Source organism: Lissotriton helveticus, chromosome 4_1, assembly GCF_964261635.1.
Source record: "Lissotriton helveticus chromosome 4_1, aLisHel1.1, whole genome shotgun sequence".
Taxonomy (NCBI): Eukaryota; Metazoa; Chordata; class Amphibia; order Caudata; family Salamandridae; genus Lissotriton; species Lissotriton helveticus.
In genome coordinates this window covers 923802249-923874337 of record NC_136063.1, presented here as the reverse complement: position 1 = coordinate 923874337, position 72089 = coordinate 923802249, and positions in this window count along the sequence as shown.

Here is a 72089-nt window from a genome sequence, read left to right as displayed (position 1 = left end):
TGGTAACAAATGTCCAATTAGGTATATCCGTAAACTCAGTGACAACTGCAACCCCAATGCATTTCGAGCAAAAGCTCTTCATCAGGGGAAAATATCGATGAAGAAAATCAGAAATAACAATGTATATATTGCTTTCCAGGAGCAAAAGGTCAAAAAATGCAGAAATATAGGAGATACCGATTTGGGGGAAGTCTGGAAAAACTGTGGCTAGATGATGATGTAAAAAACACCCATAAATCTCAAGGTTAATGGTACATGTGAGACCACCAACGTGGTATATCTCCTTAAATGCCCATGTGGTTTTCCCTATGTGGGCAAGACTGAGAGAAAGATCCAGACCCGACTCACAGAATACCGCAGTAATATCCGCACCAAACATCTTAAATCTTGTGTAGCTGCTCATTTTATAAACCATTCACTTAACGTCAGCCAATTAAGGTTCCTGATTCTGGAGGTCGTGAACAAAGCAGCTGGTAGAGATTACAGAAAGTTTTTACTACAAAGAGAACTTTTCTGGATGCACAAACTGAACTCTATACACCCAAAAGGGCTCAATGAGAGACTTGAATACAGTTTTTATTTATGAATGCACTTTCTGTGTTTTCTGTCTCCGTTCTCATTTGAGATCCCTCCCTGGCTCTCACCTTTATTCCTTGTACACTTCCCTTTACTCTCTACCACTATTCTTTTTAACACTTGTCTCCACCTGGATTTGAGATCCTTCCCTGTCCCTCACCCTGTCTTTCCCTCTCTACTACCATTTTCTTAATTATCATAGCACTTGCCCCATATCTCTTCTCACCACCGTTTCACTCTATTTGCTTGACCTTCGTGTTACCATTTTTCCATTACTCTTTTTTCCTTCATCTTTCAACCCAATTTCCATCCCACTTTCTACCCCATTTTCTACCTTTTACTTTTCTACCTTTCACTTGTACGTTTATTTACTTCTCTTCATACTGGTTTTATGTAGATGACCGCTGTGTATTGTTTGCTTAATAACCTTGTTTCACCATTGTATTATTTTATATTCATTTGCTTCGTCTAACTTTCTGTTTTTTTCGCGTCTTCATTCTTATTCCCTGGTTTGTTCCCTTTTTTGGTTCCCCTCAGTTGCAGTCTTGACACCTTGTTTATTTCTTGTTTATATTTCGTCAGCTTTTTCTTTTCACTTAACTTTATTAGTCTCCGAGTATCTGCCGCAATCCACTTAACGCGCCTGTCCTCTTTCTATTACCATTACCAGCGCGCACATAACGCCGCCCTAGATTTTGGCGTTTACACCGCGTTACAGTCCTGACGCATTTTCTTACCAAGGTTGCCGTAACTATCACATCTGCGGTAAGATTTCGTCGAGAGCCTTTCTAACCTCTTTTCACTTTATCGTTTCCGTTTTTCACCTGTCGTTCTCGAACAGCGTGCACAGCCAACACTCTTTGGGATTCTCTTCTCGTTACCTTCTGCATTGTTACACTCCCATACGCTGCATGTTTGGTTCTCAATGTCCTAGCTCATAATTATTCCTGTTATCCACAGAACTTTTGGGTCACAGTTTGAACTTCCTGATATGAGCGCCTCATTTTTCTCACAGTACACCACTGTTTGTGTCTTAACTCTGCACGTGGTTTCACCGCTTATTTCATTTTTGTTTTCCACAACACTCTTGTTTTTTACATCATCATCTTGCCACAGTTTTTCCAGTCTTCCCCTAAATCCAAATCCGTATCTCCTATTTTTCTGCATTTTATTACCGTTGGCCCTGGAAAGCGATATATACATTGTTATTTCTGATTTTCTTCATAGATATTTCCCCCTGGCGAAGAGCTCTTGCTCGAAATGCATTGGGGTTGCAGTTGTCACTGAGTTTACTGATATACCTAATTGGACATTTGTTACCTTCATGGATACAATGTATATAATTTGAATGGTTCAACATATGACGGAATATGATATGAACACCAGTTCAAAATAAATGTTCTTCTAATCGGAATTTACCTATTGATTACTTGACTATTACTATTGGTACAGCGATCTCATCGGATCACTGACATAATATTGACGACACAAATATCGAGATACACAAATATCGAGTCAAAAATATCGATTGACAAAATATCGACTCCCTATCTTCAAACAGGTAAGTACCAAAATATCGACTCCAAAATATCGACTTACAAAAATATAGACTGTCAAAATATCGATTTTTTAAAATGTCTTAAAAGTAAGTTAAAACTAATATAGTAATAAATATATTTAATATAAACTTAGAAATAATTATTAAAAAAATATAATTTTAATAAATAATTTATATAATTAAAAAAATTATATCACCAAAAATTACACACACACATATATATATATATATATATATATATATATATATATATATATATATATATATATATATATATATATATATATATATATATATATATATATATATATATATATATTTATATATATATATATATATTTAAACATATTATTAAATAAACATATATAACATTTTAGAAAATGTTTAAAATTTATTGTTACAACTATAGTGAGTTCAACATTAGCAAAAGTGTTGGATAGCGTAGAGGTAAAATTTACTACTCCCACTCCAGTGGGTGCAACAGTAGGGAAAGCGCTGGATAGCGTAGAGGTTAAAATTACTATTCCCACTCCAGGGATGTATGACGTTACAACGCATACTTTTACAACGCCTACCATTACAACAAAACTTTTACAACGCAAAAACTTTTACAACGCATACATTTACAACGCAAGATTTTACAACGCATATACCTTTACAACGCATACCATTACAACATAAGTATTGGTAAGTATATAATCATTTTTTTAATATAAATTAATAAAAAATATTATAATATAATTTAATATAATTTAATTTTATTAAATAAATGTAATTTAAATGTAATTTTACTTTATTTTTACAAAGTACCCCTGTACCCCAAAAACCCAAAACTGACCCTGAACCCTAAAAATACCCCTTTACCCATAAACTGAAAACTGACCCTGAACCCTAAAAATACCCCTTTACCCGAAAACTGAAAACTGACCCTGAACCCTAAAAATACCCCTTTACCCAAAAACTGAAAACTGACCCTGAACCCTAAAAATACCCCTTTACCTACAAACTGAAAACTGACCCTGAACCCTAAAAATACCCCTTTACCCCAAAAACTGAAAACTGACCCTGAACCCTAAAAAAACCCCTTTACCCAAAAACTGAAAACTGACCCTGAACCCTAAAAATACCCCTTTACCTACAAACTGAAAACTGACCCTGAACCCTAAAAATACCCCTTTACCCCAAAAACTGAAAACTGACCCTGAACCCTAAAAATACCCCTTTACCCAAAAACTGAAAACTGACCCTGAACCCTAAAAATACCCCTTTACCTACAAACTGAAAACTTACCCTTAACCCTAAAAATACCCCTTTACCCCAAAAACTGAAAACTGACCCTGAACCCTAAAAATACCCCTTTACCCAAAAACTGAAAACTGACCCTGAACCCTAAAAATACCCCTTTACCCACTAACTGAAAACTGACCCTGAACCCTAAAAATACCCCTTTACCCAAAAACTGACAACTGACCCTGAACCCTAAAATTAAAATATTTATCAATTAATCAATTATAATTAATTACCAATAATATTTTAATTAATTACCAATTAATAATTAATTACCAATTAATTTTTTAAAAGTATCAATAAATAAATTAACATATTTAATTAATTATAATTAAATTACTTCCCACCCTATTCCCCTATAAACCCACAACCCGCTACAGAAAATAAATTACTAAAATTAAAATATTTATCAATTAATCAATTATAATTAATTACCAATTATATTTTAATTAATTACCAATTAATAATTAATTAACAATTAATTCTAAATTATTATCAATAAATAAATTAACATATTTAATTAATTATAATTAAATTACTTCCCACCCTATTCCCCTATAAACCCACAACCCGCTACAGAAAATAAATTACTAAAATTAAAATATTTATCAATTAATCAATTATAATTAATTACCAATTATATTTTAATTAATTACCAATTAATAATTAATTAACAATTAATTCTAAATATATATCAATAAATAAATTAACATATTTAATTAATTAGAATTAAATTACTTCCCACCCTATTCCCCTATAAACCCACAACCCGCTACAGACTTATATTACACAAAAAATAAAAATTATTATTAACTTACCTTAAATTCGATATTTTTGTTGTCTATATTATGTCTAGTCGATATTATGTCCATTCTATATTTTTGATTCGATATTATGTCCATTCTATTCGATATTAATTTTCTCTAGTCGATATTTTTGTTGTCTATATTATGTCTAGTCGATATTATGTCCATTCTATATTTTTTACTCGATATTCTGTCCAGTCGAAATAATTGACTCGATATTATGACTGTACACCGATCTCATCGCTCATGGTGAATTCGAGATTTTAACTTTGCACTGCGTAAGGTTTCTTCAGCACGTCCATAATCCAGCACCTCACGTTCAGGAGGTGAACATCCCAAATTCCCATAACCTGAACTTTCCAGTATCACCCATAGATTATTTCAACTACCAAGGAGTGCACCGGTTTTCTCGCTCATTTGTTCCCTTCAATATGGCCATCTATAAAGGGGTCTTGTACTGGTCTAACCATTGTTGGCATCTGCCCCCTTATCCCCTGTAGTTCTTCTACCATTCTTGTAAGTTGTATTTCATGATTATTTAACAGGGTACTATTTAACACAGAGAAGTCTAACAGCCCTTGTAACATTTTTTTGTAGCATCAGCATAATGTCCAACATAGAGGAAGAAGATGATGTCGTAATGTCTAAGCCCAGCGTGCCATTCCGTAACATTTCATTTAAGGAGTCTATAAGCTTAGGGCTTTGGTTTACTACGTGATTCGTACGTCTTTCAAACGTAGTTCTTGTAGCAGATTTTGACAAATCAATGCGAACCTCCACATCGTAGGTTTCACAAACGGAAACAGGATAAGCTCTCAAGCAGCTGGCTCTACCTCCTTACACCATACAATTCAAAGTTCGCAAACTCAATTTAACCCTTTAATCATGCGATTCTTCTTGCTCTTCCTGTGCTTTCTATGCTTAAGCCCAGGTCTGGAATTTAATTAAAAACAATTTTAATAATAGTTAATAGTTTTAAAAACACTTACCTTCCCTGTGTGTTGACTGGCTGAGCGTGGTTTCTTCTTAACGCTGGCTTTGCCACAGGCTAATTATTTCTATGTGCTAAAGAAAATCTTGGCTCAAGCCTGACCAGACCTCACTGGTCCCCCTAAAGCGGGTGTCTTCCCAGGGGTATGAGCTTTCTACTGCGGGTTTCACAATGCCGCCACCCCTGCTGCTCACCAGGGTCCCAAGTTCCCCCTCCGGGTCTGCAAATACGGGTCCGCCAGAAGGGCGGGGACTTCCAGCTGCATACAAGTGCTAATGGTGGTTACTTTCCTCTCTTCCGGCTACCAGCAGCCCATACTCACATGGTCCCCAGGATGGGCACTCACACTTTGCGCACTTATTTTCGGCGCTTTTCCCAGTACTTCCCAGCAATCATACACGGAGCACCCGTCATCCGTGCTTTCCACTTGCTCGTCGTGCGTCGTACATTGCCACGCAGTCACAACCACACAGGAGAAGGTATTCCTACTCACATGGCTATCTCCATAAAGCTGACAAACTGCTGGAAGATGATGTTTAGGCTCTTGTGTGTTCTTTCCAATAAGACAGGATCATCCACATGGAGTAATGCAGGTACATTTTTCTTGCCTTCCTGTGGTCAATTTGTGGCCTAATGGTTAATTTCTCTTACACTTTCTCTGATGACTAAGAATTTCACCATGATCCTAAGTTTGCATTCAGGTCTTTTTAATGATTACAATTTTGAAGGATCTCTCAAGTAAGTCAATTTTTCTAACATATTTTTCAAAATGTGATAATAGTGTGTTAATGGGACAAAAGTGGGATTGTGAAACAGCATTTTAGTGATAAGCAATATTTTTATTGGCAGTCTCAGTAAATGTTTTGTTAAAATGTACCCTGCTATAAAGACCAAAGTAACATATCTTCAAACGCTCAGGGCCTGATTTAGATCTCCGCAGACAGGTTATTCCATCGCAACGGTTAACGATATCCGGTCTGGCAAAATATAAATTCCATAATATCAGATGGGATTCATATTTCAGTGGACAGGATATCAGTCACCACTGTGACGGAGTAACCTGTCCACTGTGAGCAACATCAGACCCTCAGTTCCCAATGGTACAGTTGTTTAAATTGCAATAATGTGACATCTCATTTTTTAATTAAATTTCATAGACATGCTTTTGCATAGTTAAATACTTTATCAATAATTGCCTTGTGGTTCTCCGGGTCTCAGCCAGAAGATTGATGGTTTAAGATCTAAAGGCGCTATGCTCACATTTATGGTTAAAGTTCTGATCATATTACAACACCTTGTCCAAACATCTTCTCTGTCTGTCCATCGGTCTCTCTCTCTCTCTCTCTCTCTCTCTCTCTCTCTCTCTCTCTCTCTCTCTCTGTCTCTCTCTTTGTATCTCTTTCTCTTTCTACCTATTACACATTCTCTAAGTGATTTAGTTGGCAACTTGCTATTACTTATGAAGCTGAATTGAATCCCATTTTTGAATCATTTGTTATATGGGTGTCTTAAACCAATTCAATAGTCTGCGGATCATAATCTAGCGGTTAAGTTCTCTGTCTCGGGCTAAAAACTCAAGTCGAGCAGTCTCCAAGGTTATTTGCCTGCTTAGTGGTCTGCTCCATCATAACGGATTGTGAACATCTGTCCAGCAGGAGGAAAGTCAATTACTTTGACATTTCAAAAACATAAACTTATTTTTCGGTAATGGAGGAGGAGTTAGCTTGCAGTCACTGATAGAGACTCATTGAATCCCATTTTGTATTGTTGATTATTGATATAGTATCACTTGTGGTATAGTCTTGTGTATTGTGAGAATAGTAAGGAAGAGTTGTTTTAATGATATGCTAATTGTTTTTTGGGCAATCTGTCAGGATTTTCTTTCAAATACGCCATTCCCCAAATGACAAAATATCTTCTCCCTTTGAGTCTTTTTGTATTTGCTCTCTCCAACCCATCTCTCTCTCTCTATTTCTTCCTCTCTCTATAGCTTACATTCTCTAAATGATGTACTTATCATCTTGCTATACACCTATGATGTGTCATTGAGTTTGATTTTCAATTTGTATGTCAGACATTTGATTTCATGCTGCTCAGCAGAGCATCGCTCCTGGTCTATTGTTCAAAGTCCCTTGCTTATGAAGGTTAGGGTGTCAAATCAAACTGTCCTGATGCCCATCACATGCTTAGAGGTCAATTTAATCACCATGGGGCATATTTATGACATTTGTAGAGCAGCGCAGCACAGCAAGATTTTTTAAGCAATTGAAAACCACACAAATGAGTGAACAGTAAATAAATGTAATCCTACAACAATTGCAATTTTAGTTTAGTTGCATTATAAAAAGTAGTATAATGATGAGCAAATAATGTATTTGGTAGTCTCAGAAAATATTTTATTGATATATGCTATGCCATAAGAAAACAATTACTCTTTCTAAGTGATACAATTGTCAGTTTACAGAATTCCATTTTCAAATCGATTGTCCTTTGAATGTTTAAGGTAACTTAATAGTGGGTCACTTCTCTTCTAGTGTTTAAGTTATCTTAATTTTCACCTCTGGGGTAAGTGTTGCAATTTTGCCGTCGCTGTGTTTGTGTGTCTTATTGGAGCTCCATTCAATGGCAAGATGTTTTAAAATGTTTCCAATTACTCAAGCGTTAATAAACTTCATCTAACAATAGTGTGTTCAAAGTTTTGTTTGTTAATGAAGCGCAGTAATATTAGGTAAATATTTTTGTTGTACCTTTTTTTAAATATCCATGCCCTGAAGAGCAAATTAACTCCTTCAACATCTTCCTATTGCAAACACATAATTACTTTTTTGCTACTGGGAGAACAGTTATCAGAAAGTCTGCTATCAAGGCTCATTGAATTCCACTTTTAGATTCTATTGCATGTCCAACTCGAACTGATCAAAATAGCAGCTCCTTCACCTCGTTTGTTTTTGTGTTCTGTAGGAAAAATCTTAAATTATTGGGTACTAGTTCATAAATATAAGAATAAGGAAATTATTTAAGCCATGATTCAGTAAGGAAACATGCGATCATCTAATTTTGTTGAATTAGATCACTGATCCGATAACAATGGGCAAGGACAGATATAGAGATACATAGCATAGCCGGAAGAACTTTTATTCCCTATGACCGATGAAGAATTTCGGAATATTTTCAGTGAGAAAGCAGTACAGCAATGAATTCCTCATATTGTTTACAACTGTGCAGTAGACCTCATTTGACAAACTAAAATGCCCCATGAATAAATCTATCTATTGACACCCGTGGAAGACAACGCATTTGTAGAGCATCTGAATGGAAAATTTGCAGAAGAGATTTATTCAGCTCTTTGCATTCCTTGCAGATGCCCCAATATTCTCCATTCCTGAACTGGATGAGTAGTACAGCCTGTGTGTGGACTATAGAGAGATGAATTCACCCACTATAGAGGCAGATAGCCAATCCTATTCATATCTGTTATATTGGATCAGGTTAAGAGGTATTTTTGAAAACGGATCTACAAGGAGGAAAACACCTGTTTCACACAAACACCAGGGCGATGAGGGGCAGATGGCTTTTTAACCAGACACGGGCATTTTGAGTACTAGATGAGGCAACTTCGGTTATGTCATGCACAACCCACTTTTGTGTACTTCATTAATGATGTGTGCTATGACATTCTAGAAACATACATTGTGATCTACTTAGAAAGCATTCTGGTGTTTTTGGATATCTTGGGACAACGTTAAATCCACATGATGGAGGTTTTAGGGTATGGACTTGCACACTAACTTAGAAAAGTGTGTCTTTAGAAAGAACAGCGTCATCTTTTGGGTTTTAATGTTTCTGACCAAGGTCTTCAAATGCAACCAGAGAAGATAAAGGGAATAAAGGGGTGGTCTTCATCAACCTCAGTAAAGAGAGATTCAGTCATCTTTAGGATTTGCCAATTTTGATCTTCATTTTGTGAAGGAATTGTATAATACTGTGGTATGTATAACCAGTTTGACCAAGAGAGGGGTACCATTTAAATGGGAGAAACAACAACATTTTTTGCTTAAAAGAGGTATTCTCTACCACATCAGTGTTGCTACATCCTGACTACCCTATACCATTCTTTGTAGAGACAGATCCAATAGGGCCCTTTTCACAGACACCAAGACACCAAGAAACATCTTACATGCACCCAATAGCATGAAATGTCAGAAATCTATTTATAACAAAGAGGAAATATGCCATATATGACCATGAGTTCTGTCAATTATAAGATCATTTTGTGTACTGGTAGATATTTAGAAGGCTCAGCTGGCCCTTTTTCATGCTTTTCTAACGTTATTACTTATAGACCAGGCAACATAAATGACAAAGCAGAAGCATCATCTACACATATGAATGAGTGAAATCAGCCTAAAATGTAATATGACAAAATGGAGATCCTACTTTTGGTACCCAATATTAGTAGTAGAAACAAGCTTTATTTCGATATTTTGCACGTATCTTAAAAAGCATTACAAACACACATGTATATATAAAAAAAAAAAAAAGAATAAGTACAATATAAAAACATTTCATTTCATGATTTACATGCAACCGATATGGGCAGTAGAACAGGGTATGCAATTTACTAGTGGTATACTACTAATAGCTTAAGGGATCTGATCCGCCAGGCCCAAGCCAGGAATTTAGCTAGACAGAAAGCAAACAAGGGGCGGGGGTCAGATCTTAAGATGCGTAGAGCCTCAAGGTGAGATCTGGTTCCGAGACTCCTACACAAAGGTTTTAGCCAGGTGCTGCGCGGGGCAATATAGGCTGGGCACTCAAAAAGTAGGTGGGGCACAGACTCTGGCCTGCTGGTTCAAAAAGGACAATATAAAGATAAATGCGATGATAACCTCCAGCTGGCAATCAGTCTACCCACTGGCAATAGACCCAACCTAAATTTGATGTAAAGTGCCCTGTCCCAAGATTTACTAATTTGGTCCAGATATGGTTCATAGTAAGGGACATCTTTGAACAAAAGAAATTCAACAGAGGTTCTACAGAGGGTGGGATTACAATTCCTGGCATTCGTCACCCATGACCAATACAGCGTCTTAAGTGTCTGTTTAGGCGGGGCAGATCTATTTGCCCATGCATCCTCAAGGCCATATTCTGTAAGGAGACGCTTAACTTCCTTAAGCCAGCGGATCTTGGACCAACCTGGGGTTAAGAGCAGTTCCTTTAGCCCATCAGCATAACTAGACATTTCGGGTACCCTCCAGATGCGTGCCCATAGGAGAAGGGGGCGCAACCTTGCCTGATCACCTATTGGGCGAGTACCTGCGTCTAGAAGGATTGGGAGGGCAGGAGTGCTGTGCGGCAATCGCATAAGGTCTCTGTGAAATTTGTTTTCCACTCTGGTCAAAAGGTCTGTGTTCTGAAAGCCCCATAATTCAGATCCGTAAAGGGCTGCACTCACTCCCCTTGCCCTGTAGATGTCCAAAACAGGACCGATGGGTTTGAGAACTGAGGCCCGTTGTTCTTTCATGAGTGCCCCTACCACCTTCTTACGGCCCAGTGATGCCTTTTGTTGGTGGGGTTGCCAGCTCATTGTATCACTTAGACGAATGCCCAAATAGTCAAACTCCTTTACCCTTTCAAGTGGAACAGAATCCAAAGATGGTGGAGTGACAGATTTCGTCCGGGCATTCATTACCAGGAACTTGGTTTTGGTAACATTTATAGATAGACCCCTTGCGTCACAGAAGTCCTTAAAGCTGGTAAGGAGGCGTTGCAGACCTGCTGGTGTTTTTGAGATCAGGAGGGTGTCATCTGCGAAGAGGAGAGTAGGAATTTTCCTACCAGCCAGGGAGGGTGCGTCAGCAGGATGTTTAAGAAGATGCTCCACCACTCCATTGACATATAGGGAAAATAGAGTGGGGGCAAGCACACAGCCCTCGCGGACTCCCCTATTCACAGGGATGCGAGGTGTTTTTTGGCCGTGGTCTCCCCACCTGATCTGAGCAAAATTATCCTCATGTAATTGGATGAGCATATGTAGTAAGTACTGAGGAATGCCCATTGCGTCCAGTACACGCCACAGTTGGTCTCGTGGAACTAAGTCAAATGCAGTGCGTAGATCTATAAACGCAAGGTACAAGCTGCTTTTACCCTGGACGACCACTTTCCAAAGGATCATTAAGAGCCGAAATGTTTGCTCAATTGTGCCAGTGCCTGATCTAAACCCCGCCTGGTAGTCCGAAAGGATATTATTGTCCTCCATCCACTGCTGGATCCTCCCTAGGACTACTTTACCCGCTATCTTCTGCGTGGAATCAAGCAAGCTGATTGGGCGATAGTTTGCGGGGTCGTCCCGAGACCCTTTTTTATAAATAGGGACGACCTCCGCTCCCTTCCATGAGTCCGGGAATGCTCCACCCTCCAGAGCAGCATTCAGAAGTGCGGCAATTAGACTGCTCCATTCTCGTGTATTAGTCCTTAATAAGTCGCCTGGGATACCGTTGGGCCCCGCAGCCTTATTCGGAACCAGACATTTAATTGCCCCCTCAACTTCCTTGATTGAAAAAGGATCAGCATCGATGTAAACTGTGCTGTTGAAGTGGGAGCGAACACCAGGCAGTTGGATCGTGGGGTTGGACGTAGAACACCCAGTTTGGGAATAAAGCTGGAAGAAATGAGCAAACCACACCTCCCCAGTAATGTTACAAGTTAAGAGGGAGGCATCGGGTTTGGTCTTCAGTCTCACCAGATCCCAAAAGCCCTTAGAGTCTTTCCTGTAGCTCGCCTCTTTTAGGTCGGTCCAAAATTGTGTTTCGTGCTCAACTCTAGCCGTAGATAATGCCTTCCGGTATCTTTTCCTGGCAATTTTTATAAGGTTGGCATCCTTGGATTTCACTGCTCTGATAAGTTCACTTTTTGCAGCGCGACAGGCAGGGGTAAACCAGGATGCACCACTTTTTGGAATACTTTTTCCTTTCCGCCTCCCAGCTTTTGGGGCGATAATGAACAAATCTCCCAGAGCTTTGGTTGTTTCAACGAAAAGTTGTAAAGCATCCGTATTACCAGGACACGTGGCGTCAAGCCCTACTTTTGCTTTGGACATTATTGAGTTTGCTAAGGACATTTTCCCTTCATCCGCAGCAACTTTACTCCATTTGAGCCTCCTTCCACAGTTCGAAGGACACACTTCATGAGTTGACTTCCATAAGTGAGGGGGAGAGTTTAACTTCGAGCGCCTCCAAGGGGAAGACAGTGACAGTGCTAGAAGATTGTGGTCACTATCGACCGTTGTTAAAACCTCCATGTCAAGCAGGTAGGCCCAAAGCTTATAGTTGAGGAGAATGTAATCGATCCGAGAGGTGTGACCGGCCCTATTGAAAGTGTGTGCCCCATTGGGATCAGATTTGGATCTGCCATTAGTTGCCCTTAAACCAAATTCCATACAGAGGGCATTAAGATCTATGGCCCCCTGTGACCATTTTTTGATAGGGTTAAGTGTTAGTAGGGGGATGCCTCTCCTAGTGTCTTCCTCCCAAGTGTCTAAAATGTCCTCGCTAGTGAGAGGCTCAAATGAACAATTAAAATCCCCTGCAAGTAGGACAAGAGAGTTGGCATTGCAAGTTCCAAGTTCTTCTTCAAGGCCTGTCTGTGACAACATGGATACACCACCCCTTGCCCCCCTTAGATAGACATTAAATATTTCCAGATTTCCCCCCCCCAGACCTTTAACTAATAGTCTCTGTAGATCGAGGGAGTTTGTGGGTAAGTGCCTGATGGAGAGGCCCAAGGAAATTCTAACCCAGATTAAGAGGCCGCCTGAAGGGCGCCCTTTAGATCCGGATGATCGAAGAGCAGGGACAAAGTATGTGGTATAACCCACCTTATGACAAGGTTCAACGCACCAAGTTTCCTGCAATAAACAAATCCCAAAAGATTCAACAACGAGGTTCCAGTCGGGGATATTAAGATTACGTGCAAGGCCTGCTACGTTCCAACTCAAGATCCGGAGCGCAGTACCCGCAACAATGTTCCCAGTAGCCCTCGCTCCCGAAGGTGGATCAATTACTAGGAGATTAGGCTCAGGGTTCCTATCTGCAGGTGGCGACATAACATCCGCTATAAGATTATCCGCTTTGGGATATGACCCTGTCCCAGCTATAAGTTTGTCTTCCGTGGAAGCTAATACAGGAACTGCCCTATCACAATGAATTTGACTGAGTGGGAGTGGGGGCGACCATAATGGAGAGTTAAACTGGGACGAGATAATTAATTGCGGTGCTACCTCCTGGGTAGCATTGCTCGTAAGCTCCGTGTCAGTTTCTGCATATAGGCTAGAGTAGTCAGGTGGATAACAAGTGGGAAGGTGGAGAATTGGAGTGTTGGGCAATGCCCCATCGGGTATTACCAATTCGCACAGGACAGGGCTACACACAACTATACTTCTCTCAGGAATTGGTAAAACCAGAGTTACTGGTGGCAATTTGGTCTCGGCGTCATGGGCTATAGAGGGAAGCAGAGAGAGTCAGTCTACCTCCTCTAAACAGCCAAATCTGTTTGCGATTGTTGTTCCCTGTCACCTCCTGTTGGAATAATGCCAATCCCCACTCACCCCTCCACGAGCCGGATATCGGGGGTGTGACCACTCACCGACATAATTTTGGGCAGGACGCGGGGGGTAAAAGAAGGTTAAGGATTGTCCTCTCCAATGTTCCAAGAACTAATATGTTGTGCTGTCTGTGGATCTTCAAAAGAGACCACAATACAGTCACCTTCGATAATTTTACGTGAGGGTCCTATCCAGGGAACTCTGCGCACCATTAGGACTTTGCTTCTCAGGTGCCTTGGGAGCTGCCTATTAGTGTTCAACCAATGGATAACCTTGTTTTTGAGGGACCAGTAGTTTTCTTGGATGGAGCTCCCCAGTACGGGAACACCCGTTAATACTACCACGAAGGGCCTTGTGTCAGGGGGTAGGTCTATATACCCCTGCGAAAATTTTCAGCATTCCGTAGTCCCTGCTTAGTAGAGTGATTATAATTAGTTGTGTTCGCCCTTTGGGCAACAGCCTCTTTAGTGGATTTAGTTGGCTGTTGTGAGGACTGTGGAGGTGACTTGGCAGTGGAATTGGTGGATTTAAGATCAAAGCCTTTGGTGCGTGGTTTGGGTAATGGCTTGCTAGAGGGCAATGCAACTGGCACTAGATGGTAGATTGAGACGGACAGAAATTACACGTCGATATTTCTAGGTAATGTATGACACATAGACAGGTGTAGTGTTTGACAAGTGCAGTTTAATCAGCACTACATCATCATTGTCACATCGGAAACCGCTTCATTAATCAGAGTCCATGTCTCTAGCTGCTCCTGTCCAGTTGCCGTCACTGTGTGCAGTTCAGTAAATCAGCACCATAGGTCAGTGCTTACGTCCACGCACCACATTGCGCGATTGTTGTGCCTGGCTTTCAGATTCCCTGCTGGGGCCTGACTCTGCATGGCTGCGCCTGCCACTCCTGCGCACCTCCGGAACTGGTGTGCTACAGCCACTCCTGCTGCTTGACCCCTCTGTCTCCTCCACACCCGTGTCACCAGCATTGCCAGTGTTAGTGTTAAGCATCTGCTCCACCGCAGACGTCACTCTCCCCATGCCCCGTGTCAAGTCTGTGCAGCAGTGCACTACTGCATCCTGCATGGAAATAGAGCGTCTGCACAGTAGTGAGGTACTAGTTGCAAATCTATTCATTGCCTTAGTTTGTTGGCGCATATACTGTCGATCCCTGGCACGCTGCAGATGATCCCTGTCCAGCTTTTTCGACAGTACTCCCATGTAAGTGGAGCTGTCTGTAATCCCCTTTGCAATTTGATCCAGACTTGATGCAATGTGGCCTATGCCCTTGTCCAGGTTGGACATTTTACTGTTCATGCAGCGGACCTGCCTATGCATGGCTAACAGTGCTTTGGCCTGCTGGCGCTGTACCTTCACCATTGTGCCCTCCAGGCCACAGAAGATGCTCTCCCCTTCCTGCCCCTCCCCACCCTCACCTGCCCTCCTGCCAAGAACACTGGTGCGCGCAGCGCCTGCTGCTGTCGGTGGTCTTGCCCTGTCAGCCACAGGTGCATTCCTTTGGGGGATATCATCCTCATCCTCCGAATCAGAGGTTTGAAGGATCCTCTGAGGGGGCTCCTCATGCCTACTTGGCCCTCCCGGCATGGACACCCTGGACCTCGCAATGGGTGTGTTTGTCAGTTCAGGAGATCCGAACAACAGAGGGGAAAGTGGGACAGGTGTTGTGGGTCGGTCTGGTGATGAGGCGGCCTGGGTGGTGTCGTTGCCTCCTTCTACCGTGCTGTGACCAGATTGTCTCTTCTCTTTCTCCCCTCTCTTAGGTGCTGTTGCCCTCTCCTCCCTTGGTGGTGCTGAACTGCGTGAGGACTCTCCTGTGGAATGAAATTGACATAGGGTCAATGTTGTAGTTCCTCTGTGTGTAGTTCTTAAATAAATTGTCTACACATCTTTTCCCAGTGCACATTGTGTCTTTGGTGATGTGTGTGGCATGCCTTGCAGAGTCATGCGGTGGATGCCTTGCATATATGTATTCATGACTGCGTCTACCATGATGCATTGCTGACACCGAGTATGAGTTGTTATGTAGTATGATGACTCTACACAGTGGGGTACGGGGTCAGGTTGATGGGTGTGGATAAGGGTACATGCCTCTTACCTTGTTTTTTTGTAGCTTTTGCTGTGCTGTCCAGGTCTCCTATCCCATGGATGCATTCTGGCTCCATGGTGGTTTCTACAAGCTCCTCAATCGCTGTCAGCTTAGGGGCTTTGCTCCTGCCATCTCCAGTCTCACCAGCATCCTTTTTCTGGGCCGCAATCTTCTTTGTTGTCACGATGCGCAGGTCATACCACCGCTTTTTTATGTCCTCAATGTCCCGGTGGGTAACACCAATGGCATTCACTTTGCCCTGTATGGAAATCCAAATGTTCCTCTTCACAGTCTCTGCAACATGCAGAGACTGCCTCCCGAAAATTTGGCTGTAGTGGCTTGACATTTCCTCTACAGCCACCTGTAGTTCCTCTGGGCTGAACTTGATCTTCCTTTTTCTCTCCCCACCATCCTTTTGGCCTTCAGTTGACTCCATCCTGTAGCACTGCTTGCCTGTGGATGCTCTGCTCCTCTCACCTCTGCTGAAATGTTTGTTCTGTTGGTTTGCACCTGCATGGGTGTGGCCACTCCCAGGTACTGGGGTGGAGTGCTTCAATCTGATTGGTTGGATTCTCAGGGCCTTGGTTGTGGGGTGTGGAGAGGGTCCCTAATTGGTTGGCAGGCTCACATGGCTGTTTTCAAACTCCCGAATCGGTAATTACCGATTCGGTAAAATCCGAATCGGTAGATTCCGAATCGGATTTATCCGAATCTGTAAATCCCATTCATTCCTATGGGCCAGGAGGCCCATAGGAATGCTTGGGTTTCACCGACTCGGAATTTACCGACTCTGTATTTTCCAATTCTGTAATTACTGATTTGGGTTACCGAGTCATACCGAATCGGTAACTTTTACTGATTTTTTACCTACATTCCATTTACCGATTCTGAAATACCGATTTGGTATGAGTCGGTATTTTTGAATCGGTAAATGGAATTTACCTACATCTGGCCCCAGAACTCCATCCAGCGAGGGTAGCTGAAGTGTCCAGTACTCTGTAGCTAACTGGATGTTGCTGGAGTCATGAGTCCTTCTCCTTTTTGTTTCCCTAGCGCAGGCAAACAGGAGCTCATTTTGCCCCTTGGAGAGCAGTTCCAAGTCCTCAGTTCCAATCAGAAGTAAAGAGCCAGTAGTCTTCTTTATTCCAGCAGGGCCTACTTCTTCAGGCCTTGTTTTTCAGTGTCCAGGAATGTTCTGAAAAGGTGGTGCTGGTGCAGTGTCCTTTTTATGCTGTACATTAGTTGGTGTTTGGATAGTTTTCCCTACCCAATCTTGGCTACTTTCTTGCCTATGAGCATCTCCTTTGCAGTACTTCCTAAACCCTTCTACGCCATGAGTGTTTCTGGTTCTTTCAATAATCTCTTTCCGGTTTGGATGAGGTATTTTCCCCTCTGACAGGCCCCAATATGGTTCAACCTCTAGCTCGGTTTTAGTATCAACGGGCCCAGGAATCCTTTACAAATGTATAGAAGACCCATTTTGCACCTGAAATTCAAAAGAAGTAGTATCAATAATGTCCTTTATTCTGCCAACTGTTTCTACCTCCTCATGTATAGCTCCTCATCAGTCGTTAATTATTGACAGCTCCCCAGCCTTTCTGAGTCCAAACAATTGTCCTATTTTTGACTTCTTGATAGTTCTTTGTAATATTCCATTCATTACATGGATATACGATGCTCTAGACTATAATTTTGTTTCATAGAATTAGAAAAACCCTGATTTCCCTCATATATGCTAAGCACCCACATCACACACATATTGAGTTTGGAGACAACATTTAGTTTGCCAATCTAATTGTTTGAACTCCAATACATTCATGAGTGCACATAGAGAGGAATTTCCATCTTGTGTATTCATAATGATGCAAGCACTGCATTATTTTCATCGAATCAGTCATGGAACCCAAATGAATGCTTTCATTAATTAGATGCTGCCCTGCCAGTAACCCGACACTCAATTTAGTTGTATTCCACCAACCACCCATAATGGGGCACCGCTTAGGGTAAGTAAAGACAGCCTTTTAAAACAGTTTTTTAAAGACAGATTTAAAAAGAGGCAACTTTTCAGATCCATGAAGGACATCAGATATTTTTCTATGTTTTACCAAATTACAGGCAGCGTAAAGGCATATCTCCCTGGATCCTTTGCAAAATGTCTTACATGTGTCTATTCTTCAATATAGTATCTTTAAAATGCACCTTTATAAACAGCATTCACCAATTCATAGTGTAGTATTTGGCATGGTATAACCATCACCACTTCTCACTACTTATAAAATAGGGATTAATCTTTGTGTCTTCTACTTACTACTTGTCCTCATCAGATCAGACAACATCCTGATGATACTCTATAAAGGAACCACACACAGGATAAAACATTTCAAGGACCAAAAAGTCAGAATGCCTATATCATTGAATATGGAGAAATGACCCATGGGCAACTGAACATGAAAACTACTGTATTTGGCCAATTTAGATGAGCCTGACTCAAATATCCAGGAGGGAACCTTAAAGGACTATTGGCCAAATGTATGAAACCACTTTACATTCGCAAAAGATCCAAGTTGCAGAATTGGGCCTTATGCTGCAGCAAAAATACCTTTTGATGTGTAGAAAACCCAAATGGTGAATCAGTAACACGTCACTGAATCGTAATTTCAGTTTGGGACTACATACTGAATCAGTATTTGGAAGGGACAAGGTGAGGGCGTCCTTTTGAAATACTTATTCACAGTGGGATGTATTCATATTTTGCAACCTGTTACACTGGATATTTCCCCAAACATTTTGCCTTCTTACTTGATATTTGTTGAACTCGTTATTTTTGGCATTAGGACTCTGTGCACTTTAACCCTGCTAACCAGTGCTACAGTGCTTGTGCGCTCTCCATAAAACATGGCAACATTTAACTACACCTATTTGGCACATTTAATTTACTTGTAAGTTCCTAGTAAATGATACTACCTTTACCCAAAACCTGTAAATTAAATGTTACTAGTGGGCAGCAGCACTCATAATGCCACCCACTCTAAAACATGTCTCATGCCTGCCAAGGCAGCATGTGTGTGCAAACTGCCATTTCGACCTCGTAAAATATACCTTTTGACAGACATGAATCTTCCTTTTTAATACTTAGAAGTCACCTCTAATGTAGGGCCTTAAGGCTCATAGTGCAGGGTGTATTTTATTTATAAGGTAAGACATCTGTACTTGAGTTTTACATATCCTGGCAGTGAAAAACTCCAAAAGTCTTTTTTCAGGGCTGTAAAGCCTATTTCTCTCACTGACTAACACTTGGTTACCCTATTGCATTTAATTAGTGCTAACTTCAGATTGGGAATAGATAAAGAAATGCTCTTTACACTCAAATGAATTGTAATTTAAATCATCTTTAATGATGACTTCAGATTGGGAGTAGATAAAGATATGATCTTTGCACCCAAATGAATTGTAATTTAAAAAATCTTTAATGATGAAGTCTGGTTTTAAGTTACAATTCTGAAACTACTACTTTTAGAAAGTTAAACTTTTCTGGTCACAACCAACTATCGCTTTCTGGCAATGGCCTTTGCCACATGACTGTAAACAGCTCTCCTAATGGGGTTTGTTTATTGCTTCCGGACAGTGTGAAAAAAGAGGCTTAGGTAGGACAGAATGGTCCATCCTGACAGGATGGCTGGAAAGGGGTTGTACCCACCCTCACTTACAATTCAAAATATATAGCACACACAATGGAAACTAGCACTAGGCCTTCCCTGCCTTTTGTCACCCTAGACAGTTTGGAGCTTGGACCAGGGTAAGGGGAAGAAATGACCAGAAGGAGTTTTGGGGTAGGTCAGTATAAAAAAAGTCACTGGACAACTTTTTATGTTAAGCTGGGTTTATTTAGGTATAACAAGCACCGCCGAATCCACCATCATGCCCTGTTCTGCCAACCGCTAACTGTCTGTCTCAAAACCTTGTCTCCCGCATTCCACCACCTCATGTTCAAGGTATCCATGGATACCGCAATACCACAGTCAGGTTATCCCCCCACACAAAGTCTTGCACCATGTATAAAAAGAAGACCTCCACTCATCAGAACAGTCCTGAACCCGTGAAAGATTGAGAAGGACTGCCCTATTGCCAGAAGCACTGATGCTTGAAGGACTGCCTTGCTATCTGAAAAAGGAATCATAGTCCTTCTTGTCTTGATCACAGGCTACCCAGAGTGACACCAAGAGCTAGTTGGATGACCTCTTATTTGAGCTACAGGGACACAGCATGCTTCTAGAGGCCTCCGTGATAATGCTCAGCTGACCAGTACCAAGTGGACCTGCCTGGACTTGTCTGAGACCTGCTACTGGCCTCTGTTGAGGTGAGTACTAATCCCCAAGAAGGTCCCCCAGGACCTAGATCCCTTTCTGACATAAATTAGAGCTGCTCCTAAAAGAAAAGGTTCAAATCCTGAAGTGTTATCTCCTTGCAATGATGGCCAAATGCTAAACTCCACTGAGACCTGCTCTTCGTGCTGACAGAGACCATCCATGGCAACGCGAGACATGCACTTCATACTACAGTAAAGAATGCCTGGCTGACATGAAGCTCTAGTGCTGACGCAATCTTTGTGCTACAGATACGCATGTCTGCAACGCTCAACTTGCTCTTTGTGCCAAGAACACCCTCCTGATAGTCTCCTTTAACATGAGTGGAACTCTTAGCACCAAGACTTGAGAAAGTAAAGTTTCAGCTGGACTAACCTGGCCTCTGTATCTGGTCAGTGCTCCATAGCAGTTGGCCTGAACTTGTGACGTTTTCCTGATCTAATTTGACCACATAACCATGAGTAGCATTTCCTTCTTGGCGCTATTATCCATAAAAACTTCAAAATTCAATATCTCTGGTTCTACCGCTTTTATTAATTTTGTTGGCATTCATTTGTTTAAATGTTCTGTATTTTTTACATTTTTTGGGGGGTTTTCTTAAGTTGTGTTTGCACTTTATTACTAGTTACATGTTTCATAAATACTTTACACATTGCCTCTAAGTTAAGCCTGACTGATTTAGTGCCAATCTACCAGAAGGCTAAGCACAGTTTAATTTACAGCCTTCTGTGGTTCATCCTGAAAAGTATTGTGGTAGTTGCCTGACTGGAGCTTCCATCCCCTTCAGCCAATAACCCAGTTTCTTACCCGACTGAAATCCAGTCGTAAAAGATGAATGTTTTACAGACTACTGAAAGGTATTCAAGGGACCCTTCCTCTTTGTAAAATTTGAAAAAACATAATTTAATAGTAGGCAGTTGTCCAATGGGAAATGGGCTGTATTTTAAAGAGAAAATGCTTTATTTAAAATCAATCAACGAAAGAGTGGTCTGCTGACCACAGCAGTTCATCATCCCTGTGATGGCAGAGAGTCATAGAAGGGCGCAATTATGTGACCGACCTCATCAATATTAATGAAGTAAGTTGAACTGTGGCCCACTAAGATTCTGTTTATTGTGAACTGATCTATTATTAAATAGGTTGGTTCGCAAAATCAGAATGGATTGGGTAAAAGTAGATGCACGATTTACAACAATTTTTACTGACTTCATATTTAGGTTTCACCTACGCAGCGCGCATGCGCTGAATAGGAGAACTTTAGCAATCGATTCCCTTGTTCTGCCAAAAACTTGAACGCTTTGCATTGCTTTCAATGGCAATGCGTGCACATTAGGCGATTCCCTTGCGGGAGCAAGCTTTGAAACCATCTGTTTGTAATTAACAGATGGTTCCTGCTCGCTCCCACAAGGGAAACAGGCGTAGGCCCCCTCCTCTCTCCCCTCCCCCTGCTGCCTCCTACTCTCCTTGTCAAACTCTTTTTTTTTTTTTCTTCCGAGGCGCGCGCGCTTGTATACTTATGACCAGGAAAAGTCACTGAGAAAGACAATGCATTTAAAAAGTGCAATTCTAGTCTTTACCTGTATATGGCCTCCATCTCATTGCGGTACATAGCTCTGATCAAAAGCCGATTCACGTTTGCCAGCACCGTCATGAAGTCCTTTTTGCTGACCGCAGTGCCGGTCCGTAGACTGTGAACGCTTCAGGGCTGAGTAAAACCTTCTCTGTGTGCTCTCCGTAAGGCTGCAGGTAAATTCCCTCCAAGGCGGTAGCAATCCGCAAGCCGTTACCCTGAAATGCCAGCCAAAAAGAATACAGTTGTTAAGAAAACTGCACAGTTAACTTAAGGCTAGTTATGAACACAGAGAAAGCACACAGGCTGTTACAAAATAGAGATTGGTTATTGGATTAAGGTGTTCGTTAGGAATGGACTAAATTCTAATGGTGCAACAACACAAATCTCTTTACCTTCAATCTTAAGCTGCTGAAAACAGTCAAAATCTCCACATGAAAGAACGGGGGCTAATGGGAAAATACTGGGGAATTGGATCTGGAATTACCGATTTGCTGGTCATGCCTCATTCTCTGCTTCCATGCATGCTAACAGTATCACTGACCTAACCCACCCACTTAACGTCTAACTTGAAGGTTTTAAACAAGTTCTGACAGATCCAAAATTAAAAAATAAACCGGTGGAGCAACTAGCTCTTACTTCTGCAATTCTCTCCCAATTAATTAGAATAGATTGATTAACATTCAAACAATGTAGCTCATTTTCCTCTGGTGTCTGAGATTTTGGGTGGAAAGCCGGTAGGATATTCTTCTGCTCTAGGTAAAATGAAGATTTAACACTGAGTATGAAAGACGGTCCTAAAGCAAGAAATTTTTCCTCAAATATTCACAGGAAAGGGAACCTTAAGAATAAGGATCCTACGTCCCCTAATCTTCTTACTGATGTTACAGCCACAAGTAAAACAAGCATTGGCGTAGCCAATAGTTCTCGCCTTTGGGACCTTATAAATATTTAGCCATGCAACACTTGCTGTTGTTGCACCAAGGATATTGTGCTGGATAACTAAACTCTTATAAGGTCCCAAAGGCGAGACCTATTGGCTATTCCAATGCTTGTTAGTACATGCTCCTCAGGCCCAATATTTCAGTTCCTGGATATCTTTATAGATTAGACTGACTAATGTGTATCTATGTTGTCATACAGACTTTCCTAAACTTTACAATAGATTTCAATGACCCTTATGCTCACCTTCTTATCATTTAATACGATATACGACCACTTGACACTATTTTCTTTCATATGATTTCATTTTTTGATGATTATTCCCATATTGATCCTCTTTATTGGTAAACAATGGTTGGACAATTGTGAAATTCTTTAAATATTTGGCTTGGAAGCAATTTATGTTCATAATTGTGACATTTGTAATCATCATAATTAAGACTGTTTAAGAAATATCTCATGGGTATCCTTGATTTCTTAGTATCATACAAATATTGACATATAGTACAATTACTTAGGGCTATTAAGCTGTCTGGTGGAAGACTGAATGTGTCCACAGCTACTTGAAGTATGTGAACTAGGCCAAAAATCTCTGAAAAATGCAAGATCCACTCCTCAGTGAGAATATGGCATTCGATTCTAGGGTATTTATCATCTTTTAAGTTCAAAAAGAATTTTATTAATCATGAAATAAGGCATCAATACATAGTACATGAAAAGAAATGCGGAAAATAAGGGAAAGGGAAAGGGGAACAAAGAGAAAACAATCAGGATATACAATGCAAGAGAATAAGTGATAAAAACTAATCATGAGCAATAAGAGTGAATATAGGGAATTCAATAATCAAATATCAAAGTCAGGTATGGATGATAACATATCAGGTAATAATGCAGAAAAAGGGAGGAAATGCTAAGGGTTTCAGTGGGACTTGGAAACCTCCTGCTGGATGGGCCGTGGACAGAAAGAACGTGTTGTGCAATTATAGAGATACATCGTAACCGGAAGCCATAAGTCTGCACGCTTTGCTGCCATTTGGGCAGGGAAAACAAAAGCGTTATCAAGTCTATGATTGTGACAGACATTATACGACCACGCTTTAAGAGGGATGTTAAATGAAGCTTTCCAATTAGTGGTAATCTGTTGGAATGCCACAGCCAACAATAGGTCAACAATGCGAACATTTAGGTCGATCCCCTCCCAACAAGGTGAAAGGCTCCCTAGGAAAAGTTGAGTGTGAGACAGGGGAATACATGTATGGAAAATTACATTAATTTGAGCCCAAACCTGCAACCAAAAATCGTGTACAGGTTTGCAGAGAAACAACTTATGAAACAGGGTAGCGTTTGGTGAGGAGCAAGACCAGCAAGCATCTGAAACAGTAGAGAATTGCTTGTTTATTGTAAAAGGAGTGTGTAACAGTCTGTTGTAGATGAAAAACATAGACTGCGTCAAGGACGCTGCTCTAGATGTTTTGCAAACCTTTGCCCATATCTTGTCCCATAGGGATACCGGCCACGATGTAGCAAGATCATGTTCCCACTGCTCTTCCACCTTAAGCTTAGGTCTGATAGATGTATTAGTATGGAGGTATTTGTGAAGAACAGAGGTTTTATCGTGTATTAAAAGATATTTGTTATGCCAAATGGTGGATGAGAGGAAGTCAGCAGTGGTTGCTGGGGGAAGAGGATTGGAGGAGAGGAGGAGCTTGGCAGTAAATTTATGAATGGGAGTGGGAATCAAGGAGGGTTTACGCGAGAAGTAAAATGTATTCAGCAAAGGAGAATGGGGAGAGGAAAAGGCGATCAACCGTAACCACAAAGGACAAGGGGAAGTTGGGTCTTGCAACCAAAAGGAAGCTTGACGCAGCAGAAAAGCCTTTTGGTAGGCTGAAAAGTCCAGAAAGTTAACCCCCTTCAGAAGTAGGGCGGATTAATCTGGCAAGGGACATTCTGGATTTTTTATTATGCCACAGAAAGGAGGACAAGATCAAATTAATTTTCTTGAACAATTTAGCAGGGATGGGAACAGGGATATTGGAGATGGTGTAGAGAATTATGGGGGAAAGCATCATCTTAATGGTGTCAAGACGACCCCACCAGGACAAATAAAGAGGATGCCACCTAGCCGTTAGGTCAGTTATTTTTTGAGTGCATTTATTGAAACAAAGAGAAACGGTGTTTGAGATGGAGGGTGTGATATGCAAACCTAAGTACTTGATATGAGAAGGGCTCCAGGTAAAATTGGAAGCATCGAAATCCGGTTTAAAAGTGAATTTCGTCAAGGGCAAAATCTCACATATGTCGTTATTGAGATTGTAACCAGAGATTGAGGAATAATTCCGCACCTCCTCCAAGAAAGCGGGAATTGAGTCTGTGGGATTGGAGATGAAAAGTAAAATGTCATCCGCATAGGCTGCAAGTTTAATGGGCGACTCCGTGGTCTGAAAGCCATGTATGGTGGAATTCTGGCGAAGCTTGGACAGAAAGGGCTCTAAAGCTAGGTTGAAAAGGAAAGGTGAAAGAGGGCAGCCCTGACGAACCCCTCTACCGAGATCAAAGTAAGAGGATATCTGACCATTCGCGCAACCCGCAGCTCGTGGTGAGAATTCAGCAGCGAAACTAATGAAATAAATTTGGGGCCAAAGCCAAACCATCCGAGAGTTTAGAAACGATATGGCCATTCAACCCTATCGAACGCCTTTTCGGCATCGAGGGCAAGCGCTGCAAGGGAGTGCTGTAAATGCGATGACTTTGATAGTATATTAAATAAAAGTCTGGTGTTATCAGTGATGTACCGCCCTTTAACGAAACCAGACTGCTCTTCACCTAGAAGTTCAGGCAGCAGATGATCCAACCGTATCGCTAGCGACTTAGCGAAGATTTTATAGTCGATGTTCACAAGGGAGATGGGCCTATAATTTTTACAGTGTTTAGCATCCTTTTCCTCTTTGGGTATCAAACAAATGTGTGCGTCAGAGAAGGTCCCTGAGGAGCTACCTAGAGCGGCAAAAGTGTCTAGGAGGAAGTGAAATTTGGGAATCAGTAATTTTGAAAAGTGAAGGTAAAATTCTACGGTAAAACCATCTGGTCCTGGAGCCTTGTTGAGTTGAGATGCTGAAGCGCAGTAAGTAATTCCTTCTGCGAAATGTCAGTCTCCAAGAGGGAAAGATCGAGAGGGAAGTGAGCAGGTTTTTGAATAGTAAAAAGATGTGTGTGAGGGATTGGAGGGAGGGTTGGGTTTCAGAGGTGTAAAGAGTTTCGTAGAAATGGGAGAATGTAGTGAGGATATCAACATCTTTGTGCTGTAGGTTAGAGTTGGTGTCGTTGGTGTCGTAAATGGACTCAATGTTCATCTTATCATGCTTGACTTTCAGATAATTGGCCAAAGGTTTCCCTGCTTTATTCCTACCACCGTAAAACTTAGCACTTGATTATAGCAAATACAGGGAAGCGTCTTCCGTAGATTTGTCATTGAATTTCATCTTGGCAGCGACAAGAGCCGTCAGACTATCTTTTGAGTGAGAAGTGAAATAGGCGTCTTCCAATCTCTTAATGTCACAAAGAAGGCTTTTAGTGAGTTGACATGCAGTCCTACGCTTTTTTGCGACATACCCAATAATAAAGTAACGTGCTGCCGCCTTAAAAGCATCCCAAATAGTATGTTTCGGGATGGAAGGGGTATCGGTAAGCAAAAAAAATTCATCGAAAAAAGCAGTGAAGGAAGCGGTAAATTTGGGATCTAGAAGGAGGGTATTATTAAAGCGCCACCTTTTGGGCCCATTAGTCTTAGGGAGTACATCAACACTAATTAGAACAGGGGCATGATCCGATAGTAAAATCGGGCCAATTTCAGCAACAGTGAGTGTTTGAGCAAGAGTGTGGGATACAAAAATATAGTCAATGAGGGATTGGGACCGGTGTGAGGGAGAATAAAAAGTGAATTCCCGCAGAGTCGGGTTTCAAAGTCGCCAAGCGTCCACAAGCTTATGTTGGGAAATGGCTTGAGCAAAAAGCCTATGTGATTTGTTGGGAATATAAATGGCATCGGATTTCCTGTCAAGAAAAGGATCTAGGGGTTGATTGCAATCACCGGCAAGGATGAGATTTTCAGCCATGAATTGAGTGATGTACTGAGAAAACTTAGACCAAAAAAGGGGTTCACCATTAGTGGGAGCATAGACATTAAGAAGAGAGATTGGAACACCTCTAAGAGACAGTCTGACATGTGTCCATCTGCCGTCAGTATCTGACTCTTGAGAAATGACTGTGAGAGGGAGAGATCTACGACATAAAATTGTTACACCATTACGCTTACCATCTCCTTGTGAATAGAAAACCTCACCCACCCAACCTCTCTTAAGCTTTGCAGATTCTGTATCTGAAAGATGGGTTTCCTGGAGAAACGCTACATCAACATTCAATTTGGCTAGGTGTGACAAAATTCTTTGACGCTTAATTGGAGAATTAATACCCTTAACATTCCATGAAACTATATTCAATAACATACTATATAAAATAATCCATATGAAATACAATAGGCAAAATCAGGATAAAAGCTCATGAATAGAAATGGAAGGAGAAAGGAAAGATACGTAGTAGAGATGGAGAAAAGAGAAAGAAAGAGAAGACGAGTGAGAATGTAACAATATGCAGAAAAAGGGAGCAAGATGGAGCAGAGAAGAAGGCTCAAAAGGAACATACTGAGAGGAAAGAAAGCAGAAAGGTAAGTACAGTTTGAAAGTAAAAAGTTATCGCTCCTGTACCAACAAGGACGTTGAAACATAAGAGGAAGGGTAAAGAACAAAAAAGGGGAGGAGAGAAGGAAACAAAGGGAGAACATACCTACAAAAGGAGAAAACGAGAAGGTGCCGGAGGGGTATGGGGCCACATGGGCATGGTAACACATCCAAGGTCAGCTAGGCAGGAAGCTAAGGAGACATCATCAGACGGGGAAGGATTCCTGTGGAAGCAAAGAGGGGAAACGCGAGATTAAATTACAAACATAAGTCGGAAGAGAACGTGAAACAAGTAACAACAATACTACTGAAGTGAAGTAAAAGTCGAAAAACTGAACATTGTAGAAAGGTAGAACTTGATCAGAAGGGAGAACAACATGAAAAACCAGCTAGACTTCAACTCAGCCAGGGGAAGAAGAGGAAGGACCAGAGGAGTCCATGGCAGTAGTCTTATGTGCATTGATGAAGCTTTGCAGTCAGACTGGGTCTTCATACGTAGTCGTCCTGTTGTTGTAGGTGACTTTAAACAAACAAGGATGATAAAGGCCACATCTAGCACCCATGGAACGAAGGTCATCTCTCATGCCTAATAAGGCCTTTCGACGATTTGAAGTCACCTTTTCATAGTCCTGAGCGAAGAACAGAGAAGAGCTGGACCATGTTCTTCAAAATATCTTTTATTTGGTATTTCAACAACACCATAAAAGTACATAATTCACACTATAAAAACATTTCATTATGAAGAAGCAGAAAGAAACTAATCAAATATACAGTATTTGGCCACATCCAAATTTTCTCCATTTGCAATAACAAAGATCAAATTCATTTAGTAGACCTTAATCTTTCTGCAACCCTCAAAAAATTAATCACACAAAATAATGTCAGTGGGTCTTTTGACTCCTTTAAAAAAACAAGGGCATCTCTTGCTGATCTTAAATGAGCTTTTTTTAAAAAGGTGTATTAAAAAACAGCGTCTGGGTGCTTGGTAAAATGGGCGTAATAATACAAAAGGAAGAGTGTCCTGTGGAGATCGGTGATCGCAGCCACAGGGACCCTTTGACTCAACCCCATTAATGAATCCCGCAGGTTCAGATAAAATATGATGTAGCAAGTTGAGTCTAAAACGCGTTAGTAAAAACCTGTCATGGGGGTTGTAAACAAGGGAGAGATAGGGCTCCAACCCCCTAGACGGTTTCACTGTCATGTAGGCCTGTACGGTATGCTTACTACTGTCCCTCATTTCTCGTGACCGGGTGGTACGTTTGGAGAGCTTGTCAATTACTCTTACTTGATCTTGTTTTCTAATACTCTGTGGATTTGAAAACAGATTTCCAAATCCAATGCTTTCCAAAACCCCTTTCACGTATTTTAACCAGGGAATAGATATGCCTTTCTCACTCTTCAAGCAATCTGTAATAATCAACCGCAACAGATTGGCTTCCTGATTAACCCATAATTTTAGCCAGGCCATGAGGGGTCTGTTCCTCACCTTGTCCTCCAGGTATTTACAGCCAAGTTCCTCATGTACTATATATGATGGTACAGATTGGGGTACTTTAAGCAACCTCCTTAAATATTTGTTTTCCTTGGTCTGTAAGCTTTTACATTACCCATTCCCCATAACTCTGCCCCGTACACAACCTTTGCAACAGTGATCGAATTGTACATGGTCAGCATTTGTTCGGGAGCCCAGCGGCCCATTCTGCGCCCAAAATTCATAACCGCTCCCGAGCTCACTGCCAGCTTGCTGCAATGTTCGTATATCAACGGTTTAAAATTCAGATTTCTATCGAATAAAATGCCCAAATATAAAAAAGTCTGCACTTTTACCAGACTTGTAGCGCAAATTTTATAATTAAAATGTTTACCTATATGTTTTGGGCCTAGCTTTATTATATATGATTTTGTCAGGTTGGCAGATAGGTCAAGGCTAGACATGAACTCCACAAATCCGTCAATCAGACGTTGCAGTCCTACTGGCGTTCGGGCCAGCAGGACCGCGTCGTCCGCATAAAGCAGAACTGGAACGGATCTGCTTCCTGTTCTGGGTGTATCTGCTTTCAGATTTAATAAAAAACTTTCTAACCCATTAATGTAGATGGAAAATAAGAAGGGTGCAGGTATGCACCCTTGCCTCACCCCACTTGTACATTTAAAAGGGTCTGTCTGGTCGCCCTCCAGATTATACCTCACTGATGCGGATGTATTCTGCTGAAGGTTCCTCAGAATAGTAATAAGGCCAGCATCAACCCCCAGATCAGATAATATTCCCCACAACTTTGATCGATTTACACAGTCGAAAGCTGCTGCCAGGTCCATAAAGGCTAAGTAAACTTCCTCCTGTCTAGCAACTGTGTATTTCGTGACCAGTAAATATAAATTTAAACACTGATCTGTCGTGGACCTCCCTGCCCGGAAGCCATACTGGGCATCTGTAATGATGCTGTTTTCCTCTTCCCATTCCATTAAGCGGTTCATGATAGCCCTACCCATTACTTTGGCTGTTACATCAATTAAAGAAATAGGTCTATAGCATTTAGGGCTATCTCTGCTACCCTTCTTAAAGATTGGTACTATGGTCGCAGTTGACCATGAACGAGGTAAACACGTTACTATGGCCTCATTCATGACTCTTGTAACTACCGGGCCCCATAGTTCTATATTACTTAGGTAAAGGTCTGGTGGGATCCTATCGGGGCCAGGGGTTTTATTTCGTGTAAGGCCCTTTATGCCCCCCTCAATCTCTTTTAGGGTAAATTCGATCCTCTCGGCTACGATGTCTCTATGTTCATCTTGCTCATCTTCCAGCATGGTCCCTTTGTTGTATAGAGCACTAAAATGTTCCACCCATTGTGCTGGGAGTACATTTGTTGCAATGCTGGGGCTATCCCCATCTTGAAAACAACGTTTATTGATTATTTGCCAGAACCTGGTAAGATCTCGTTTTTCTGCAGCCTCACGTAGATCTTCCCACGTTTCAGTTTGAAGAGCTAGCTTACGACGCCTTACTTCTTGCTTGTAGTGTATTCTACAAAGTGAAACCCCTACTCCATCTCTTGGTTTCAGTTTAAGGGCAGCTCTAAGCTTTCTCTGGGCCAGAGAGCATCCCCTATCAAACCATCTCTGGTTGTGCTTTTCCTTCCCTTTCCCTGTCACATGCATTAAGCAATCCACTAGCCTGCCCATCTCCTCAAATGAATCAACCACCTGTGGCCCTTTGTACTCTGGGTTTAGGCATACCTCCAACTGCTGTTTCCCTTTGGAGACTAGGGACTTATAAAAACATACACTATCCATTTTAGCCCATTTTAGCCTTCTACCTTGGTCTTTAACCGTCTCCCTAACGTCTTGGGGTCTCATCTTTTTCCCTCTGTTCACTTTTGCTACTGCAATGCTCACTGTAAGAGGGTTATGATCGCTAAAGCCACTGCAATCGATATTAAATCGTAAAACTCTCTCTTTAAGTAAGCGGGAAACAATGACAAAGTCAATATATGAGCTACATCCTCTACCTTTAAAGGTTGGGTTGACCCCACTTTTGGGGTTAAGGGATAAAAGATCCATTGAATGGGACAAATCAAAATTATTCATAGTACCGTTGAGATTAGCTCCATCTATTGTGTGGTCAAAATTAGCACCCTCCACATGATGCCCAATTTTCCTTAAATGGAATCAGCCGGGGACATAAATGGCAGTTAAAATCACCTGCAATTAAAAACAAGGGAGCTTGGGCATTTTCCATCTTTTCAATCAGGATTCCCAGTTGAACCTCCAACTCCTCCCCTTTAGAACCTCCAATATTATAAAACTTTACTATGATCAGATTAGGATCCCTGGTTTTAAACTGAACTGCGAGCATACAATCTGATTTCCAGTTGAGATCTGTCCAGATCCCATCTAGAGTCAGATGCACCCACAGAGCAAGACCTCCTTTTGCTATACCTACCCTAGATCTTACAGCCGGAAACCCAAACAATTTATATCCCTCAAGATTAAAGTTAGTTGGGTCAACTTCCCATGTTTCCTGAACACATATTACATTGAATTTATTTACATAGTCCAACCATTCCTTATTATGAAATTTAGTTGAAAGTCCCGCCACGTGCCAAGAGAGCAAATCTACGGTATTCCACTCATTCAATTTTACAGATCTCCTGGCAGGCGGACATCCCTCACTAGATTTACCCACAGTTATTATCCCTTTTGGTGAACTGCTTGGTGAACTACTTATAGTTTCCCCTTCTAGTGTGTTTGACTGTCAGTCACAGTCTTCTAAACCTGACAGAGCCCCAAACCTATTTTGTAATCTGATGTTATCTGGTTTGTAATAGTTTGGAGCCACAACTCCTAGAGGAATATCCCATTCTGCGTTTTGTTCAGGGGCGTAAAAGTACCTTAGGGGAAGTGTTTGAATTCGAGTATATGAGCGAAATTGTCCCTCAATACAAATAAATTCGGCACATCTTGTGTCCCGGAAGTTAACAATAATACAGTCACCTTCAGTTGATTTTACCCTTTTTCCCACCCAGTTTACTCTCCTAGCAAATAATATATCTGGACAAACATAGCTAGGCAATGGCAGATTGACATTCAACCAAAAAATACACTTATTTTTAAGTTCCCTATAAGACTCCCTCTTGCCATATTCTAGTGGTGGTACCCCTGTCAGAACTATCACATAAGGGGCAGAATCCGGGAGGAGATCAATTGTTTGTTGCTTCTGCACCTCATGAGTTGTAGGGGGTTTGAGAGTTGTTTGTGATTTTTTTGAAGGGCTAATGCCCTTTACAACTTTATCTTTGCTTGCCCGTTCCGTAAGGGGTGCCCCCTCTGAAGTTCTCTGTGGGATCATGGTACTAGAAGCTGATGTATTCTTAGCTACAAGGCTTTGAGCTTCTTTAGTGGGTACATTAGGATTGGTCAGAGCATCAGAGCTAATGCCTGGAGTACCTGCCCCCCCCCCCATTTGACTGCCCGCCAATTGGGTCTCTTCCCTGGACCCCCCTTGCGTGTGCTGATGACAGCAAAAGTTCCAAACACACCAGTCTATTTTCAATTCGGTCCAGTCTTTCGTGTATGGGAAGGGTAAACTTATGTACAGTATTTTCCATTTTTTCCAAAAGGCGACATCCAATACAAGTGGGGCATCTCCTTCCCTAGATCGCAACACGGTTGGCCCATCCTTTACCGGTAATGACAAGTTTGAGGCACTTATTGACAAGTTCTCTTTGGTCACGACCTCCTTGTTTTTTTTCCCTTTTCCATCTGCCACTTGATGTTGTAGTCCTGTGCATTTCCTTTTGGCTTTTGGACCCTGTGCCTGTTGCACCACTCCAACTTTTGCAAATCTGGCTGATCTAGTTTTCATGTTGGGGGAAAGCTGCTTCTTGGCACTATTACATGAATTCAGTCCAGCGTCGGGGCTTACTTCCTGCAATATGATAACACTACCATCCCTCCCCTCAGTGACAGACCCTGTGTCATGTAAATCAGCCTCAAGGGGAGTAGGTGATCTTGCTCTTGCCAGACTGCCCAGTGAGGAACGCTTGACAAAAAGTGGGTCTAATGATAATCTCTTCTCAGTGAGTTCGATATCTTTGGCCAGGGCTGTAGAAACTCTTTTCAAAAAATTGTCTAGAGTGCCCATAAGAGACCCACCAGTACTTCTCCCACAGTTTTCCGCTTCAGGTAGAGAAGTAGTCATGGTTCACACAATCCTAGTGGGTCAATAGGAGTAAAACTACGCAATAGTTAGTAGCTGCAAAACATGCAAGGGACTCACTGACCTTTGGAGTTGTGACTGTTAAGGGAGCAGCCCGTCCCGTCCTTTGCCGGTCTTGAACGGGCGTAAACGGGCCCGCCATTGGACCGGGCTTCGCCCGGCGTCCCACGACGCGGGGTTGTCCGCTGGTTAAATGCGCCTTCTGGCGCTCTGCCGACGTGTGAATAGCGCTTAGCGTCTTGTGACTCCTGGCGGTGGCGGCGTGAAAACCTGGGCTCTATCGTGACTCCTGGCGATGGCGGCGTAAAGCGAGGAAAGTTTTGAAGAAAGCAAGTGAGTCCGAGCCCTCAAGACCTTCTGCCAAACCGTAAATACGGAGGTTATTCCGCCGGTTCCTATTTTCCAACTCCTCTACCTGTCTCTGGAGAATGCCCACCTGCAAGGATAGATGAGAGACCGTGGAGCAGGTTTCCTGAAATGATGCAACAGACTTTTCAACTGAGGAGACCCGTGTATCAATTTGTGACCAATTGTCTGTAAGAGCTTGAAGTTTGACATTGGTTTCCTCCATAAAAGGGCGTAGGGTCCTGATTTCCTCCAGAAAAGAGCGGAAGGATCTTATCTCATCCAACAAAAGTTGCATTGAGACAGGCGTTGACTGTTTGAGCGGCGAAGGAGGGTCCTTTTTCAGTCTTTTGGTGTTGGTTTTCCCCGGAGTTGGTTGAGATGGTTCCATGGCTGTGTCCGAGCAAGATGAGGTGAGGGAATACTCTAGTTTAGAAAAAGCAGCGAATACTTTGGAATTTTTCAGAAAGGCAACCTTTGTTGGCGTTGCAGAAGGTAGGCGCGACATAGATTTGAGTCGTCCCATAGAGAAGCAGACTAGAATAGACCAGCCACACGGTGTGCGCTATCTGTGCAAGAGGATGGACAATGTCCTAGGTAGGCACGAGATAAATATGAAGAAAGCCCCCAAAGAGAGGAGGAAGGCACTGTTGTCGATGAAAGAGGTCAATCGTGAGAAGTACCAGGCACAGGGTACAAACAGGTAGTTGACAAGATGAGAACTGAGTGTCATAGAGGAGAGCTATGGCACCAAGTTGAGCTGCATGCAACTGTTGATGTAAACATATCCAGTGCTAAATATTCTGAAGTGAACATAAAAAGCCACACATTGGAGGAGATTGGCGCCAGTCAGGCAAAAAGTCGTGGAATTCACCAGAAGACTTGAGGAAAAAAAAATAAGTGGCTTAAGAAATACTGTGTGGTAGTTAGGAGTAGAATGCTCCAATTACAATGCACAGAGAGGTACAAAGTCAGCCATTCATGCACCTGAGGTAATTAGAATCATAACAAACACAAACTCTAAGGTAGAGGCACCTCACCATGCTGATAGTCGAAGTCCTCATTCACCGCGACGTTAGCAGGGTGAGAAACAACAGTTTCCAGTGGTACTTGGGTGAGAAGCAGATGTTATCGGCACATAGTTGTCAGAAGCAGAAGAGGAGGGCATTTGAAGAAGCACAAAATGGCGGATGAAAGTAACGATGAGGTGATGATAAATTGCCTCGCTTTTAAAGCATTGAGCAGAAGCAGAAGCCGCAACAACAGTTGTAAGGCAAAATATTACAGAAGAAAGCAAGATCTGGTTGAGGTGAGAGACCCATCAGCAGGTAGCTCATTCCACGGGTGTAGAAGGCGGAGTGCATTCGACATCGCAAAATGGCGGCCGCACTCGTACCAACAGCGGTAGAACTCACAGCGGCGAAATTAACTGCACTGGAGCCAGGAAAAGCAGTTCCAAACGCCTCAACGGTGCCCCGGGATGTTCCGACACAACCCCATGCCGTCCAAGCAGGAGAAGACGGTCCGCAAGCGGTGTGTCTCCGGAAGCCTCAGCGGAGCTTCACTCGAGTGTCGCCATTGCCGTCGGGCGCCAAGCCACGCCCCGGTATTTATCATCTTAATCGCTGACATCGTCAATGGTTTGTAGATGCTTCTTCACTAGTAATACATCTACGGGGAAGCTGAAACTAAAAGTTAACAACCAGAAGTCATATATTATGATATGAGGTCCAAAAAAAATACGCTCAAGCAAACATAACATAGGTGGAACCCCAGCTTCCAAGGTGCAGAATTTCAACTACCTTGGTATTATACTGGAGGCAAACTTGAGATGGGATAAACTCCTGACTCAGAGAGCCTGTAAATTTGCTGTGGCATTTGATACAATCTACAGCTTTTTAAGGAAACTTTACCACAAGCACATAAATGATCTAATCTATTTGTATAAATGTTGATCTATGGGTACATAAAGGGCTAGCGTGTGGTACTACATCACCCTGGGGAGCTAACAAATGATAGAAAATGCATTTTTGTGTAGGCTGCTTGCATCACCTAAGAGCACTGTTTGTTTTATCGTTCATCTTGAACTTGGGGTACCTTCCTTGGAGGCTATAGTGAGGGTCACGCTCCTCCTTTTATGCATTAAAATATGGTACTCTCCTAGTCTTTTTTCCGATTAATCCGTGAAGATTGCACTAGACAAGAATATATGGATTCTAACCCCTGGTTATCCTACTTTAAGTGTGATTTCACCGACCTTGGCATTTCTAATTTATTTTATTCTCCGAACGAAATCAATAACAATTCTAAGAGGTTGGTAAAATGTCTCCATTATAAACATAGAAAATAAGTTAGGTTTCCCAATAATCAGTCTATAGACTTGGTATGTTGATACCCAGAGATAAAACCTAATGACGGGATAGAACCATATTTAATATGGATAGAAACCCCGGAACACCGAGTTTATCTGACTCGTCTTAGATGAGGCACTCTGCACTAATTGGTAGCTTTCACGCAGAAGGGTACCTGTTATTCTACTTTACCCTGCTGTCCCTGCGATAATATTTCAAAGCTATCTCTTGTTTTTCTTAATTTTTTTTTGTGGTTTTTATATTAGGCCCAGACATCAATATTTACCTCTCATATTGCGTATACATGGTTTTAGATGCTACTTTAAGTTTGCAAACTTTACAGTGTCTTGATTCGCCGTTTACCTGCTATACTGTTATCTGCTGTGTTCGACAAGCACTTAGGTTAGGAAGAGAAACATATTGCTAGATTTTTTTGGGCTCGTGGCATGTGTGGTGTTGTGGGTAGGCCTTTAGGCAACACGAAAGGAGACCACACGTATTTGCTGTTAGTGGTCAGTCAAGTGCCTGCCACGCCCAGGGCCCCGGGCTTTTTATTACTCACTCAACGTACGCTCCGTCTGCACGTCGGGCGGAGCCATTTAACATACGCTTAGGGGGGGGGACAGGCAAATACAATAACGCTGTTCGTGGGCAAGGTGGTTGCGCCCACCTAGCACAACACTACATTCCTCCTTTACCCTAAGGAGAAAGAACATTAACATAACAGGACATCACGTGTCAATTTTCCAGCTCACAGTCTCTGAGGCTTTCAAAAATGCAAAAAGAACAGTCTTACTTATGAGGTAGTTGCGGTGCAGCACGGGCACTCTCAGTGTCTGCAACAGGCTACGAAGTCCTGGTACTTCTGGGATGGCTTCGGGCAGGGGCGCAGATTGTACCTGCTCTGGCTGCTTTCGGCCGACTGGATAGGGGTCAGTTCTTCAGAGTCCTGGGCTACACCTGTTCCAGGATGGTTTTGGGGCACTTGCGGTTCATTCTTGATTGGTGTGACAGGGTCTGCTTACGGAATTTCTTCTTCCGTTGGGGAGTCTTCTCTTTCCGCGTCTCGTGAGCTTTGGGTCAGCCTTGGGTATTGCTCCGCTGAGTCCGGGAAGCCATCGTCTTCCCTATCCAAAAGCTTTTTGAAGAAAGACACGTTTCTGGTGACTGTTTCTCTCCCTCTTTTGGCAGTAATCATGGTGCCATTGACACTGGTGACAGTCCAGGGGTGTAACTCGAACGGGAGGCGGAACTTCCCTCCCGGGTGGTGATCTTTCACCAGCACCCGGTCACCCATCTGAATGGGGCTATCTGCAGCTCTCCGCCGTCTTGACGCCTCATTGTTAGACTTTGTTCGCTGTTCCATGGATCGGTTGATCAGAGTTGGGGCTGAAGCCCACATGGGATGGTGCGGGAGAGTATCCACCACCGCTCTGTTGAAGCAAAGGCGGCTTGCGGGGATCCCGGTGGTGCAGTGGGGTGTCAGTCTGTACTCCCTCAGAAATTGGAAGAGGGCCAGTTCGAGATTTTGGCCATCGGCCGTGGCAATTTGGATAGTCTTTTTTAGAGTTCTCATCAGTCTCTCGACCTCGCCATTGGCTTGAGGCCATCTTGGTGTTATTTTCCGATGTTTGATGCGGTGCTATTGTAGATATTCTGCCAGTTCACTGCCATTGAAAGGAGGTCGGTTATCCGTGCGTAATTCCCCAATGAGGCCATGGGTCGCTATGATTTTTTCTAGCTTCGGGATTACTTTGGAAGCTGCGGTGGAGGGCAAGATTTCAATTTCAGGGTATCGTGAAAAGTCATCTATCACAACAAACATGTATTTCCCGCCCGGGAGGCTGCCGAAGTCTGCGCTGGCTCGTGTCCACGGGGCGGTCGATCCCTCTTCTGTGATTACCGGTGCTGGAGGGTTGGGCAGGCTGGTCGCTATGCACACCAGACATCGTTGGATGACGTCTTCAACCTTCTTGTCGAGGCCTGGGAACCAAAGCTTGGTTCTTATGCAATTCTTCGATTTCACAATGCCTTGGTGGGCGCCATGGGCTAGGAGGACCGCTTGCTGGGTGAGGCTGTCGGGCAGGACTAGGTCGGGGCCTCTCAAAAGGCAACCTTCTGGCCAGATGGATAGTTCGTTCTGCACTTGGTAAAGTGCTCTTAGTGTGGCTTGGGCTTCTAGGGTGCGGAATGATGCCGGGCTCTGTAGTGGTTTCCAGTTTCCTGATTGGATGGCCTGGATGGCAATTTGCAGGCAGTCATCGTTCTTGGTGGCCCGGGTTACGTCTTCAAGGGAAATTGGCAACGGCCTCGACTGCTCCACGATCATTCTGACATACTCTTCAGTGGCGTCGGCTTCCGCGGCCTCCGTTTCCGTGACCGGGCGGGCATGTCGAGACAGGTAGTCGGCGGGGTTTCTGGAGCCTGGCCGATACTCCACTGCGAATTGGTATTCTTGGAGTTGGAGTACCCATTTCTCAATGTGTGGGGGAGGCCGTGAGGAGGATCCTTGGAACAGTGGGAGAAGTGGTTTGTGGTCTGTGATCACCACGAATGGGTGCCCGTACAGGTAAATGTGGAAGTGACGGCACCCCCACAGAATAGCGATGGCCTCTCTTTCGATTTGTGAGTATCTTTGTTCTGTCGCGGTGAGGGTCCTGCTTGCGTACGCGACAGGTGCCCACTCTCCACACGGTTGTTGTTGTGTCAGGACAGCGCCGAGGCCGGTTGGACTGGCATCTACCACGAGTTGAGACTCGTACCGAGGGTCGAAGTAGGCCAGGGTCGTGTCAGCGGAGAGTGCCGCTTTGGTTTTCTGGAAGGCCTCCTGCTGTTCTCGTACCCACTCCCAGGTGGCTGTGGACTTTGTGAGGTCACGGAGAGGGCCGGTGAGGTCGGACAGGTCTTTAATGAAACGTCCACAGTATGTCACCATTCCAAGAAAGCTGCGGACAGCGGTCACCGACGTTGGGGCGGGGGCCTCATGGATGTCTTTGACCTTGTCTGGGTCCGGCCCTACGCCCTGGTCGGAGAATCTGTATCGAAGAAGCTGATGTCTTTCCAGAGGAACTCACACTTCTCCCTGTGGAGGGTCAGACCTCTCTCTTGCAGCCTGGCGAAGACAGCTTGGAGGCGTTGGATGTGTTCGTCCAGTGTCGCTGCGTGGACCAATATGTCGTCGCTCACGTTCAGCACGCCGTCTAAACCCTGCAGGGCGTTTTGAATGATGTTCTGAAACACCTCGGCTGCACTGGAGATCCCGAAGTTGAGTCTGGTGTACCTCCACAGGCCTGCATGTGTGGAGAAAGTTGTTATCGGGCGGGAGTCCGGGTGCAGAGGGATCTGGTGGTATCCTGACCTCAAGTCCATCTTCGAAAACCACTTTGAACCTGACAGCTCGCCAATAATGTCGTCTATGGTTGGCGTCAGGTGGCGTTCTCTTTTGATCGCCAGATTGGGGATGCGCATGTCCACGCAGATCCGCACGGCGTCTGGTTGTTTCGTTTTTTTGGCCACTACAATGGGTGATACCCACGGGGTGGGTCCGCTGACTCGTTCGATGATTCCAGCTCTCTCGAGCACATGTAGTTCTGCTTCCACTTTGGGTCGTAGGTGGAATGCTATGCGCCGGTGTCTGAGGGCCACTGGCGCGACTGAGTGATCTATGTGCAGATGGACGGCGGGTCCTCTTAACCAGCCGATCCCGTCGAATAGTGAGGTGTGTTGTAGTACGAGATGGTCGAGGCTGTGGGCTTGGACCGTAAGGGCGAATTGGATCAGCCTTAGGTCTTGGGCGGTCCGGCAGCCGAGGAGAAATCCGGACCCTTCTCGTGACACATAGATTTTTGTCTGGACATGGTGAGTGTCGTGTGATATCGTAGTCCGGAACACTCCGCAGAGGCGGAGGGGCCGACTGGTGCCATAGGCGTATACCTGTACTCGAGTGGGATGGAGCACCGGTGGTTCGCTTAAAGTCTGGTAAATGCTGGCTGCCATTAGGTTGATCGTAGCCCCGGTGTCGATGAGAGCTGCCACCGCTTGATCTTGCACGTTCACTGTGCACTTGGGTTCTGCGGATGGTGTTGCCGCTAATGTGTTGAGCATCCGTACTACATGGACGGAAGCTTCGTCCGCTTCGTCATCGTCCATGTCGCTGTTGGCGGCGGTCTCTAGCATCGGTTCGATTTGTCGTACTCGTCGGGGCGGGCCGTTGGACTTTTTCCTCTGTGAAGATAGACACACACTCGCGAAGTGATTGGCTTTTCCACAGGCGCTGCAGATTTTTCCGTGTGCAGGGCATGTTCCGCTGTGGGGGTTGGCACCTCCGCACCACATGCAGGGGCGGTCGTGAGGTGACTGGACTGAGCTTGGCCGAGGTCTCCGAGGTGGTTTTGTGCGCATGTCTGTGGGGTTTGTCTTGATGGCGCACACGGGTTCAACTTTGACTGCGACCGTTGGTTTTGGTTCCATATGTGCTGCTCGAGCTTTCAACAGTTCTTTGGATTGCCCGAGTGCTAGGATGTCCCGCATGGGCATGTTGTCTGTCTCCAGAACTCTCTCGTAACTTTGAGGAGGCGCAGCCTTGTATGAATTGAGCGCGGATCTCATCGTCCACATCCGGGAGGGTGCACGTGCTGGCTAGCTTTTTGAGTCTCGCAAAGAAAACATCAACAGACTCCTCTGGGAGTTGGCGGGCTTGGCGGAGCAGGAAGCGTTCGTAATCCGCGCTGGCGAAAGGTTCAAAGTACTCCGTTATGGCGTCACGTAGCGTGGTGTAGTTTCTGGGCGGGCCGGCCTCCACCACGTCCTTCGAGATATCGTGAATAGCCTCCCCTCCTAGGTGCAAAAGCATTGCACGCCGTCGCTCGACTGCGACGTCCGCCGCAATGAAGTAGTTTTCCAGGCGTTCTACCCACTTCCTCCATCAGGCAGCTTGGGAAGGAGGCGTGCCCGTGACCGCGAAGGGTTCCAGTGGCGGCACGGCGGCCATGGCCATCGGGAGCGGCGGGAGTGGCTGACTGCAGGGAAGAGCGTGGGCACTAGCAGGTCAGGAGTCCAGAAACACGCTATGGGCGCTTGCAGGGTGATCCTGGTGGCAGCAGGGAGGCACAGCAGCGTTTCACGTGAAATGCGTGTTAAACGGCAGGCGCTCCTCACGCGGAATGCGTGGGAGACAGCAGGCGGGCCGCAGCGGTGCACGCGGGATGCGTGATGAACAGCGCAGGAAGTGCGCGGCAGGCTAGGCAGGCGGGCGAGGCGTCGGGGCCTGACACAGGCGAGCGCTGGAGCTGGCTGGAGCTGGCAGAGAGCACGCACCTGAGACCACGAGGCCGATCTTGCTGGCGAAGGCGGTGAGCCGCTCGCATGCGGGTGAGGAGACAGCTGGAGAGCACGCCGGATACCGCAGCGAGGCAGGGCGGTAGGACGGCGGGATGCTGGGCAGGCGTGGCTGGGCCTCCACTCGGCGGGGCAGGCAGCAGGGTGCAGAGTGGCTGGGAGCGCTCCGTTGGAGGGCCGCGCCGAGGCGACTGAGCGGGCCGCACAGCAGGGGCTCGCCCGTTGCAGAGGGGCGGAGCGCGGTATGTGGTGGGGTGGCGAGACCACCTCGTCGCCAATGTGGTGTTGTGAGTAGGCCTTTAGGCAACACGAAAGGAGACCACACGTATTTGCTGTTAGTGGTCAGTCAAGTGCCTGCCACGCCCATGGCCCCGGGCTTTTTATTACTCACTCAACGTACGCTCCGTCCGCACGTCGGGCGGAGCCATTTAACATACGCTTAGGGGGGGGAACAGGCAAATACAATAACGCTGTTCGTGGGCAAGGTGGTTGCGCCCACCTAGCACACCACTACAGCATGTTCGTTTTATATTATTGGACAAAGTCCCTGGTTCTTATTGTATACATTTTAAACAGGATCTCTTATTGACTTTTTAGGTGTTTTGATATAAAAGCATGTGGCCTTATGTGCTATATATATATATATATATATATATATATATATATATATATATTGATATTTGCATGCCTTTGGTCTTTTTTTATGATTTAGTTTTATTTCTAAGAATATTGTATCGTTTGTTTGGATGCACTTTTCTTTTTGTGTTTATGCTGATGTACACCTTTTTATGGCTCTTAGCCGAATGAAAGCTTTCACTGACATACTGTAGAATGTACATGGTTTGCGTCATTAAAAAAACGTATTTGCGTTGAGCATATTTTTTATTTCACCAAATCTAGCCAGCCGGAAAAGTTTCTTTATTCTTCATGCTTGTTTTCACCGGGCACCAGTCCACGTGATTTATTGCTGAATTTCTCTTTTTTTAGACATACTCTCAATGGAACCGCTAATGGTGGAAGGAAAGTTCCAGAAAGTCAGAGTTGGTTACTTGACTGCAAGCGCCGGAAAATAGTGTGTTATTATTTTATCTTTAATTGCAACCCACAATTTTGTACGTGTTCAGGTTTATAAACTCCTTCACAAACGGTAGCTATAAAAGTGTGAATCTAATTCAAAGGAAAGCAATTGAGAAATAAAGCACAGAGTTAAGACGACAGGTTATTGATTTGCGGGTCATTAAAACAGACTTTTTAAAAGACCGGGTTGACAATTCCAGTAATCACAGAGGTTTAGTGTTTGCTCCTGGAGGTAAGCGTATGATACATAGCACCAGTAAGAAACATTTACAGCGCAATTTCTTAACGGACAGTTTACATTTCAAATACACATACAGATTGTAGTGCCCTTGGACTATAGAAGCGTAATAATCAATGCCATAGGAATACATTTACAGATTTTCAGAGCTTCAGTGAAGACGATGTTGAATGTCTGGTGCCGTGATGCATACCGGTGACGTGTGGATAAAGAAACAACTTGCCATGCTGAGGTTATTCATTTTAATTTAGCTGCTCCTCGTTGTAATTTTTACTGGAAGTTCCAGATCTATGCGAAGATGTACTGTGGCTCAGCTTTGATTCCGGCAAGACAGACATCAGTACAAATTGCACTACCAATCAACTTTTGAATCTAAAAATATTTGTATTGAAAATTCCTATAAACACATCTAAATGTCTCACGGACACATAGCACCAAATATTTAACAATTCATTGACAGAGGACGAAATGGGGTTGGAACTGCACAGAAAACCCTGGCATTCCACTGAACGCCAGCTCAATTAGAGTCATGCAAAGTAGAGTTAATTGACATTGTATGAACCCACAAACCCTTTGCTATTGTTTGGAAGCTATTTATCAGTGAACGGACACTAACCCCTTTAATCATTACACTGCTGGGGGGTTTGAGCACCCATTTACCGAACAAAGATTCACAATTTAAATACAAAATCTTAAAAAAAAAAAAGATCATCCATTTGACAAATGTAAAAATCTAATAAATACAATAAAAATGCTAGGCATAGTTGAATATGTCAAAGGCGTTTGAGGAGTACGTAAATCAAATAACATTGCGAGTAACCAAGGACTGTAGGTGACTGTCTGTACGTCCTTTAAGTGCAACTTCCTAATAGGAGTCTAATCAAAAATGCAAATGCTTTATGTGCAACAAGAATACTTGGCAGGACATTCCACGTAGTCTCTCATTAGTTTATAAAGTGCAAAGCTAATTGGCAGCTTAATTCCAAAATACACGTATGCATAAAATCACTACAATTTCAAGCCTTCCTTTACTCCTATTAGACCCACATTAAACAGGTATCTGCCTCAAGACAAGACCTAATGCCTATATTTCGGCAAATAGGTTTAATCCATTTCTTCCTCGATTTAGCATAAGCAGGGCAAAAGATTAATATGTGTTGGTCATTTTCTCGTGTGTCAGATTAGTATAATACACAACACTCAGTATTGTTCTCCACTTGTTTACGGACCCATTTCGATGTGTTCAAGTTGGTTTGCAGAACATCAGATCGAAATTTCATGTATAGTGATTTTGCTAGCTGTGGCTGCACTTTGTCCAGAAATGGCTCAAAACTCGGAGTTGGTTTCATAAGAAGAACCTGGGTTGTTAGTGTACTGATTGCAGAGCTATGGGACACACTGTTTTGGATGTAAGCCCAAAAGGTGGATTTTAATATTTTCTTAGAAACCAACATCAGTTGAGCGGGTTCTTCCCAAAAGAGCTTCAACCCTAATTTACAAAACCAACAGTGAACATGCTTAAGTCACTAGATACTTGTACCTTGATCAAACCTTAAAATTTCTTCTAGCCCTTCTTTATAGTGGGCAACTTTGGTTGTAGACCACGGTTGCACCCAAAACAACAATGGTCTTAATATAGCTTGGTGGTCTGTCCGTTTAATGTTTAGGTCCATACCAATAGGGATTAGGGGTGTGCGCATGGGAAGGCGTAATAGCTTCCTGAGAAAATTATTTTCTCCTCTTGCGAAGGTATTCTTGCAAGAAGACCCCCATGGATCCACCCCATAAAGGAATGCCAATTGTGCCCTGTACTTGAATACCTCGAGGGCAGGGGATACCGCCTTAGAAGTACTGCTCTCATGTTTCTTTATATTAGGTAGGGAATTTTGGAGTAGAACAGTCTTGCTTTTCTCCAATTGCGGTTTTCAGGTCATTTTGGTGTCCAGGGTTATGCCTAAATAATTACAATTCTGCCCATATTCTAGCTTCTGATTTTTGACAGTTAAGTTCTTCTTAAAAGATTTTTGTGGATTAACTGCCATGTATTTTGTTTTGCTAGAATTTATTTAGGCCCTTAGTATCGCAGTATGTGCCAAAAGAGTCTATTAAACATTGTATACCTCTTAGGGTTTGAGATATTAAAATAGTGTCATCTGCAAATAGGAGGGCTGGTACTGGCAACCCCCCTAGATTGGGTGAATTATGTGCACAGCCCAATAGAGGTTCTGGAATATCATTTACGTACAATGAGAATAGGGTGGGCGCAAGCAAACAGCCTTGCCTTACGCCCCTTTTTACTGGGATTGCCTCAGTAAGTTCGCCCGGCGGACCCCATCTAACCTATGAATAGTTATCCTCATGCATTCTTATTATTTGCACGAGGAGTTCACCTGGTACCCCTTGATCTTTTAGGGATTTCCAAAGTAGGTTTGTAGGGATGAGGTCGAAAGCGGCCTTCAGGTCGATCAAGGCAATAGACAGATGGCCTTTCTTAAAAAATTTATATTTCCAGCTCATACAAAGAAATCTAAAGTCCTGGTCAATTGTGCTGGTTCTGGCTCTAAATCCAGCCTGATATTTTGAAAGAATTTAGTTCTCCTCAATCCAGTCGTATAGTTTTGTTAAAATTTGTTTAGCACAGATTTTTTGTAAAGTATCTATTAAACTAATAGGTCGATAATTTTCAGGATCTTGGCGGTTACCTTTTTTTGAAAATTGTAGTAATTTCGGCGCCTTTTCATGATTCCGGAATTGGTGCACCCGCAGCAACTGAGTTACAACAAAAGTTAATGTATGGGCCCCAAACAGTTTTATCGTGCCTCAATAAGTCTCCTGGTATCTTATCAGGGCCTGGTGCTTTCCCTGGTTTCACTGCGTCAATTGCTACCAGGGTATATTCCAAGCTAAAGTGCAGAGGGGCTGTACTAGGGATGATTACATGGTCTTGCCGATTATGTGTTATATCAATTGTAGGTATTGAATAGAGGTGGAAAAATGATTGACCCAAATGTTGGCATCTAAAAAGAGGTCCTTACTGCATCTTCCAGATTTTTTGCCTTTAGCTATCAATCACCAAAAACCGGTGTGATCTTTAGTTTTAGCTGCACTAATCAATTCTATCCAGATATTATCATCCCCGTTTTTCTTAGTTTGTACTAATATTCTTTTGTACTTGATCCTTTTCTCCCTTAGGGCCATGGCATAATTAATTTTTGTTGCCAATATAAGTTAATTTTTGACCTTGCGGTACTCCTTGTTGTACCAGGGATTAGCTAGATTGCCAATGTCAATTTTCCCCCCTTTGTGTTCTTTAGGAATCCTGCTCAAGATAGGTTTTAATGCATCTACCAATGCATGATGTATGGTCAGTATTGGAAACTCTGCAGCAGGCAGATCAGTGTTCGGAGAAATTACATCTGCAAAGGTGTCATAAATCTGCGTCATAACCTCGCTGTTTCCCACTATAGACGGCCATTTTAAGGCTCTGTGGTTATTGCTCACTACGAGTTCGTTGGAGATAAAATTAGTGTCTCAATCGCTCCAAACACTCGGTTGATAGAGATGTGCTGCTAATGTCAAATATAAAGAGTAATGGTCACTATCAGTTCTGGCATCAACTACCAAGTCATGTACATTTGGCCAAAGCCAATGGATGTCATTATGTAGTCAATGCAACTCTTACAATTAGCCCTGTTAAATGTAGCAGCATTCGGACTATCAGAAGGTAATCGACCATCGCAAGCTATAAGTCCATGCCCTGACACCAGTCGAGTAAGTTGAGCAACTGAGCAGGGTACTGCCGGACTACTTTCCAAAGGGGGAATATTATTTGCCATATCCTCCTCTTCAAAAATGTTTTCTAGTCCTACAACTGGTTAAAATTTGCGATTAAAATCTCCCCCCATGATTACCATTGCCCTCGGATCAATTAAACTTAAGAACTGATCTAGCTGGTCTATCAACAAAGATTCCTTGCTGGATGGGCTAGGTCTACTATAGATATTTATTATGTATATTTCAGTTTTGTCACATGTACAAATCTTCACCCCAACTAGGTCTTGTAATAGGAAATCCAACTGAGTCATGTCAATACATAGGGTAATTTGTACCCATATAACAAGGCCACCCGAGGGCCTACCTCTAACAGAGGGGGTAGTATTGACACTATATATTTTGAATCCAACCTTATGGGGAGTTTCTAAAGCCCAGGTTTCTTGTAACAAGCATATTTTGCTTTGTTCAATTAAGGCCTGCCATTCTGCATCCCTTTTCAGCCCTGCTATGTTCTATGATATCAGTCGTATTTTCGATTGCCTTTTTCCCTAGTTCTCTGATTAGTTACAATTTCTGTCTGAGTCCGAATTCCCTGAGCTTCATAGGGTTCATTGACAGAGTCGGAGGGGACCATAACATTATTGTACAATGGCTGATTTAACTCAATTGAGACCAAATGGTCACGCGACAGGGGTACTAGTGAGGCAGCTAAGGTCTCTTGAAGCAAGACTATGTTCTGTTTATTTATTAAATGTAGCAAATTCGGGTCACCAAGCCTCGACTGGAGAACTCCTGCATTCCAGCTCGAAATACTCAAATCTGTAATCAACTTGGTCTTGATTATGGCTGATCGTCCAGCATATCCATAGGAGGGGGGTAACAGAAGCCTGAAAATTATCAAAAGAGTTTAATTCATGTTCCAATAAAGATGATTGTCAGTCCCGGGCGTCTAAGTCTGATAAGGCCTGAAACATAATAGATAGAGGGGTAGGGGCCAGATTATATACAATAAGCCTAGATGGTGGTTTATCAAAATAACCCAGGGGGAGAGCACAGATTCTGGAGCTTTGGGTAAATGTTTGCTCAAAGACTCTTAATAGACCAAGAACCATGTGGGGCCTACAAAAATTGATCACAATACAGTCACCATTAATGTTCGAGGGGGATTGACCAACCCACCCAACTCTAAAGACCATAAGGATCTCTTTCATATCCGTTGAGTGAAATCTTTTGTGTTTTATTAACCAATCCACAGTCTTGTTACATAACTCAACCCAGGACGCCCTCTGATCCCCTCTAATGGTAGGGACACATGCCAAACTAATACATAGGGGCAAGTGGCTGTAGGTAGGCTCAAAGTGTCAGTATTGGGTCTCAGGCAATTGCTCCTTGAGCCATCTATAGCGCTCCTGTTCGGCTTACTTGATGAAGTGCCCGAAAGTGAGTGTTCATTTGGGAACCAACAATTTCTAATCCCATTGCATACTAGATTTGCGCGCCCGGATTCAGTAGACTGACTGAATTCTGCTGGCACCGATTCACTTCGAATCATGGACAGAAAAAAGGTTATAAACAACGAAGGGCCCCTATATAGGTCAATGTTTGAACCTTCTAGACAAGGGGAAAAAGGGAACAGAAACATTGAAATACAACCCATATTGGATAGCAGAAGAACTAATGTGGCTATTATGGGCAACAACCAGTGAACTAAAGAGTGTAAACTACAGGGGCAGGATAACAATACCCAGACCGATGCTGCCATTATATTTAGATCCCCACGAAATAGGGAAAAGATAGATACCACTGGCCAGACAAACACCATACAGGGAAGATTTGAAAATGCAATAGAAGGAGAGGGCGAGGCAAATGCCTGTAAACTGCTGAGCTGGAATATCGCAGGTTTAGCCGCGAAAGTATATGATCCCGAGTGGTTGTTATTTGTAGATAGGTATGACATATTATGTTTCCAGGAAACATGGTTAGAAAGGGCAACGCACATTCAGGGCTTTAGTACATATCACAGTCCCGCAATTGTTTCTGAGCATGGTCGTAACAAGGGGGGTCTGTGCACATATATCTCAGTAGAGGCTGGGGTATCAAATGTAACGTTTAATCATGGGTCTGAGTTTTATCAAATTTTGAATATGAAGTTAAGAGGGAACAAGGAAGTGGTCCTAGTGAACTTTTATAATAATGTTCCAACAAATCTAAAAGAGATTGTTATGGGGGAACTGGGTAGCGTCTTAAAAACTATAGAGGAAAATATGGTAGAAGATATGCCTTTAATTTGGGTAGGGGATCTTAATTGCCCTCTTTGTCTGCACAGCGAACATGGTATCTGCGGCCTAGGCAAAGATAATGAGAACACTTTTCATACTTTATACACAACAAAAGTGGGGAACTGTTTAATGATATATTACATCAAATCGACCTAGGTTTTGCTAGCGAGCTGTGTACTTACCCTATGCCTTTCCAGACAACTTTTAATGGGAGAGGCTGCAACTCTATCCTTGATTTTATCATATTGTCTAAAAGATATGCCTCTAGTGTTCTGGAATGTAAAACAGAGGAAATTTCAATGAGTGATCACTACCCAATTAGTCTAACGCTCCATCTCTTGAAAAATCGTAATAAAAAGGAATAGGCAGTCTACCTACGAGTTTAAGGTTCAACTTGCTGCCACAAATGGTTATTCCCTAAAATGGGATAGAGTCGACCCAGAGGTCTTTTTGTATGATCTGATTAGCAAAACCCAGCCTGAAATAGAAATATGTCTTACACAAGGAAGTGCTACTGAGGAAATTTACTTTGCTTTCGTAAAGATACTAGACGAGGCGCATAAACTCCTAGCGAGGGAAAAGAGTGGGGTGAGAACCAAAGTAAAGGGCTGGTTCGATAGAGATTGTTCTAGATCTCACACCCACCTCATAAACACGCTGCACACCAACCCAAAATGTAAGGAAGATATTAGACAGGCGAGGATAGCTTATCGCCTGGCTCTGAAGAAGCGGAAAAAACAGCTATAGAATGTAGCCTGGGAAGCCCTACATCAGGCATGTGCAATGAGGGATAGCAGCGGCTTTTGGAATGCCTTAAATGCACCTTTTTACCAAGATAAAGAGCAAGATATCATAGATGTGGCTATTACGGGAGAAAGGTGGGTGGAATTCTTTGGGGACTTGTACAAATCAAAGGGTCCAGCCACAGATGCGCGAGTAGTAACTGAGAAAGGAACTCCCCCACTTAATTTAAATATCACTCTAGAGGAGGTGACATGGGCAATTAGGGAGAGTGCGGCAGGTAAAGCACCAGGCCCGGATGGGGTCCCAGTGGACATCTACAGATCGAATATAGATCTGTGGGCCCCACCGCTAACGATGGTACTAAATAGTACTTGTAATTTAAAATGTATCCCTACCTGGTCAGACGCGATAGTCGTACCTATTTTTAAGAAAGGTAACAGGAACGACCCCAGTTGTTACAGGCCCATCTCCCTTCTGCACGCCTTAATGAAAATAGTGGGGATAATAATCTTAAATAGACTTCAAATCTGGGCTATGGAGTCGGGTTTTTTAACGAAATTTCAGTACTGTTTTCTCTCAGGTATGGGAACCATAGAGCTGGGATTGAATCTGGTTTTAATTATTGACAAATACACTAAGGCAAAGAGGGGGAAACTTTTTCTCACGTTTATAGACTTGAGCTCAGCGTTCGATTGTGTGGACCATGGCTTGTTATGGAACATATTAGAAGAGCTTAAGATGGACCCGGTCTTATTATTGTTTATAAAGGAACTGTATAAGAACGCAGGGGCGAGGGTATGCTATGGGAAGAGTGGAGAGTGTTCTGCTAAATTCTCTATTGAAAAGGGTGTCAGACAGGGGTGTATATTGGGCCCTTTTCTTTTTAACCTTCATATAAACAGTCTGGGCCAACACCTCAGTAGAGAACAAAATGACTACCCGTCTATAGGGGGCGCCCCAGTTTCTCTTTTATTATATGCGGACAATGCGGTGGTTATGTCAAGGACCCAACGGGGCCTTCAAAGGGCAGTGAATAGTTTTGTAATTTACATGAAAGATAGGGGCCTAAGAGTGAATACAACTAAGACATTTACCATGGGTTGTGGCAAGATTAGAGATACAACATGTAAAATCTTTATTGATAATAATAAGGTAGCGACCACTGACACTTTTTGCTATCTAGATATTACCTGTGGCAAGAAAGGCACCTGGAAATCAGAAATTAAGGCAAGAAAATTGACCTTTACTAGAGCCGTGGGAGCAGTTTTAAATGTTGCTAAAAAGGTAGGGGATAGACCGGTAAAAGAGCTGCTGGAAGTTTATAAGATGAAATGCATTCCTACAGGGTCTTACGGGGCAGGTCTATGGGGTATCGAAGGATCAGACATATTACAAGTGTGTGAAAATGGCTTTATCCGTTTTCTCCTGGGCGTCCCTAATTCTTCCACTACTTACAGCTGCCACCAGGAACATTATGCCACAATAGCAACGGGGTTATCCTGATGGTATCTGATATGTAAGATATGCCCAGGTCATCCCGAATATTTCTTGGATCCTAGTAGTCTCGAAGATATATCCAGAAAAGATCTGAAAGCTCGCTGTTTGGAATATTTTGAGGAGGATAGATGGTGTAAAGAGAGAGTAAAACATACCGTAATGGCAAACCAACTGATCATGCGTGGTGAGGGCACTCAACAATACCTATTGATGGTACAGAATAGCTTTAACCGTATGATCTTGGCCCGTTTTCGTCTTGGTTCTTTTTTTAGAATGGTTTTATTTCCAGTGGCAAATGTCTGGTCAGCGGAAACACTTACCTGTGCTTGTGATGATGTTTCATTACAATCAACTTTGCATTGTACTCTGTTTTGTAAATATTTTACGGCCCCTAGTAAGAAATATTTGAGACCGATTCTTAGAGACTGGAATATTAGATGCTGTAGGGCTGCTTTCCTAAAATTACAGCTGTTAGAAACCCCAGCAACTATCCTGGCTGTAACTACGTATTTAAAGGCGATTATTAGGTCTCGAGGAACAATATAATGTTTTTTTAACGTTTTAACTATTTTTTTAACATTTCTCGTTAAAAACCTTGCATCAATTGTTATAGTATATCCTTTTACATTTTAGATTATGTCTTTTAAAGAATAGACTGGGCTACACTATGAATGAATTCTGATCCCTGCAATTAAACGTTTTTCGTGTAATCTTATGAGATTGTCCCTCCCCCAGCCATATATTCTGTATTTGTCCTTTCGTGTACATGTTGTTATCCAAGTTTTGTATGCTCTTGTACTTTTATGATTTCACATGCAAAAAAATCGAATAAAGTTTTTCAACCAACCAACAAGAGTGTTCAGGGTAAATACTATGTGAACCCAAACATTTTATGTTAAGATCTCGGGACACATTCTGTTTATTCCCCTCCCCGGGGCTAGGTTTTAGCATAGGGGGTTCTTTTGGTTTACGGCTTGTACTGAAAGAATTAACAATTTGATTAGCATCTACAGATGTTGACAGCCCCTCCCCCTCAATGACATCAGAATGTGAAATTACATTACTGCCACTTGGATTATCCATAACAATGTTCACACATTGTAACTTTTCCCAAAGCAGGGTATAATTCTTATTGATTAGTTCTTTGACATGGGTTAGCCCAGTTCCAAAAGCAGTCTCCACAGCAATGGCAAGAGCAGTGTCCGCAATATTATCATGACTTGGTAAAGGAGAAGGAAAAATGGCATCAGTCAGTGTGCTAACAGAGTTGTTTGATGGTACTACGTGATCAGTTACATGATCGGCGGATTGGCGGATTGGGATCCCTTTGTGCTCTTGGTTTTTTGAGCGCCAACACCCGCTTTTGTTTTACTGGTGGCTCTTTCACCTTGATCTCATCTGGTGGTTTGGAAACCAGTGTTCTAGTAGCTATTCTTGACCCATTGGGAGGTATAGGAGGTATATTCAAAGTTGACAAGGGGGAGGCCGAGGACACTTTTTGGGGCGTGGTGGACAGGCACAATTGTGGGAAGTCCCCCGAATCCCGAAGCGGAGGGAGGCGGGGTGTAGTGCCTCCCTGAAGTAAAAACCCGTAGATTTTGCTGGGTTGATGGCCAGGCCTGATACTACCTCAAAGCGGCAAAAATGTTCATAGAGAGCAGTGTGATCCGCTTCTAAGTATCTGAAGTACAACAAGATGTCATCCGCATAAATGGATATTAAATTATGCGTACCCCTGAGCGATATGCCCATCTGGGCTTCGTGAACCCGGAGCGCTATAGCCAACGGTTCCAGTGCCGGGACAAATAAAATCGGGGACAGGGGACATCCCTATCGGGTGCCCCTGTGTACCGAGTAACTATCCGACACGTATCTGCCCGTAAGTCCCCTGGCCGAGGGGTTTGTATACAATAATCTAATGCACTTCAGGAGGGAATCAGGGAGGCCAAACCGCCTCAGGGCTTCAAACATAAACCTCCATGACAGGGAGTCGAACGCCTGTTTTAAATCCAACGCTGTACAGCCTGCCCGGGGATATTCCCGTGGCGCGCTTGTCATGAGGGCATGCAATCTCCGAGTGTTCAGGTACGTGCTCCGTCCCGGGAGGAACCCACACTGATCCCGATGCACCAGCGCAGGGAGGTGCGATTGTAAACGCAGGGCTATGGCCTTACTCAGGATCTTATACTCCGTGGAGAGCATCGATAACGGCCTATAATTATCCAGATCCAAGACATCCCTTCCGGGCTTAGGGATTGATATAACCATAGCTTGCATCGTCGTGACCGGTAGATGGCCCTCCGCAAACGCTGCTCCGAACACCTTATCCAATACAGGCGCCAGGGTGTCCAGATATGTCGCATAGAACTCCACCGGGAGCCCATCTATACCCGCTGTCTTATTGCGGTTGAGGGACCTAACTGCAACCCGTATTTCTTGTTGCGTGATAGGCCCATCCAGTTCCCTCTGTGCATCCCCCGACAGAGCCGGAAACGGGAGATCCCGCAGGAACGCGGACACACGGTCCGGGTCCTCCCTGTCAAGGAGAGCGTATAACGCTCGCATGTGGTTGCGAAACGCTTGGTTAATCCCAGATTGCATGCATACCAAACCGCCGGACAAGTCACGTATCTGTGTAATCACCGGGGGGTCCAGTCGGTCCCGCACCAGGCGGGCCAATAATGCACCTGATCTATCGGTTTCAGCGTGCTGCCGGCGTAAATAGTCCTTATAGTCCATAGTTCTCAACGTCTCTAACGCCTCCGCATGATCTATATTCCCTCTCTGCAGTTCCTCCTTCTTCGCAGGATCTAGACTCGCCTCTATTTCCAGTGTCTTAAGGCGATTCTCCACCTCACAGAGTCTACTGCGAATTTCCTGTCTAGCTTCCACTAACTGGCCTATAGCGGCTCCCCGTACTACAACCTTCATGGCATCCCATACCACTAAATTAGAAGAGGCAGAGTCCCAATTTTCCCTAAAGTAGTTAGACAATGTGTCAGAAAGCGTCGCGCGGAAGGGGGCATCTTCCAAAAGAAGCGGGTTAAGTCTCCAGGTCGGTACCGGGGTAGGCACCCTTCCCCAATGCAGGCTGAGCGACAGGGGTCTGTGATCTGAAAAGGTTTTGGCTAGGTACTCTGGGCTCCCAATCCCCGAAATCAGTGACCGTGAGCAGATAAAGCGATCTATTCGAGTGTGGAGGTTGTGTACGGGGGAATAGAATGAATATTCCTTGTAATCCAATTTCAAGGCACGCCATGCATCCATTAGGCCCCAATTTAGTTTGCTCTCCTGCTGATCCAGAGGCGCCCAACGGAATCCTCCCGTCCCCCGCTCCCCCCGCGTTGCGCGTGGGTTCTTGGCTTCCGGGCCCCTCCGCCACCTTTGCCCCCTTTCGCACCATAATGTGCCTTAGGTGCGCCTACCCTCAGGCTTCACACCGGGTCTCCAGGGCTAGTAGATGCAACGGCGGGGAAGGGATCTCAAGGTACTAAAACTGCAAAGTCCAGTCGGGGCCAGAAAACTCCCACTCCCCTTATCGCGGTGTCCCCCAGGTCTGCAGCCCTGCGCTCCCAGCAGGCGTCGCACAGCAGGTCTCCCCCTCAGGACACGGCCCAGCAAAGAATGGGGCAGTTCCCACACTCCGGTGCTCTCACCCCTGCGGGCGGACAGAGTCTCAGCAGGCCAGGTGCACGGCTCTTACCAATGGGGTCCTGTGGGGTGGGAGGGGGGGGTCGTCTCCAGGGTTCGTATCGGCCCAACGTCGGACTCCCTACCATTCCTCCTTGCCAATGCTGCCCCCTTCGGTAGTCTGGGCGTAGCTGGGAATCCTCTCCTTGGCCACTGGATCCCCCTCCTGCGCATGCAACGGATCGATCCGCCACCGGGTCTCCACGATCACGGGCCGGCCTGGCCCCACGGCAGGCCCCAGCAGGCCCTAAGAGCTGGGAATGGTGCTTGCCGCCGCCCCGCAGGGTCTGGGTCGCTCCCCACTCGAGGTCCTCCGGTAGCTCTAGGAGGCACCTCGCAGCTGGCTCCAGATCGGCCCCACAACGCTCCGAGCACCCCGGAGCGCCAAGCTGGGCACTTCCGGTTCCGCCCCCTCCAGTTGCTCTGGGCTCGCCTTCACTATAGCTCCCGGCGTCTTCTCGTCCATGTGACAGCAGGCCCGATCCTCCTCCAGTGCGCAGTCTCGGCCAATTTCCACACTCCGACAGGTCACCGTGTCTCCGCCGGGTTCCAGCGCTGATCCGCTACCTTTCACAATGTGCAGGGCTCCTGCAGCCGCTTATTTTCAGGATTAGCCCCCAGTCGGACCCGGAGCACTAGCAGAAGCCGACCGCCATCATGGCTGGCTAGCCACGCCCCCCCTCGCCCGCCCCTGCACTTATGTGCCTCTGGGCGCGGGATGACTGCGTGGGTGGTGGTGGTCTGGGACTTGGAGTCCACTGTGCTGTGCTGATGGCCATTCCTCTCATGACAATACAATTACAGGCTTTCCATGCTGTGGGAGCCCGCCTCAGCACTTATGCACCTCCGGGCGCAGGATGACTGCCTGGGTGGTGTTGGTCTGGGACTTGGAGTCTGCTCTGCTGTGCTGATGGCCGTTCCTCTCATGGCAATGTGATTACGGGCTTCCCACACTGCGGGAGCCCACCTCTGCACTTATGCATCTCCGGCGCGGGGTGACTGCATGGGTGGTGGTGGTCTGGGACTTGGAGTCCGCTGTGCTGTGCTGATGGCCGTTCCCCTCACGGCAATACAATTATGGGCTTTTTGAGATTGGATTTAATGATTCTGGGGCTTGGTTTAGAAATACATCTTCGTTTAATTGCGGTGCAAATCTATTTGTACATGACATTTTGATGGCCAGCACCTCCTGCTCTTCACCATTCTATGCCAAGGATTGAAATCCTTTTGCAAGATCCGCATGAATGTGATCTTTTACTATCATGTTAACATCAATCAGTTCTATTACCCCAGAAGTTGGACCATGTCTCCCCATCATGTTTGGGTCTGCTGATTTGTTACCTGGTTTTCCCTTCTGTTTTATCATTCCTTTTGGGATGTAGTTGGAATATATTATCTTTTTCTCTGTAGATGCCTCCCACTGAGTTCTCCCAGCATAGATTCCATCTCCTCTATCAAGTCACCTATTTCTGACATTGTATAATTTCCCCCGCATTCCTCATTATTTTTGCTGTTTTCCTCAAGGGAGACTCTACTGCCTTCCGTTTTCTCATTTGGTCTAACTTTCAGCCCTAACCAATGTTGTATGATCCTATTTTATGTACTGGGCAGAGGAAGTATCATCATGAAAAAAGAGTTACTAGAAGTTGAAAAAATAACACCAAATGTTAGCAATAAAAGTGCTCAATCTATATTGGCTGCACCGCTTCAAGACATAAAATCTAGTTCTACTTCTAGATCAGGTGTGCAAAAGTTTCCATTATTTTTTTAGGGATTTGAAAGTAGGAGCACAGACACAGTACCTTTTATCCTATTGCTTAAATAGGAGTACCTCAGAACTGTGTACATTAAACTGTGTGTTTAACCCAAGCGTCCAGTGCTGTGGGAGAGCCCGGCCGCTGAATGCTCATGTCTGAAAGTCATGGTCACTGACCGGCCGCCTCCTGGCTGGAGTACGTGGTGGGAGTTGCTGGTCCCATTAGTCTCCCGGGCACCATCTCTACTGGAGAGAGTGAAGTTACTGGCAGGGTCAGAAGCAGTTCAAGTGCGTCCCATGCTGCGTCCCGCACTGTGGAAATACCCAGCTGCTGAAGTGCTCGTGCCTAAGTGTCAGGGGTCACTGGCCAGCTGGCTCCTGGTGAGAGTATGTGGTGAGGGTTGCTGGTCCTTGTAGTACCCCGAGGCACCAGCTGTACTGGAGAGCTTGAAGTTGCTGGCAGGGTTAAAGGTCTTCAAGTCCACCTTGTGCAGCGTCCCATGCTGTGGGAGTGAACGGCCACTGAAGTGCTTGTGTCTGAGAGTCAGAGGTCATCGCCCAAACGCCTCTTGGCAGGTGTATGCAGTGAGGCTTGCTGGTCCCTGTAGTCCCCTGGGGCACCGGCTCTACTGGTGGAGAGTGAAGTCGCTGGCAGGCTCAGAAGCACTACAAGCAAATCTCACGCTGCATCCCGTGCAGTGGGCGTGCCCGGCTGCTGAAGTTTCATTTCGGAGGGTCAAGGGTCACCCCCGGCCACCTCCTGGCCGGAGTATGCAGGGAGGGTTGCTGGTCACTGTAGTTTCCCAGGAAACCGGCTATACTGGAGAGAGTGAAGTTGCTTGCAGGGTCCCAAGCAGTTCAAGCGTGTCTCAGGAGTGGATATATTTGTTTTCCTATTGTTGTTGGTGCTGTAACTGATGTACAAGTTGACTACATGGTCTCAGAAAGATTGAAAATGACAGCTTGTCTGTCAACTGTTTGGTAACACCTGCCATTAAACGTAGCTTTACTTTGAGCAATAAATCAAGTGTGGTGGCATTTCTTTACAGTATTGTGGATTTCAGAAGGTCTTACCTTGTGAAGTAATGTGTAGCAATATGGTACCTGCACCTTCTACATCCCAATGCTCTGCTCCCCTATGTTGGCTGCTGAACAGGTGGACCAGGATCCTCTTCCTCAGAATCAGATTTGGACACCACAATGTGTAGACTTCTACTGCAGGCAATATTGTGTACGATGGCACACATTGCTACAATCTTACAAGCGGTTACTGGTCTGTATTGCAAAGATCCCAACGCTTATGGAGGCAACACAAACGAGATTTCGGAAGTCCAAATATCATCTCAGTCATAGTCCTGGTGCGTCAATGTTCAAAGGTGTATCGCCTTTCATTCTGAGTGGTGGGAGAAAGGTAGGGGCACTGTGACCTAAAGTACATATGTAAATGTGAGTCAACATACATTTTGTGAGGATTGGGCACTTATATATCAACATTTACATTATTTATCAGTATCTAATAAGAATTCATCATCAAACAACCACCTTTTATGTCCTCTGTATATTCTGCTGTGCCTGAACATGTAGGCGTCATGGGTACTCCCTGGATAATGTGATTCAGCTTCAGTCATTATGTTGTGGGTATTGCAAACCACTTGTATATAATACATGCGTTTCCGTTTCCTAAAAAGGTATTTAAGATGGGATATGGGACGCATGGGCACATGTGTCCTATCTATACATCCTATGACTTGGGGATATTTTGAAATTCTGTAAAATTGCAAATTTTGGTAATCCGCATTTCTTCATCATTCCTGGGCATTTAAATGTGATTGTGGATATTGAGAATCTTGGCATCAAGAAAAGAGTGGAAGAAACACAAAAGCGTACCTTGCAACACTCCACCTGCAACAGCTACCACATCCTGGTATCTACCACTGGCTAATAGGTGTAACAAGCATAACAGCTATACATGGGTGGAGATGGAATTGTTACACAGAGTACTGCTTTCTAGGGCAATTAACTCCAAAATGACAGTGCTACTTAGCCTGAATTTGTCATATATCTCTTCCTCTGTTTGGTAACAAAGTGGTCAGCCTGACTCAGAATATACTCTCTTGTCCTCGCCTCTTCCTCTGCTGAGCAGCCAGTATATGCATCCTCCTTGCTATCACGTACAGGGCAGCCATTGTGGACAGCCATGGTGCATTCTGGGTCAGCTTTTGTAGTTTGCACCAAGTTACAACCTGGTTTGAATCGGTGGTAAATTGCATGTGCAAACTGGCCAAATAGCGACTATTCACTATTTGTGACACACTCACACATCCTGTTTGTGAGTTGCTATTAGTGATTCCCTAATACTGACTTTCTGTTCCCATTAGCAAAAAATATTGACTCGTAATTCGGTCGCATCCCGGTTTTTGGTTTACAGATGGCTTTTGAACATGCCTTACAGCCATTTTTCTATCCGCACACCAGTTTGCGAGTTGCTATTCTTTTGTACATCTGGCCCACAGTTCCTTTCTCTCACAATACCTCTCAAAGAAGCATTGTGAACTGTCCACAACAACAAAAGAAATGAACAAGGAGGTAGTGATTGAAAAGCAAAGGAATAGCAACAATCCTAGTTCCCCTTTTCCAAACCCCAATGCCCATTTCCTGGTTAATTTCTTCTGCTGGTGGTATGGAAGGTAGTATGAGAGCAGGTGTGAAGAATACTCTTGCTGCTTTTCTCCCCACTTTCAAAAACAATGTATCGGTCAGTAATTGTGGCTAAATAAGGGTCCAAGGGATTAATCACTGCCTCTATACCCTCCTATGGCCCTACCAACTAACTTGATCCATAGTAAAGACATGGGGTGGGTAGGGAATCCCTTCTGTTCCTCCTGATACACACACATCAATGAGGCAGTCTGAATGTTAGCATTGTGCAACTTCATTTGGAAGTCTGCTGGCACCCAGAAGGGATTAGGCACTCACAAACGTCATCCCACCATTAACAGGAAAGGCTGCCTAATGAAATATTGTCAACAAAAATACCTGCAACAAAAATGTCACCAAAAAATATCAAGTGTACAAATACTGACTTTTTGCATCCAACAATCAAAAACATCAATAACAAAATATAGAAGACATCACTTTTGTTTGAAAGTATAATTAATTTTAACTTGAATAGGGCTAAAAACAGATACACTGTTAGGTCCACCAAGCAGAAGATTCCCATAACTCTCCCTGAGAAGAGCTGTGAGCAGGGGCTAGGAATATAGTTTGCCCAGGAAAATGGCTTATACAGAACTCTCTGAGAACCTATACTAAGCCTGTGGACAGGGAAGATTTGATGCAAAAAGGCTGACCAGATAATTCTAAAAACATGCTGATTGTCTCTCTAAACTTTTTATTTTAAATTATAGAAAAAAGAATGAAAGCCCGCTTTATCAGGAGGCTCAATGAATCTGCGTCAACGCAAATATTGTATCCCTTACAGTAAGAGATGTTACTGTTGGTGTGGTTGGGGGACAAACCATTTTATAACACTTCTTACCATTCTTGCACTAAACAGATATGAGGTGTTGCCTGCAGCTATCATTCCGGGGCCCGATACTGTCTCAAACCCAGCATCAACCATGTCTGCAGGCTCATGGGACTCTACGCGGCGAACTGTAGCGAAACAAGCACGTGGCCCTATTTATTTTATTTATTTATTTACGCAACTTTTATAGCGCGACAAATACCCGAAGGTGTCTCGGCGCTGTGGAGCAACTGGAATCTATCATCAAATCATCCTCTTACTGATTAAACAGCCATGTTTTCAAGAGCCTGCGAAAGCTCATCAGATTCGGGGCGGTTTTGATGGCTAGTGGCAAGAGGTTCCAAAGTTTTGGAGTGGCCACAAGAAAGCGCCTGTCTCCCCAGGTGACCGATCTTGTGCGTGGCACCGGGAGGAGACTGATATTGGCCGATCTTAATTGCCTCCTAGGAGTATACATCTGAAAAGCTTCAACCAGGAACCTAGGTCCAGTGCCATGTACAGCCTTATAAGCAATACAGAGGGCCTTAAACTTGACGCGGCTCTCAACTCTCAGCCAATGAAGCTGACGAATACCAAGGGTGGTAGATTTGCGACGAGGGATGTTGAGAAGAATCCTAGCAGCCGCATTCTGAATAGATTGCAGCTTCATTGTGACACGCTTCTGGGTGTGAAGGAAAAGTGCATTCCCATAATCTATCCTGGAGAAGACTAGGGTAGAAACCAGAGTCTTCCCAGCTGACGGCGGGAGATAAGGCAGCAGCTTCTTGATTTTTTTCAAAATGAAAAAAGACGACGACACAACCTTGTTGGTGTGGAGGTCGAAAACCAACTTGTTATCAAAGATCACTCCCAGGTTTCTGGTTTTTTCCACTGGGACAGGTGGAGGGCCAAGCTTTTCTGGCCACCAACCAAAAGACCATTCAGGGGAGAGTCTTCCGAAGGTCATGATCTCGGTCTTATCCGAGTTGAGGCGAAGGCAGTTCAGAGCCATCCAGCTACTGACCTCAAGCATAGCTTTCTGGAAGTTGGCTGCTACAGTGAGACCATCCTTGTGGATACCCAGCACCAGCTGGGTATCGTCTGCATACGATGTAAGCTGTATCCCATAGGCCTTTATTATCCTCGCCAAGTCCGCTACATAGATATTGAAAAGCATAGGACTTAGCGAGGAGCCTTGTGGGACTCCACAAGGGAGTGCAGAAATAGGGGAATAGAAATCTCCCAACTTTACTGTCTGGGTACGGTTTGCCAGGAAAGATGAAATAAGATCCTTGGCGCAACCGTTAATCCCCAAAGCAGTGACACGGTCGACTAAGGTGGCATGGTCGACCGTGTCAAAAGCTGCTGACAGATCCAGAAGGATAAGAACAGCCGCCCCTCCCTGGTCCATGATCACCCTGATCTCGTCAGAGGCCTTTATCAAGGCAGTCTCTGTTCCATGCCCTTTCCTAAAACCAAACTGCGTATCGTCGAGAAGTTGGTGAGTCTCGACGAACTCTGAGAGCTGTCTATTCATCAGGTATTCGCATACTTTGGCAGGAAAGGGCAGGCACGCGATCGGTCTGTAGCTTGCAACAGCTGTGGGATCTAAGGAAGGTTTTTTCAGGAGGGGTTTTATGACAGCGTTCTTCCATATACTTGGAAATTGGCCTGTCGAAAATGCAATATTGCAGATCTCCATGAGAGGGCGGGAAATCACCTCTGTGAGTTTTAACATCACGGATGGGGGACAAGGATCCAGTGGGGAGCCCGATTTGATGGTAGAGACGATTTTAATCACATCCTCATGTGAGGCGGGTAGAAAGCATGGAAAATGGTCGTGGTTGTAGTGAGACAATGCTTCTTTCCCGCTACCACCTCTACATTCAGTTCTAGAGTTATCTTCAAAGGAAGCATATATATCTGCAACCTTTGTGATAAAGAAGGCTGCTAGTTCGTTGCAAAAAGCCTGTGAGGGCTCCACTTCAGGCCCAACAGGGGGGGTAGACAAGCTGATGACAACGGAGAACAGTTCTCTGGCCGAATTAGCAGCGGTCTTAATTTGTGCCGAGAAAAATTCAATTTTCCGGGCCAAGATTGCCTTTTTATAAATCTGAAGGACATCTTTATAAGTTTGTCTGGCTATGGGGCAATAGACCTTCCTCCAGCGCCTTTCTAGATTTCTGCAGTGTTGGCGATGTAGTCGAAGATCTTCATTGTACCAGGGGGCCGAGGGGGATACTCTGTTGGGCTTCGTGATTTTCTCTGGGGCCACTAGGTCAGCGGCACTTCGGATCCAGTCCTGAAAAGCTGAGGCCGATAGTGCCGGAGTATTTCCACCCTGAGGACGGGAGGAAGCCAGGGAATGTAGCATCTGAGGCATATCTGCAGTTTTCCAGGCACGAGTGCCCATTCTGGTTCCAGGCCTGGAGACTAAAGGGGCAACGGGTCGTATGTCTATTTGAAAGATGATGGCCCTGTGGTCAGACCAAGTAGTTGGGATGATATCTAGTACAGATATGCCTGGGTCATTCGTGAACAGACCATCAAGGGAATGTCCAGCTTGATGCGTAATGCCCTTGACTAGTTGGTGCAACCCTAAATTGGAAAAATCAGCTGTAAGTTGGGCAGTGTCGGAGTTGTCCTGCTCTTCCAAGTGAAAATTAAAATCTCCCAATATGGTGTATGTATCAGAACATATAACATTGTCACTTAGGTCAGAAAGGGAGGAAAGAAAAGAATTACGGGGGCCAGGGGGACGATAAAGTATGACACCCTTTAGTGCCTGCTTGGGGGTAATGCTAATAGCAAAAGCGGCTGATTCACAGTTAGCCGAGTTTATAGGATCGAGTGTGGTACGATATTTATCCTTAAAGATAATAGCAAGGCCGCCACCTCTTCCTACAGGCCTATCATGTCTGACAACACTGTACCCAACCGGAGTAGCATTACAAAAATCCGGACCAGACCCGGCATCTGCCCAGGTCTCAGTGGCAAACAGTAGATCCAGATCATGAGTGACGATAAATTCGTTAATATAAAAGCTATGACATGGAAGTGAGCGCGTATTGATGAGCGCAGCTCGACATCCATGCGAAGCTCTGTTCACTAAAACATAGGGCCTGCCATCCTGTAGGCCACAGTGGGCTGGAATACTAGGTTGGGGAAGAAGATATCCACAGCCTGGACACACAAATAATCGAGTGACCGTCGCAGCTTTCAGGGGGGCAGTAGTACAGGTCGGACAGATCTTACCAACATTCAGCTCTTTTAAGTACTGGGAAGAGTACATCAGTCGGGGACCAGGGGTTGTGGCCCTGGGCCGTGTCCGGCCGCAGACGGGCGCAGACGGGCTTGGCTTTGGCGTGGCTTCGGCGCGCGCCCGCTGCGCCAGCCCGCTGCGCCGTCTGGACATGCTACTTAATATATAGAGCGTGAGGAGGGTGGTAGGCCAGCGCGACTAGAGCGCAGCCCCAGCCCACACCCAAGATGGCGCCCGCCGCCGCCTTCCACAAAACAAAAGCGGTAAGGCGAGGCAAGAGAATGATAGTACAGCGTGAGTAGGTGTCAGTGTGCCTGCTCTCAATTCCCAATTAAATCACTGTATTTAAAAGTCCCCCAAATTATTTAGCACATAAAAGTTTGATTGCATAAAACGCTACTTTCTGATCAATAAAACGGCAGGAATTGGATGATACACTCAAGTTTGCTCGCAGCCCTAGTACTCCCGACTAGGGAGAGCCCTGAAGGCAGCGAGCGGCGATAAAATCACAGCTAAATAGTCCGGGGAGGGCGGGAGGCCAGCGCGACTAGAGCGCAGCCCCAGCCCACACCCAAGATGGCGCCCGCCGCCGCCTTCCACAAAACAAAAGCGGTAAGGCGAGGCAAGAGAATGATAGTACAGTGTGAGTAGGTGTCAGTGTGCCTGCTCTCAATTCTCAATTAAATCACTGTATTTAAAAGTCCCCCAAATTATTTAGCACCACATAAAAGTTTGATTGCATAAAACGCTACTTTCTGATCAATAAAACGACAGGAATTGGATGATACACGCAAATTTGCTCGCAGCCCTAGTACTCCCGACTAGGGAGAGCTCTGAAGGCCTATTGAGTCTTATGCTAAAGACAGTGCCTCTGGCAGAGCTCCTTCTTGAACTAAAACGTTAAAAAATATATAATATTTAAACAGTAATAATAAAACAGTAATAACAATAAAAGTCTATAGTTAATCAATACTAACATATAAATAAATAAAAAATAAAATACTACAAATAATAAATTACAAAATTACAAAAAACATACTATTAAACTAACTTTTATAATTACAAGAAAACCCTATTAAAACAAATTTTAAAAAAAATCTGATAAACATATTACACTTGTAAGGTCTATTTTTATAGACTTTGATGGGGTCAAATGTAGGATGTCTATTCCAATTGGAGTAGTAGACAGGAATGTGTTGCACTTTGGAGTGGACAAATTTACTATTCCCACTCAAAGTTAAACAGTTGGGGAAGTCTTGGGTTTTGGAAGGACTTTTGAAGAGTTAAATGGACAATTTCTACTTCAATCTGATGAATCTGAGTGACAGTAGGGCAAATGTTGGACTCTGGAGGGTTCAGATTTATTATTCTCTACTCCCAATTTAAAAAGAAATAACTATAGAGAAAAATATAGAATTTTAAAATATCTTTTAACAATACCCATATTCATTATCAATAAAATAAATGTCATGAATACATGTTTTATAATGCAATTAAAAGAAAAATTTGAAAAAAAGAAAAATATCTTCATTTAAAACACTTCCCACCATAATACCTTAAAAACAAACAATTAAAATTGAAAAAAAAAGATAATATCAAAGTGATACATTATTGTTACACTAAAAAAGAAATAAAAGAATTCTAAAATAATATTAATAAATAAAACATTATTTAATACAATTAATCAATACATATATTGATCAACCAATTACAAATGAATTACAAACAAACACATTAGAAAAATAATATTTAGTTAATAATTATTGTTCAGTTAATTAAATAAATTAAATTCAAAATATTTAGAACCTAAAAATAGCCAATTCCATTAGCTTTCCAACCTAATCCCCTTCAAACCTAACAACCCTCTTTTAAATTAAATTTTCTTAAAAATGTATACTTTGTTCAAAAATGAACACAATATACAAAACAAATAAACACAAATATTACTGCAGTATGGTTGGACCCCGCCCCAAAGGTTTTGCCCTTTTCCCTCTATTTTTTCTGCTGAATTAGTTTTTGTTAGCCTTAGGATTCTGTGCACTTTCCCACAGCAAACTAGTGCTAAAGTGTTTGCGCTCACTGCCCTACACATGGCTAAATGGGTTTACACCTGATTGGCATATTTAATTTACGTATAAGTCCCTTGTAGAGTGGTGTACCATATACCCAGGGTCTGCTTATTAAATGCTACTTGTGGGTCTCCAGCACTTACTGTGCCACCCACTCAAGAAGCATCTTAAAACATGTCCCACACCTGCCATTGCAACCTGAATGAAGTTTTAAACTGCCAATTCAACCTGACAATATAACCCCCTTGCCGAACCTTAAACTCCCCTTTTATTACATATACGTCTTCCCTCAGGTAGGCCCTAGGTAGCCCATAGGACAGGGTACACTGCAATTAAAAGGTTGGAATGTACTTTTAAGTTTTACATGTCCTGGTAGTAAAAAACTCCTACATTTGTTTTTCCACTACTGTGAGGCCTATCTGCCCCTTAGGATAAAAACTGGGTCACCTTCTTACAGTTAATAAGTTTAAACTTTTGATTGGGGACAGATGAGCATTTCATGTTTGGTATCTATGAAATTGTAATTACATATCCTCTTTAATGTTAAAGTAGGATTTCAAATTCCAATTTTAAAACTGTCACTTTTAGAAAGTTGACATTTTTCTGCCCTTATCCATTTAGTGCATGCAGCCTGTCCTAGATCACATAACTAGGTAGAGTTTGCAGTGAGGCTCCCAGACAGTCACACAATTGAGGGATTAGGTGTGCCTGACTGGGCCATTGGCTGGCAGTATTGGGTGAGTAGAGTTTGCAACTAAATAGGCTTTCAAAGGGCCTGTCACCATTGCATTTTTCCAGCAGCCAGCTTGGAGCCAAGGCAGATGAATCAGGAAATTCTAAGCACTTCAAAGAGAACACTCTAGAAACTTCTCTCAACTTAATAGAAAGCAACAGATATAAAAATAGGGCCCTCAGACCCAACCTGCAGTTCACTTTTCAGGACCCGCGATAGTGCTCTCAGAAGACTGCCTCCTGCTGTGGCCTTCTGTGTATTCCTCAAGACTCCTTTCCTGCACCTGGAAGTACTGCTTTACTGCCTGGAGCTTGCCTTGAACCTTCAGAGGCTAGCCCTGCTGTTTCAGCTCTGCATCGCCACCCAAACCCAGGACTATCAGAGTGATTCCAAGGGCTAGTCTGCTGGCCACCTGTCAGAGCCACAGGGACATACCAGATTCCCGCTATCTTGTACCAGTACCTAGACCCAGTTGTAGTTAGCTCCTGTCCCCCAAGTGGTGCCCCTCAGGTCCTGGACCCTAGGCGTGGACTCAGCTGTACTCCCTGAAGTTTTTGGGCTCTTTGTGAACGTGCCAATTTGCGCCAATACCTGGCAGCCATTCAAGGAGAAGTTCCATCAAACCAACTCTTTAAACTACAGCATCAACCACTAGTGGTGACAGCCAATGCAAAGCTCTGACCATCACCGTCCATGTCGCCTGACCTGCTCTTCATGTAGCTTTGACAGCCACCCATGATGGAAACCCTACTCCTCATTGCCCCTTCCACCTCAAACGGAACTCTTTGCACTGGAATGTGAAGGTAACTCTTCAGCAGTTGCCCTGAACTTGTGATTTTCACCTGGTCACCCACAACCAGATAACTGCAAGTGGTGCTTTGTGCTTTTTGGCGCTATTTTCACTTAAATCTTTGAAAATTCATAACTATGGTTCTGATTGGATTTTTGTCATTTTGGTATCAAATAATTTTTCTAAATTTAGTCTCGTTTTCTAAATTGGTGCAGAATTTTTCTTGTGTTTGGGTTTTATTGCTGTTTGTGTGCTACAGATATACTTTACCTATTGTCTGTAAGCTAAGCCTGACTGCATTTTTTGCCAAGCTACCCAGGGTTAAGCACAGGTTAGTTTAGTGACTTTTTGTGGTTCACCCTGCCAGGGATTGTGGCTGTTGCTTGACCAAGGCTAACATCCCAATCAACCAACAACCCAATTCCTCGCAAGTACTCATAACTTGTAATACTAAAACAACTAAAATGTGTCAAACTAATAAAACAACAATATTATTTACAACTATATTTAAAACCAACAAGATTATATATATCTTTATGAAAAGAAATTATATTTTCTTAATGATATTTGGTTCAAATACCCGAGGAATGGAATAAAAATACATATATATGTACATCAAAAAGGTATCCTGAGGACACCATTTCATGATATAAATGCGAATCATAAGGACACTGAGAGGGCTACATTGAACAGAAGCAAACATAGATAAATGCTTGGAACAGCCTATTCTAACACGAGGTACAGTTGCGGTGGACATTGATAACCACCAGCTGCAGCTGAAAATGTGAAATTTCTGAGTTGCTTTGATATTGAAGTAATGAGCCTTCAAGGCCATCCTAGTTGAGAGCCTACCTAACAAAGGGGCCAATTAGGATGGCGGACAGACGCAAGAGGTGGAGGGACCATCCGCATGGGCTGCGGCGGTCCCTCCGTGCAAATTAGGATGTGACCGCCACCCTGGCGGTCACATCCTGGATATTTAACATTGCGGCGGGTGCTGCTTCAAGCAGCACCCGCCGCAATGTTAAAAGTGCATGTTGAACATTTACATGCACAAAGCGGCAGGCACCGCGCGGTGCCTGCCGCTTTGTGCATGTAAATGCTGGGGGGTACCATGGGTACCCCTCATGTGCACCCCCCACCCGCCTACACCCTGGGGGCCTCAACGGGCCCCCAAAATCAAAAGTACACATGCTTTTCCACGGCGGAAAAACCGCCGCGGAAAAGCATGTTTACAAATGTTTCCTAATTTGGCTGGCGGTGTCTGATAGACACGGCCAGCCAAATGAGAGCTTTTCCGCCGCGGTTGTAATCCGACCGCGGCGGAAAAGCAGCGGACAGAAACCAAGACCACCAGCCATCGTAATGTGGCGGTGGGTCTTTGGTGACTCCGCAGAGGATTTTCTGCCTCCTCCGGGCCGGAGGTGGCTTCCGCCGGCCTGGAGGAGGCGGAAAATCCTCCATCCTAATCGGCCCCAAAGTGCATGCTCAGAGACAATGATGATATGTTGGGAAACAAGGGTTCGGTTGGCTCCAGGAGTCCAGGCCCATGTAGCCAGTCGTTTTCCATTGTTCTTTCTCATGTGGTTGCTCTCACCATTTTTGTTTGTATGTGTTTGAGTGAGATGGTTGATTAAATATTTTTCTCCAACTTTGAAAAGTATGCTGGAGAGGAAATTGGATACTCAGCCATTTTCTCTTTATTTTCCATTCCTTCTTCTTTGCAGATCGTGAAGTACGGCCTTTTCGGTGATCTGGTGTATATATATATATATATATATATATATATATATATATATATATATATTGTGAACAAGGCTCCGTTGAGCTGAAACGTCTTTGACTTTTTTCTGCGATTAAACTTCAGCACCTAACTGGTCCTTGTCCGTGTACTTCTTGCCGGCTGGTGAGATTCCAAAGTGCATCAGGAAGCGGAGTGAGTGATATATATATATATATATTCACTGAAAAAACCATAGGTTATAGACCATATATAGTTAGGAATTTGCATTTACAAAACCTTGAAAATTCACTGAAAAAACCATAGGTTAGAGACCATATATAGTTAGCTGGACATTTTATTGACATAAAACCAATGAAATTCCATATATAGTTAGTTGCACTAACTATATATCGCGCACCCGCAATCCACTGCTGATGATGTCACATATTACATCATTCATGACATGGTCAGTGACATCACTGATGACATCACTGATGACATCTCAAATGACATCACTGATGACATCACTGATGACATCTCAAATGACATCACTGATGACATCATCTAGTGTCTGTGTGTTTTTGTAAAGTTTAAATATGTTTTACATATTGAAGAATGAGTGGATGTATGGAAGACTGAGTGTGTGTGTGGCTGGCTGGGAGGTGTGTGACTCTGTGCATATCAATGTGTACTTGTATCAGTGATTGTATAAGAGAGTAAGTATGTGTTAGTATATGTGTGAAAAGTATGGTGTTCTGTGTTTAACTGTATAGATGAGGAAATCGAAGTGTGATTAATTCTTCACAGGACTGACTAGGTGTATGAGTGCATATGATAGTGTTGTAATAATGAGTAACTGTATGTATGAGTGATTGTATGGGTGAATGAGTGAATGTGTGTGTAGACGTAGGAATCAGTGAGTGCGTATGTAGTAACTGGTATTGGTGTGTCATGATGTCATCAGTGATGTCATTTGAGATGTCATCAGTGATGTCATTTGAGATGTCATCAGTGATGTCATCAGTGATGTCACTGAAGTATGGTGTTCTGTGTTTAACTGTATAGATGAGGAAATGGAAGTGTGATTGATTCTTTACAGGACTGACTAGGTGTGTGAGTAACTCCATGGATGAGTGGCAGTGTGTGAGTGTCTGCATAGGTGTATGAGTTGATGAAGCAAAGCGTCGCGTTTGCGACGTGCTTTTGTCATGAACCTCGTTCATGTGTAACAAAGTAATAATTTGTACGTCTTACTAACGTTTATTTTATGTTTAAAACGAGGTCCACGAAGCTTGCCTATGTGTTTTACTAAAATAATTAATTCGAGTCTTTAAAAATGGCCGCTGCTTGGAAATAAGTGTCTGCGCATGCGTCAGTCACACTCACGTGTCCTGATGTGTTTGCAGGTTTGGAGGGAAATAGTTGCGCATGCGTAATGCATAGCTTTGCCAGTAACGTGGTACTGCTCGTGCCACTGCTCTTGTACTCGTATCTATGTAGCTAACATTTAGCCTGCATAAGTATATTTCTTAGTGATAAGTTGAAAGTACAAACCCTGTGATATGTTTCCATAATGTTATTTCTATGTATTAATTTGTTCTCGCTTACTTTTCATGTATCGCGGGGAATGGGGGTCTGACTGAGCCGAAAGCCATCTTGGAGGGTACTTGTGCGCAGACTCGACCGAAGTCATCTTGGCATTGAATAGCTGCCAAAGAAGGTTGATACCAGAAGCCACCCTGGGAAGCAGCACCTTCGCCCCGCAGCATCACGACATTGTTCTATTATGTTGCAAAAATGTATTCTTTGCCTGTATTCTGCGAAAATTTCTCATGGGAACGCCAATCTTGCTAGGCGGTGCCCTGAGATGTAAATAAGGCCTCCAAATACTGTATTCTGATTGGTGTGTTACCCAAATCCTATCTTAGGACCAATCCAAATCGAGGGATTCTGACACTTTGCAACATTGGGGGGTGGTACACCGTCCCCAAACTGTATATCTACCCTGGGTTCACCTAGGGAAATTGTCCGACTTGTCTGGTTTAGCTGACCTGTCACTGACCCATCATACTCAATAGGTGACTGAAGATACAGAGAGCTGCGGAGCACTCTGTCCGAAATTGACCATAGACTAAGGTTCTACTGAACCTTAAAGTGCTGGCGAAGCACTTTGCTGGGAGTTCGCTGACCCAATCGGGGTCTTGATCGATAGCTGCAGAGAGGGTGGAGCGCAGGCGTTGCTTCCAAACTGCGGGTGCGGTCCTGTCCTGAGCGGTCCTGTCCTGAGGGTTTGCTGTCCTGTCCTGAGGTCCTGTCCTGATTCCTAATCTGAGGGTATCCTGTCCTGTCCTGGGTGTCCATTCTGCACCTGCTGTCCTTTGAGGGGTATCCTTCCTTGAGGGTTTCCTGTTCTTAACTGACCCGTGGCCAGGGTTTGGTTTCCACACCAGTCTAGGTAAATATTGCTCTAAGTTCTTTAAACTTGCACCTTTCTATTTTTCTGTCTTTTGCTTCAATAAAGACACACCTTTGCATATGTTGATTTTTCCATGCTTTTGCCGCAATTATTGAAACTTAAAGCCATTTGCATATTTTCATAACATGTTCCCATGTTACCCTACCTTTTAGAAATCATATTTTGCATTGCAGTTTGTCATTTCCTGATATGGTCTAGAACGGCTTTACTTAAACTGTCTAAAGAACTTTTACCCTGAATGCATAGCGTTTTCTGTTGCATCTCATATTAGCATTTCCATGATTACCCTGACTTTATTTCTCTATAGCTATGTACTTTTCGTTATCTTGATTATTGATTGCCTTATTCTTGTAAATCTAATGCTTACCGAGAACGAACTTTAGATAAAGATTTTAAAACTTCCAGTTGTCCGTGGTCATTTACAACAGTATTGAATGTCATTTTGAGTTTGTATTTTGCTGCCTTTCCTTTTACAGCTAGCTCCCTGATCCGTTGAGGTCATAGGTACCCGTGTCGGTGGATGGTAAGTCGGGTACGCTGAGTAATAACAGTAGGGAATTCACACAAATTGGTAGCAGCCCGTGAAGTCACCCGGTCAATGTATATTGTGAATTGAAAGTATATGGGCCCGAAGCCGGAAACGGCGAAATTATTGGTTGGGTGACCTCGCGCGCTCTATCAGAGTGCATATGATAGTGTTGTAATAATGAGTGACTGTATGTATGAGTGATTGTATCGGTGAATGAGTGAATGTGTGTGTAGACGTAGGAATCAGTGAGTGCGTATGTAGTAACTGGTATTGGTGTGTCATGATGTCATCAGTGATGTCATTTGAGATGTCATCAGTGATGTCATTAGTGATGTCATTTGAGATGTCATCAGTGATGTCATCAGTGATGTCACTGACCATGTCATGAATGATGTAATATGTGACATCATCAGCAGTGGATTGCGGGTGCGCGATATATAGTTAGTGCAACTAACTATATATGGAATTTCATTGGTTTTATGTCAATAAAATGTCCAGCTAACTATATATGGTCTCTAACCTATGGTTTTTTCAGTGAATTTTCAAGGTTTTGTAAATGCAAATTCCTAACTATATATGGTCTATAACCTATGGTTTTTTCAGTGAATTTCATTGGTTTTTTAAAAGCTAATATCTATAGCTGTAAAATATATTCTT